The 72,089-nt window shown below is 38.1% G+C and overlaps 1 non-coding gene across 1 annotated transcript; it reads right to left on the reverse strand.

Moving 5' to 3' along the window:
• Nucleotides 1-35,093: 35,093 nt before the first annotated feature.
• On the reverse strand, nt 35,094-35,195 carry LOC122110466. The gene has a single exon (XR_006147874.1). It is a non-coding gene; the product is annotated as a U6 spliceosomal RNA (small nuclear RNA).
• Between the last annotated feature and the right edge of the window lie 36,894 nt (nt 35,196-72,089).

Raw genomic sequence — 72,089 nt, forward strand, 5'->3', positions numbered from 1 at the left:
CCTCAGGCACTGGTTGGGTGGGGCGAGGGGATACAGGCCCCAGAAATCCTAGTGGGTCTGATCTTCCACGGAAGACCAGGCCATCGAGAGGAGGTGGATGGGAACTTAGAGATGGGTAGTGATGTGAAGGGGGCCCTTTAATGCCCATGTCCCTACCCAGATTCCGAGCCTCCCTGTCCCTGAATTAGATAGTGGAGTGTCTAAGTTGTAGTTTGTAGAGGAGGACTAGGTGGAAATTCTAAAAAAATGAGACACCATAAGCCCTGCGCTGGTGGCTCACTCCTGTCATCCAGGCTGCTTGAGAGGCTGAGATCCAGAGGATTTTGTTTCCCAGCCCAGGCAGGAAGCTCCCATGAGAGTCTCATCTCCAATCTCCAACCAGAAGTGGCACCATGGCTCAAGTGGTAGACCACTGGCCTTGAGCAAAAAACTATCATCAGGGACAGTACCCAAGCCCTGAGTTCAAGCCCCTCTACCAGTAAAACAAGAAAGACAACCCTTGCTTGCAAGAGATGGTGAAGGAATGGGGTTGCTGTGGTTGGGAGACCAGGTGCTGGCCTCAGTGTACAGACATTTCTAAGAACTCCTCAGGTTTTTCCGAGTGTGAAGTCATAGCATGGTGGGCGTTACCTTACCAAGAACTCTAGAGGTTGTGGCATGTCTTAGGCAGGGAGTGGGCGAATGGGAGCAGGGGTGGGCGGGTAGTGTCAATTATATTCTCTCCTCCCAAGGAAGAATGGGTTTGGATGCTAGTGTCAAAGTCTGAAGTGAAGGACTGCATGTGCCTTGTGGCCTGACAAGTTTGGTTTCCCCTGGGTGCAAGAAGGTGGCTGAAGCTGGGAGCTGCCATTGATTCACAACTGTCTTCCTAGCTACTCAGGAGGTTAAGATCTGAGGATTATGGTTCAAAGCCTGCTTGGCCAGGAAACTCAGTGAGACTTTCAGAAAAACTGGAAGTGGTGCTGTGGCTCCAGTGGTAGAGTGCACACCTTCAGCTGAAGATCTGAGGTCTGCGGGAAGGCCAAAGTTCAAACCCCATGACCTACAACCAAAGATAAGGTGGGTGAGTTTTCTTCATAGAGGTGTATACAAAAGGAAATGCCATGCTGTGTTATGAGCCATTCCAGATGTATGAGAGGCTCTTGATTTGTCTACATTTTGTCTGGGGACAGTAGTGCCATCTTCTCAGAGTTTGGGATGTTCAGATGCTCAGGGACTGCTGAGGCCTTGGGCTACCCACGTGTGTGTGTGTGTGTGTGTGTGTGTGTGTGTGTGTTTGTGTGTGTGTATCATTCCCTCATCTTTCTCTGTCCACTTCCTGGGTGCTTGTTTGGCTGTTTCTGACCTCGGATGGTGACACTGCTCCATGGCAACTTTGCTTTTAGCCCCCATCAGGGTCTACAATGAGTCCTAAATTGTCAGAGACCTGCACATTCCAGCTTTTCTTTGGGGCCCAAGTCCGGCTGCCCATATCTTTGTCTGCCTCCAGGGGATCCTGGGTCTGCAGGGCCAGCTGGCTTAGTTTCTCGCCTTCCTCTTGAGGTGGGGAGCAGGGTCAGTCATGTGATATCCTGTCTTTTTCCTCAGCTGGCCCTCTGGTGGCATGTCTGGCAGTGGAATGGGGGAAGGGTGCTTGCCAGTGGCTCTGGCCAACTTAAGCTTGATAGCTGACTAAAGGCTGCCCAGGCAAAGTGGATTTGGGGCTACATGGGAGGTGAGGCCAAGATGGCTTGGAAGTATTTGTTGGTGTCTAGGAAATGTCAATGTACATTTCTGAAGGCAAGTATTTCTTCCAACCACAGCTGGGCCTCTTAGGTACTTCTAGATAATTCTGGATGCCCAGAATACAGAGGCACAGACTTTAGATTCCAGGGCCAGGAAACTGGGGGATGAGAGACTGGTATGGCCAGTACCTCAATGCTCTGGGGCATTAGCTTTGACCTGGCTATGCCCCCCTTGTGTAAGGTCACTTCTTAACCCAGTGCTGGCCACATACCGGCCACTTGTGCTGTGGAAGTGGCAGGAACAGAAGTGAGATCTAGGAGGACCAAAATCTGGATTTATGGCCTGATTGGGGTGGAGGGGTGTCTTACAAAAATCTTAGAGCTGGAACTCAGAGCTTGGCACTGTCCCTGAGCTTCCTTTGCTCAAAGCTAACACTCTAACACTTGAACCACAACTCACCTTTCATCTTTTTTAGGAGTTTAGTAGACAGAAGTTTCTCACATATTTTCCTGCCTGGGCTGGGTTTAAGTTGCCACCCTAAGAGCTCAGCATCTTGAGTAGTTGGATTGTTGGTATGAGCCACTGGCATCTAGCTGCAAGGATGTCTTTTCATACTCTCTTTTGTTCTAACAGCTGCCTACTTGCCCTGGCCTAGATCTCTGACCTCCATGTCAGCTCCCACCAGCCCCTGACTATGTGGAGAATATAAACCTCAAACCTGATCCCATTTCTTTGTTCTCAGGGGAGGAGTTTATGTTTTGTCTGAAGCCTGGGGTAGGAGGGGTAACTGTAGATGGGTGATCAGCTGGGAGAAAGGTAGTCTGTTTTAGCCAAGAAGGAGTTTGGCCAGATGCTAATAGCTCATGCTCTCATATTCCTAGCTCCTCAGGAGTTTGAGATCTGAGGATTGCTATTCAGAGGCAGCCCAGCTAGAACAGTCTGTGAGACTCTTTTCTGCAAATAACCACCCGAAGCCTGGAAGAGAAACTGTGGCTCAAGTGGTAGAGTGCTAACCCTGAATGAAAAAAGTGAGGGAGAAAGCCCAGGCCCTGAGTTCAAGCCCTAGTACCAAGATGTGTACGAGAACGTGTGCATTCACACGCACACACACACACACACACACACACACACACACACACACACACAGAGAAAGGTGGTAATGATGAGCTGAGCTAGAACTGGGGGCAGTCTTGAGTCATATTCATAGCAAACTCTCAAGCCAGATCAAGTGGTTTCTCCCTAAGTCCTTCTTGGGCTGAGGGGTTGGGCCATGGCAGTAAGTTCCATGGAACCTGCCCCTCCATCCATGCACAGGGCCACAGGACCAAGGGAAGGACACTAGGGATGCTCCTTTGTAGTCAGCCTACAATTGCTGACCTTCATCTGCCCCCTTCCACCCCTTTGCACTGGTGAGGAAAGCAGTGGTCTGAGCACTGGGACTCCTGGGATAGTGACTGCTACAAGCAGCAGCCAGCCAGCTGTGGATTCCGGAGCCTACAAGCCATTCATGAGCTCAACTCCACACCTGCCCAAGTTGTGCCTGACAAACTCACACTCTTGTGATGCCCGCATGAGCAGGCGTTACCTGATGTGACATCTTGCAGCTCCTGCCCCTCCTGGCCTAGAACCGTGGTCTCCGACATCGAATTACTGCTCAGATCGATATTGCACCCATGACAGATGCCTTTCTGATGAGCTCCATACCCCAAGGCTCGACCCTTCTCTGGTACTGTGGCCGATCTGTAGGCAATGGCTTCCAAACAGGCTGCTCTCAAGACTTGTAGGAGATCTAGATATTGGGAGACCCTCAGGGCCCCACTGGAAAATACTCTTCCTAGAGCCACAGAGTAAGACCAAGCAGGCTAGGTGTTGGTCATGGGACTTGAACTTTGGGCCTGGGCACTGTGCCCCAGCTCTTCAGCTTACCACTTGAGCTACGGAGCCACTTCTGGAGGTTCCTTGGAGATCAGAGTCTCCCAGACTTTTCTGCTCAGACTGGCTTTGAACCACAATCCTCACATCTCAACCTTCTGAGGAGCTAGGAGTACAGGTGTGAGCTACTGGGGCCTGGCTGATCTGGCCTTTCACCACAGTGGACTAGGAATTCTTGAAAGCTTTTCTTTACTTTTTAGGTGCCAGTACTGGTGATTGAACTCAGGGGTCTGGGCTCTGGTCTCTTAACTTTTTCCCTCAAGGTTAGCTCTCTACCAATTGAGCCACAACTCCATTCCTGGCTTTTGGTAGTTCATCGGCAAGAAGAGTCTCACTAATTTTCCTCCCCTGAGCTGGCCTGACCCACGATCTCTATCTCAGTCTCCTGAGTAGCTATGATTTACAGGGGTTGAGCCACTGGTGGCATTGGGCTAGAAGCTTTTCTTAAGCAAGAGTTCTTCCCTGCGTTTGTACTGACTCCTCCAGGCAAAGGAATTCTGAGGGTCAAGAACTGTGAAAAATAGGCTTCCAGCCACCAGAAATGGCAGGGGTCCGTGGTGAAAAGCCAAGCTATTCTTCTCCCTGGGTCCCATTCTGGAACCCCACCCTCTGCCCTGTGACTCAAGTACAAACCTTGGCCCAGCCATGAAATGTCCTGACAGACTCTTCTGAAGCCACAGAAACTTCATTCCACCCACACTACCTGCTCTACAGCACACTTCAAGACCTTTGCCCATGCTGTACCTTCTGCCTTAGGCTCTCTGTACAGTATCCACATCTTAGAACTCCTGTGGAATTTTGGCATTGGTTATATCACCTCCTGGAGCAAGTCTTATCTTCCCTTATCCCTCTTTTTTTTTTTAATATTGAGTTGCTAGAGATGGCACTTATGCAGGGTGACTGGCAAATGCTCTATCTTGATGTGTGTGTGTGTGTGTGTGTGTGTGTGTGTGTGTGTGCGCACGCGTGCGTGTGCCAGTCCTGGGGTTTGAATTCATGGCCTGGATTCTATCCGATCCCTGAGCTTTTGTGCCCAAGGCTAGCACTGTACTACTTGAACCACATCTCTACTTCTGGCTTTATGGGTGTTTAATTAGAGAAAAATGTCTCATATAGACTTCCCTGCTTCCAATTGGGATCCTCAGATCTCAGCCTCCTGAGTTGCTTACAGAGGTGAGCCACCAACAGCTTCCCTCTACTCTACCTCTTACCTATAACAATGGCCCTCCTCTGAGTCCCACAAGAATATGTCATACCAGGCTCATTTTTTTTTTCTTTTTGCCAGTCTTGGGTCTTGAACTCAGGGTCTGGGTATGTTCCTGAGCTTCTTTTGCTCAAGTCTAGCACTCTATCACTTAAGCCACAGTGCAACTTTTGGCTTTTTCTGTTTCTTTGGTACTGAGGAATCGAACCCAGGACTTAGTGTGTGCTAGGTAAGCACTATACTACTAAGCCACATTTACAGCCCAAGGCTCACTTCTCATGGGAGTTATGAGGGTGGGATTTATTGGCATACCCCTTTTGGCATAGAAATTGCTGACTATTTAATATCTTTGCCAAGATTTGGGACCAGCCTGAGTCTCAGCAATGACGAATGATAAACGAGTGATAGCCACCAGGCCCCAGAGATCTAGGCTCACATCCTACAGAGGGATAGAGACTATGGAGCCAGAAACTTCGACAACTCCTACAGTCTAGGAACTGTGGTCTCCCTGGAGGCAAGGGCTGGCTGCTAGGTGTCCCGATGGGAGACATCAGCCAGAATATAAGGCTTCAGTTATTAAATGGCAGAGAAGGAGGCTTTGGTCAAGCTGCAGGCTCAGACTGAGTACTCTTCAGGGCTTGTCCCAGCTTGACCAGGTTGGGGGGCTGGCCATGGGTAACCTGATGAATGCCCATCATCCATACATCATCCATCCATATACAGAGACATGGAGTTATTGCCTCCTTTGGGGGGGGGGGGCAGTTCCAGGTTTGTACTATGAGCCTAGGCCCTGTCCCTGAGCTCCTTTTGTTCAAGGGTAGTGCTCTGCCCTTGAGCCACAGTTTCATTCATTATTTTATTGTGATATCTTAGATATAAGAGTCTCATAGACTTTCCTGCCCCCGCTGAATTCAAATTGGCATTCTCTACATCTCAGCCTCCTGAGGAGCTAGTATTACATGCAGAAGCCCATGGCTCCTGGGTTTCTTTTCTTCTTTTTGTTCTTTTTTTTATAATTGTAACAATCTGAAATCTTCATGGTGTCATTCCAATAGTTTGCATTCAAAGTAAACTACCCAGGCCTGGAGTTCAAATGATAGGACTGCCACCCACAAATGGAAGGAGATCTTTCCTATTCATGGGAATGCTAATGGAATATTATCAAAGTAATAAACTTGCAGTTAATCCATGATTCTATTTTAGAATGCCACACAAAAATTATTGGATATATATCTTCCATTCCAGCACCATAGTATAATTTCCCTAATGGAAGGCTATTGACTAATTTTTAATTAATGCTTTTATAAGTATTCAACCGTTATACTTCATTAAATGGAGGCACTATTTAGTAATGAATAATTAGCAATTATATATATATAATTTAATATCCTCACCTTCCGTCTCTCTGTATGCATATATATATATATATATATATATATATATATATATATATATATCTCTACATATCTATTTATCTATCTATAAGGCACTCCTATGGCTTGATCACAGGTCCTCAGAACTCCTGGCAGCTCAGTTTGCCGGAGGCTGGTGTGCTAAGACTGTGACCCCGTTTATGGATTGGCCATTGAAAGCCTTGGGTTGAAATCCCAGCATGGCCAAAAATTTATTCGTGGATTAAGAAGCCAATTTTGACATATTTATTTTTTTCTTCTCTGAGAAAGTCCTGGGTCTCAGTATGATGCATAATCCATATGCGGATATATCCTATGTGATATGATGTAATAAAAATGTTATATGTATAATAATACTAAATAAATAAGGGTAATAAGCATCATATACAGTAAACCCATGTATGTAAATAGATCTCATATTTAATATTCCTTTTGCCAGTGCTGGGGGCTCTATTCAGGCCCTGAGAACTGCTCTGAATTTCTTGTCTTCAAGCACGGTGAGCCTTTGCCCTTCACCTACAGTGCCACAGAGTTATCCATACCCTGAGTTCAAACACAAGGCCTGCCAGGAAAATGGTGCAAATTCCAAACCAGGGCTTTATTGTTATTATTATTATTATTATCATTATTATTATTATTAGCCGAGCACAGGGCTTGCACTCAGGTCTTGGCATTTCTGCAACAGCAGAACCTTGTATCTGAGGACCCGAGTTCAAATCTTGGGGCTGGCAAAAAAAATAAAAATAAAAAGGAGAAGCATAAAACTGAGAAGTTCAAGAAGGTGGTTTTACTTTTTTTTCCCTTTGTACTGTGACCATCCTGGGTCTAAATGACAAGTCCCAGAAAGTGTACATGACCTTGCATTGCTGATGTTTGGCAGGCTATTAAGGAAGCCATACCGAAACTGGAAACTTAGTTCTGGAGGTCTAATCCCGGGATTGCCACTAATGAATGGTGGAGATTCTAAGAAATCCATTCCCATATACATCCATACAAATGGAATGTTATAAAAGGAACAATTAAGTTGGTAGTTAGTGTATGATTATAAAATTATACACAACAATTATACTACATTGACTAATTTTCAATTAATCCTTTATTATGTATTCAACCATGATAGTTAAAAAAGCAAGGAATAATTTAATTGCCAATAATCGGTAGTAATATTGTATATGCAATTTCATAGTATACAGACATATGTCTCTTGTTTTATGCATCTACATCTACATCTATCTATCTATCTATCTATCTATCTATCTATCTATCTATCTATCTATCTATCTATCTATCTATCTATCTATCTACCAATCTACACATTTATCTGTTTATACACTTGTCACTACTGGGGCTCAGTGGTAGAGTGCTCGCCTACTACATGCAAAGTCCTAGGGTCAATTCCTCACTACTGTGTGTATAGATAAATCTGGAAGTCGTGCTGTTGCTCAAGCAGCTGAGCACTAGCTGAGCATGAAAGCTTAGAGACTGTGTGTCAAGACTCTAACTCAAGACCCAGAAATGGCCCCAAAAAAGATAGAATGTTCTGACTGCAACTATATAAGGATATCACTGCAAATACCTCATCACAGAGCAAGTCTGCAGTCTGGTGCAGACAGTTGTTGTCTCACCTGAATTAGCCAGATGTAAACCGTTGCAACCCAGCTGCACAGAAGCAGATGCTGCTGACTCACTCACCCCTGTCATCCAAGATTCTTGGGGGCTGAGATCTGACAATGGTGAGTTTAAAACCCAGCCCTGGCAGGAAGTCTACAAAACTCTGAGCTGTGGCTCAAAGTGGTAGAGCTCTAGCCTTGAGCAAAAGATCTTTGGACTGTAACCAGGTTTTCAATGCAATCCCCGTGGCTGACTCCACCTCGCCCCAAAAAAACCCTCTAAATCATTAGATGTGAGCTTTGTGTGGTTTGTGACGTGTTTCTGAAAGAATGGTGATATTGTTGAAAGCACCCTAATTCTAATGACATTGTGTGGGATACAGCTATGTGATGAGTCCTTCATGAGGTTTCGTGTGCTGAGTCCTACTTTCATCTGGTCCTTGTAAGAGCTCCACAGGTCAGATAATTTTGCTATAGAGAAACTTGAGGCTCAGATATGTCCCCACGTCAGGGCCAAAATTATGTTTGTCTCCTGCAGACAATTGTTTGGGTTTATTTTTCTCAGTCATGAATCTTGAACTCAGGGCCTAGCCCCTGACAGTTCCATGTTGGGCTCATAGCTAGCCCTCTACCACGTGGAGCCAAGGATCCCCTTGCAACAGAGTGTTACAGTCTAGGTATCTGTAGCTGAGGTCTGTCATCCTGCCTACCCAGGAAGCTGAGATATGATGATTTCGGTTCCAAACTATCCCAGACATAAAAGGTCCCATGAGACTGTAATCTCCTTTTCAGCACTTAGAAACTTGAACTGGAAGCTGGGTGCTGGTGACTTGCACCTGTCATCCTAGCTACTCAGGAGCCTGAGAGTTGAGGATCACAGTCCAAAGCCAGGCTGGGCAGGAAATTGCTTGAGAGGCCTCTCTCCAGTGAACTACCAAAAACCTCCAGGGCTGCTGTAGCTCAAGTGGTAGGGCGATTGGTTTTAGCTGAAGAACTCAAGGACAGCACTCAGGCCTAGACATAAATTCCTCCAACTTCCAAAAAAAAAGAAAGAAAGAAACGTGAAGTGGAGGACTGGGAATGTGTCTTAGGTGTATAGTGCTGTATGAATCCCTGGGTTTGCCTCTATGAATTTCTGGGTTTGATTCCTTAGTACCACATACTAGAAAAAGCCTGAAGTGACTGTGTGGCTTAAGTGATAGAATGCTATCCTTGTACCGGAGAAACTCAGGTCCAGTGTTCAGGTCCTGAGTTCAAGCTACAGGACAAGTGTATGCACACACATACATGTGCACACAGACACACACACACACACACACACACAGATACACACACACACATACATACACATACACAAACACAGATACCAGAAGTGAAGGTGTGACACCAAATGGTAAAACACTGAGCTTCTATTCTGAGCTCATGGTCAGCACCCAGGTCCTGTGTTCAACCCCAAAACCTAGTCATCGGGGGCCAAACTAGGAGAGGTCAAAGGTTTCAAAACTTGATGAGCATCACCAGCCCTAAATGACAGGGAGCATTGTGATATTACACATGTGCTTAGATTTAGCAAGCTTCCAGAAACCAAGGAAGCCACCGTTGCCAATAATGAATCATTTCGTTAAGTTCAGCTCCCTTGTTTCCTGCCAAAAAGAACCTTGAAATAATTGTAACAGGTTATTTCAACACTGGAACATAGTCTAACAAAGACACGATAAATGCAGGGAACTTGGCCTGCCAAGGGAGGTGGCACAAATGAAGGTTTCCTTTCAAAACAGCACTGGGGAGAGAGATAGCTTGGGGTATAAAGAGGCCTTTTTCTCCTAGCCTTTATAGCCAGCCCACACTCCTCCTCAGTAATTGGCCTGGATGGAGTTGTTTATTACACAGCTGTACTGGAGTGAGGCCTTTTGTCTGCCTGTTCCAACAATGAGGCAGACTTCCTCCAGCACCCTGGGGTGTGCAGAAAACCTCAGGCTACACTGGGAACAGTTAAGGGAGCCCCGGAACATGCACTGTCTTGAAAGCACGGTCTGTGCCATGAAATCATTCTATTCAAAGCAAATATTCTAGCTGGATGCCTTTCATCATAGGGACTCTGGACCTTTACCGATAGAAATACATGCATACATACATGGGGAAACATGGAGTTACTTGTTTTTTATTTTGCTTTTTTTTGGCAGGTGCAGGGGTTGTATTATGAGCCTAGGCACTGTCCCTGAGCTCTTTTTGCTCAAGGGTAGTGCTCTTTCCTTGAGCCACAGCCCCACTCATGATGAGTTTTTATTCCTTTGGTCTCTCAGAAATAAGAGTGCTGTGGACTTTCCTGTCCTGGCTGAATTCAAACTGGCATTCTCTACCTCCCAGACTCCTGATGAGCTAGTATTACAGGCAGGAACAAATGACACTTGGCTTTCTTTTCTTCTTGTTCTTTTTCCCATTGTGAGAAACTGAAATCTTCACAGTTTCATTCTAATGGTTTGCATTTTGAAGTAAACTGCCCAGGCCTGGAGTTCCAATGCCAGGACTGCCACCTACAAATGGAGGGAGATCTTGAGAAAGTCTTTCCTATTCATGTGAATGTTTAATGGAATGTTATAAAAGTAACAATTGAATTTGCAGTTAGTTCATGATTGTTTTATAGAAGGCCACACAAAAAGTATTGGATTATGTCTTCCATTTTATCTATTTTGTATAATTCTCCCAAGCAAAGAATACTGACTACTTTTACATTAATGCTTTAATAAGTATTCAACAATGATACTTCATTAAATGGAGGCATAATTTAATAATAATTCATAATATATATAATTTAATGTCCTCACACTGTCTCTCTCTCATATATATTGTAAACTACACATCTATTTATCTATCTATATCTATATCTATATCCATATCTATATCTACACCTATATCTTTATCTATCAGCCACTACTATGGCTTGTTCCCAGGTCCTCAGAACTGGTTGGCAGATCCGTTTGCCAAAGGCTTTTGTACTACAACTGATCCTTTCATGAATTGGGCATTGTGGGCTGTGAGTTCAAAGCCCAGCATGGCCCAAATTTTGTATGTGGAGTCAGAAGCCAATTTTTACACATTTTTTTCCTTCTCTATGAAAGTCCTGGGTCTCAGTATGATGTATAATCCATATTCAAATAAATCAATGTTATAAGGTGAAATAAATGTTATATATGTAATAATACTAAATAAAATAAAAAATATGGATAATAAATATCATATGGAGTAAACCCATGTATGTAAATAGATCTCATATATGAATATTATTTTTTTCAGTGCTGGGGCTTGAATTCGGGCCCTGGAAACTGGGCTTAAATTCTTGTCTTCAATTACAGTGAGCTTCCTCTCCCCCACAGTGCCACAGTTACCCAGACCCTGAGTTCAAATCCCAGGCCAGCCAGAAAAATGGTGCAAATTCCAAGCCAAGGCCTTATTTTTTTTGGCCAGGGGTGGGGCTTGAACTCAGCTCCTGGTAACTCTTCCTCACCTTCGATCATCTTAGGCTGGGGTGCAGGCTCTGGACCCACAGTCCATCCTGAGATCCTAGGATCCAAATTCAAATCTTGGGACTGGCAAAAAAAAAGTGCTGGGAAGGTAGCTCAGTAATAGAGTCCTTGCCTTCCTTGCATAAGGCCATGGATTCGATTCCTCAGTACCACATAAGCAGAAACAAGCCAGAAGTAGTGCTATGGCTCAAGTGGTAGAGTGATAGCCTTGAACTGAAGAGTTGAGGGACAGCACCGAGACTCAGAGTTCTGACCCCAAAACCAAGAAAAAAAAAAGAAGAAAAGAGAGGGGGAAAAAAGGAGAAGGTTAAAACTCGGAAGTATCAGAGGTGGTTTTACATTTTTTTTTCCTTTGCATGGCAAGCAGGGCTCAGAAAGTGTACATGAACTTGCACTGCTGAATTTTGGTGGGCTATCTGGGAAGCCATAGCCCAAAGCAGAAACCTAGGCCTGGGGCGTGAATCCCAGGACTCCCACCTATGAATGGTAGTATATCCTAAGAAATGCATTCCAATATACATCCTTATGAATGGAATGTTGTAAAGTAACAATTACATTAGTGTATGATTATATTATAAAATTATACACAATAATTATACTATTTTGAATAATTTTCAATTGATACTTTGTTATGTATTCAACCATAATACTTCAATACAGGAAGGAATAATTTATTGATAATTGTTAGTAATATAATATATATAATTAAATAATATACAGACATCTCTGTCTTGTTTCATATATATATACATACATATATATATATGTTACAATCTACATATCTATTTCTACACTTGTCATTCCTGGAGCTCAGTGGTAGAATGCTCCCCTCGATGTATGAAGACTTGGGTTCAATTCCACACTATTACATGCACAGAAAACCCGGAAGTAGTGCTGTCAAGCAGTTGAGCACTGGCTTTGAGCATGAAAGCTTAGGGACTGTGTCTAGGCCCTTACTCAAGCCCCAATACTGGAACCAAAAACAAGGTAGAATGTAGAATGTTCTGACTGCAATTATAGAAAGCCATGATTTCAAATACCTCATCATAGAGCAAGCTGGGAGTCTGAAACTGATGGCTGTCATGTAACCTGACTTAGCCAGAGGTCAATAGATGCAGCACAGCATCATGGAACCAGACACTGCTGGCTCACCCCTAGCTGCTCAGGGGGTGAGATCAGACACTGGGGGTTGAAAACTCAGCCGTGGCAGGAAGTCTGGTAGACTCTGAGCTGTGCTTGAAAGTGGTAGAGATCTAGCCTTAAGGAATGATCTTAGGACAGTACCTCTAACCTATGAGTGAAATCCCTGAGGCTGATGACTCTCCCCCACAAAACATCCCTCTAAACCATTAGATGTGAACTTGTGCGGTTTGTGATGTGTATCTGAAAGAACGGTGATAGTGATGAAAGCACTCTAATTCTAATGACAGTTTGTGGGATATAGCTATGTGATGAGTCCTTCCTGGGGTGCTGGGTGTTGAGTATTTCTGGGTTGTCCATGGGGTACTGAGTGCTGAGTCCTTCACAGGGTGGTATGTGCTAAGTCTTTCACGAGTTGTATTCTTTCATCTGGTCCTTATAAGAGCTACACAAGTAAGATGAATGTGCAGATGAGAAAGTTGAGGCTCAGATATGTCCCCCAGGCAGGGCCAAATTTATGTATGTACTAAACTCTAGTGATTTGTCTACTGCAGACAATTGTTTTGATTTAGGTTACTCCATCATGAACCTTGAACTCAGAGCATAGATGCTGACTTTCTTTTTGGGCTCATGGCTCATGTTCTACCATGCTGAGCCAAGGACCCACTTGCAGCAAAGTGTCATGGCTTAGATGTCTTTAGCTGAGGTCTATCATTCTGCCTGCTCAGGAAGCTGAGGATCTCATTTCAAAAGTATCCCAGATCACGGTCCGAAGTCAGCCTTGGCAGGAAATTCCTTGAGATAGTTATATCCAATAAACCACCAGAAAGCCTGAAGGGGCATTGTAGCTCAAGTGGTAGTGTGCTAGACTGAGATGAAGAGCTCAGAGACAGCACCCAGGCCCAGACTTCAACTCCTCCAACTTACAAGAAAAGAAAGAAAGAAACCTGAATTGGAGTGCTGGGAATGTTTCTTTGGGGTAGACTCCTTTGTGTGTGTGAAACCCTGGGTTTGAATCCTCAGTACCACATCCCTACAAAAAAATCCTGAAGTGGCTGTGTGGTAAGAGTACTGTCCTTATAGAGGAGAAACTCAGGTACAGTGGTTAGGTCCATAATTCAATCACCAGGATGGTGTATGCGCACGCACGCGCGCACACACACACACACACACACACACACACACACACACACACATGGAGGCACCGTTGCCAATAATGAATCATTTCATTCTGTTCAGCTCCCTAATTGTCTATGAGAAGGACTGTTGAATTAATGGTAGCAGTTTGTTTCAACACTGAAACATAGTCTAACAAGGACAGGATGAGTATAGGGAACTTGGTCTGCCATGGCAGGTGGCACAAATGAAAGCTTCCTGTCAAAACAGAGCACAGGGGAGAGAGATTGCTTGGGGTTCAAAGAGGCCTTTTTCTCCTAACCTTAACAGCCTGGGCACACTCATCCTCACTAATTGGCTTGGATGAATTGTTTGTTACCCAGATGCACAGGAGTGAGGCTTATTGTCTGCCTGATCCAACAATGAGGCAGATTTCCTCCAGCAGCCTGGGGTATGGAGACCCCCTCAGGTTAACTGGGAACATTGTGGGGAGCACCGGAACATGCACTGTCTTGAATGCACACTCTGTGCTAAGAAATCATTCTATTCAAAGCAAATTTCCTAGCTAGGTGCCATTCTTCATAGCAACTCTGGCTCTTCACCAATTCAAATACATGCATATATACACAGACACATGGAGTTACTGGCTCTTTTTTTGTGGCAGGACCTGAGGCTGGAACTGTGAGTCTAGACATTTTCCCTGATCTCCTTTTGCTCAAGGAAGCATTTTATTGTGTCTTAAATCATGATTACCCTAGGTTGGGATGCAGCTTTTACACCCACCCAGGGATCCTAGGACCGGAGTTCAATTCCCAGCACTGGCAAAAATACAGCAAACCAACAAAAATGGATTTTGAAAAACCAGGTAATTTTACACAACAGGTTTGCTTTTGTTTACTTAGCACTGTGACCCTCCTGGGGCTCAATGACTTGGCTTGAAAATTGTAGGTGACCTTGCATGGATGAAGGCTGGGGGGCTGTCAGTGAAGATCAGTCCAACCCAGATACCTAGGCCCTGAGATCGATCCTAGGCCTGCCACCCACACATGGCTGAAGATCTTAGGAAACTTGTTCCTATCTATAGGAACACTAATAGAATGTTTGAAATGTGCTACCTGAATTACTAGATAGTCATTCCAGTATAAGATTGTATGCAATAAATATAGATCATTGATTAATTCTTTATGAAGTATCCTACCATGATTAATTAATGGAGGCATAACTTTAGACCAAATAATTGGTAGTAATAGAATATGTGAAAATAAGATATAGACATCACTCTTTATATATGGTTATACACTAGAATCTACATAAATCTCTGTCTCTCTCTGTATACCTTTGTAGATGCATATACATATGTTAATACACACACACACCTGCACACACACACACAAACACACACACAAACACACACACACACACACACACACACACACACACTGCAATCTAAACATCTATCTGTTTATATATTGGCCATTCCTCGGCTTGATCTCAGGTCCTCAAATGTGCCCACCAACTTCACTTGCATCAGACTGGTGTGCTAACATTTACCCTTTCATGAAGTGGGCCTGTCAGACCCTGAGTTCAAGGCACAGAACTGGCAAAAACTTAATCCTGTGGGAAAACCCAATTGTCCCACTGTTTTCCTTATCGGTGAAAGTCCTGGGCCTCAGGAATGATGTAGAATACATAAGCAAATCTATGTCTTATGTAATAGGATGCAACAAATGTTATATGTGTGATCATACTCACTCAAATGCATAAGAAATAAATAAAACATAAAAAATGAATACACTAACCACAACATACAGTAAACATTTGCATGTAAATATAAATCATGTTTTTAAAGTGTATACGAATATTATTTTTGAATTCAGGCCCTAGGAACAGGCCTTTCTTTATTGTCTTCCAGCATGGTGATCTTCCCATCCCCCAATGTGCTGCCGATTTCCCCCGACCCTGAGTTCAAATACCAGGCCTGGCAGAAAAAATGGCAAGAATTACAAGCCACGGATCCTCATAATATTTTAAATTTTTTAATGTATGTATGTATGTATGTATGTATGCATGTATGTATGTTTGTATGGTTTTTTTTTTTATTTTGTCAAGCACAGGGCTTGAACTCAGGTAGTGGCAATTCTACCTCAGCTTTGATCACTCTAGGCTGTGATGTAGCCACTGGACCCACAGCTGCTAATTGGATCAGGCCTTTCAGGGAAAACAATGCACAGAAAAAATGTGGCCTTTTTATGTTTTCTTCCTTTGCACGGTGACCCTCCTAGGTCTGAATGACACTGTTGCAAAGGGTACTTCACCTTGCATTGCTGAAGGTTGGCGGACTATTAGGGAAGCCATAGGCTCACGTGGCAACATAGGACCTGACCAAACAATGGCAGGAAATACTAAGAAACTGGTTCCCATCCATAGGAATAACAATGGATTTTTGTCAGTGTCACAGTTGAATGAGTTAATCATGATGCTCCTATAAAATTAGACAGAGTGTTTTCAGGAGTCTGATTGATTTTATTTAATATTTATGAAGCATTAAAAGAATATTATTATTTACAGGAACACAATAATTTCAGGACACTGATTGATTTCATTAATAGTGTAAGGATGAAAACAATAACATTAATTACATGGACGCATAATAAATACCCAAGAATTGGTAGGAATGTAGTCTTATAACTGAATAACGTATAGACATCTCTGGCACTCTATAAAGATATATATTTATTAGTGTACTGTCATCTGCATGTCAATCTGTTCATATTTTGTTAACTCCTGGGCTCGATCTCATGTCCTGGGAACAGCCTGTCAGCTCAGTTTGCCCCAGGAGGGTGTGTTCATACTCAACCATTCATGAATTTGGCCCTGTAGGCCATGAGTTCAGATACCAGCACTCCCAAACAATGAATCATTGAATAAGAAGCTGATGCTGACACGTTTTCCTTTTCTGTGAATGTCCTGGTGTCAGGTATGAAGTGGAATACATATGCAGGTTTATATCCTATGTAATCAATGTAACCAACGTTCTATGTGTTATAATAATCAATAAATAAATGGTCAATACATAAATAAAACAAAAAATACAATAACTACACTGAATGCAATATGGAGTGAACGTATGTATGTAAATATAAATATAAATCATATATTTAAATTGTACATGAATAGGTGGGGATCGATTTCAGGCCTAAGGAACAGAATTGAATTTCTTGACTTCAAGGAAGCCAGATTCCCCTTCCTACACAGTACAACAGTGTTACCCAGACCATGAGTTCAAATCCCAGTCCTGGCAGAAAAATGGCACCTTTATAGTATGTGAGGCCCAATTCTTAGGTATTTCATTATTCCTCCATTTTATGAATGTTATTGTGTAAATGCTTAATAAAGTATTAAATAAAATCGATTAGTGTCCTATAATATAATTATGTACAATTTTATCCTAGAATCATTCAAGAACTGCCCATTCAATCATGAAATACATCCCATCCTATTTGTATTCATATGGATATGAATGAGTGTCTTAGGATCTCCTGCCATTTGGAGGTGGCAGCCCCAGGATTCGAACTTTGTGTTCTAGCTTCCCCCACTTAAACCCGAGAATAGGGATCTCACTGTTCTGCCCAAGAACATCAGCAAGACCAATGATTAGGCAGGCACCAGTGGCTCTCAACATTCCTCCTTGACGTTTACAAGGCTGTGATGGGAGGATCATGGTCAAGGTCACCCTCAGGAGGAAAGTCCTTGAGATCCTGTCCAACTTCAGTGCCAACAAAGCCAGAAGCCCTGTGCCTCCAGTGGAAGAGGGCCAGCCTTCAGCAAAAGCAGCTCAGAGACTGTGCCCAGATCCTGAGTTCAAGGTTCGGAACTGGTAACAAACAGACATAAACAACAATCTGTGCAGCCATCTAGCTAAAGCGGTCTCCCTCTTGTCCCCAACTGAATGGGACAGAGTTCCCTGGGAAAAGTGCTGGGAGAGCCCCTGTCAACTTGATTCTGCCCATGCTGATTGCATCACAGGATTCTAGCCACACCCCCATTATTTCATGTTTCTTTCTGACCAATGGGATACAAGAATGGTGGCAACGCCCACATTCCATGATGCCTGGTAGCACCTGGATTCCCTTTTTTAGTACACCACTACCAGCAGTTAAGGAAGGTAGAGGTGGATGAGTGGTGAGCAAGAGACTCAAGGTAACTTTAGAGAATAGTAAGAAATTGACATGCCCCACCCCCCTACCCCCCTTCCTGTGGTGCTGGATTTCAAATCTCAGCGGGCCTAAGGCCCTGACCTGGTCTCTGCCCCTGGTCCTCTGCTCTGGGTCCATGTGTCTGCCATGTCACCGCCATCCCTGCTTGCTCTACCTGGATCAGCTGCCAACAGTGTCTCCCAGCAGCACAGGTGAGTGGCCGCCCCAATACCATTCCCAACTCGGGTCAGAAACCCCTGTGAGAGCACCATAACCCCCTGCTTTTTTCCTCTCCCTGGCTCTGAGGAGCCACCTTTCTGTCTTGTGCATTTCTGAGAAACAATATATGCTCAGGCTGGGCTGAGCTCAGGCGGTCCTCCTGTGACATGTATGCTCCACCAGTCCTGGTCCTCTGTAGTTGGGATGGTAGACATGTAGAGCCATGCTCAGTCATCAGTTTAGATGGATATCACAAACTCTTAGTCCATGGCAGCCGATTCTTGACCACAGATAAAGCTCTGGGTAGGGCCACAACCATTGGAACTCAGTCTCTTCACAGGACAGTTGTGAGGAAACAAAGGATTTATATAGAGAGATCTCTGAAACATGGCTAGGCACAGAGGGAGTGGCCTTCAGGTAATGTTCTCGACAATTCTGTGAGCATATGACAGGAAGATACTTGGAAAGGGTTCAGGTGGCCCCTGTTATTAACGGGGCAACCGGTGTGGGATTATGAAACAAAACATGGCTCTCTTTCATCATTACCCTATCCACATGAGGAAGGGTATCCTTCACTGTGTTGAGTTTTGCAACTGGGGAAAACAAAGCATGGAGATGCTGGGTGACCTACTTATGACCTCAAGTTCACAGGAAGCTAGGCCTGACTTCTCTACCATGCTCCCTAGTTAAATGGGTGCTATTCAGTCCACTTTTTGTAGTGGGAAGTCCACTTCTTGTCAGTCATGGGGCTTGAACTCTAGGTCTTGGCGCTGTTCAGGAGCTCCTCAGCTCAAGACTAGCGCTCTACCACTTGAGCCCACAGCACCACTTTCAGTTTTCTGGTGGATCTTTGGAGATAAGGGTCTCACAGACTTTCTTTCCCGAGCTGGCTATGAACCATGATCCTCATTTCTCAGACTCCTGTGTAGTTGGGATTAGAGTTCTGAGCCACCGGCACAGGGTTTAAGTGTACTTCTCACTTTCTTTCTCCCTCTCTCTCACATGAACTGGTTGAATGTGTGCTGGAGGAGGTGGCCCATTGTCTCCATGTGGCTAGAACCCATGGTGGCCCTCTCATTCTGGAGGTGGGCTGTGGGTCAGGAGCTGTCTCGCTCAGCCTGTTGAAACAGCTCCATGACATAATCTCCTCTGTACCCTGGCTAGACCATGACGGTTATTCATTTTCCATCCAGCCTTACTGGACTTCTCATATTGAACTGTTTTCTACATCATTTTCTAGCACCTGGCCAAAATTATGATACATAGTTACAGAATCAAAATATCATGCCTTCTTAAGAAATTCATTTAGGATTCTGGGAATGTGGTTTCATGGTACGGTGATTGCCTAGCATGCATGAAACCCTGGGTTCAATTCCCTAGTACCACATAAACAGAAAAACACTGGAAGTGGTGCTGTGCCTCAAGTGGTAGAGTGCTAGCCTTGAGAAAAAAAAAAGCTCAGAATAATTCCCTAGCCCTGAGTTTAAGCCCCTGGACTGGCAATAAAAAAAAGTATTCAAATATTTTTTCATTCATGTGACTGTTTCTAATATATTTATAAGATGATTTCTTTGTTGCTTTTTATGTCCCCCCACACACGATATAACCCCTGCTTTCACTGTATTTAATGTTGGTATAATTTGTGGAGGGGAATGGAAAAAAAAAACAAATCGTTTAAATAGGGATACAGGTGGACCCATTGTAATAACGAGAAGTACAAGTCGTTATGTTGAAAAACGAACTTTACAATTTTGGCGGGGGGGGGGGAGGCGGTAGAGATGGGAGGGATGGTAAGGGATAGGAAGGGGAAACAAAGGAGGAGGCAACAATACTTGATAAGAAATGTACTCATTATCTTGCCCACATGTAATTGTAACTCCTCTGTACAGTATTTTCACAATTAAAAAAAAAACCATTTAGTTAGCAAATGCAAAATAAAGAAACCATACTTTGAATATATAATTGCTCCTTCCATACTGACACCTGACAAGAGTCCCTTATTCATGTACTTTACTTATAATAGCATACTCTGTTGAAAAAAAAGTTTTGGTCATTAGGTCAAAGCAACTGATGCCAGGATTTTGTGTGGTCACTGCTAATCACAGAGAGTCTAAGTGACATTTGGAAATCTTTTTGGTCAATCATAGTACCAAAAACGCAGAGGCTAATTAACAGTTGTGACAGAATAGAAGGAATAACTCGATGGAAGGAATAAATGATAGCAACTAAGGTGTACCAGAAACTGTTCTTGAGAACCATTTTTGGTTATTGAAGAACTAGTTATCAACTAAGCTTATTCCTCATTGCCTTTAGCAGTCTAAATCTCTTAGGCTAGTTCTTAATATCTGTGTGATAAATGTATCTCTTTCTGTGCTGTTCTTTCCTACTCAATCTCCTTTGCTTTCTAAAAGTCTGTCTTTCTATTTTTCACTATGAACATTTCCTGATACTAAATACAACCATACAGATGGCAGAGGATGCTAATGTAAGGGTCCCATGAGTCATTAATGTAACAACATGGAAAAGGAGGACATATTTATTGCTACCTCAATTTTTCTGAAAAGCTGCAATGTCATCATTTGTTTCAAATTTCCATACTTTGTCTACATAGTGTCATTAAGTGCACATAAATGCAAATATGAGCCAGGTGCTGATGGTTCATGCCTGTAATGCTAGCTACTCAGGAGATTGAGACTAGAGGATTGTGGTTCAAAGCCTGGTCAGGAAAGTCCACGAGACCCTTTTCTTCAATTAACCACCAGAATCCCAGAAGTGGTGCTGGAGCTAAAGTGGTAGAGTGTTCAACTTGAGTTGAAGAGCCGAGGAATAATGCCCAGGGTCAGAGTTCAATCCCCACGACCAACAAAAAAAGTGAAATGTGACTTTAAGTTTCCACAAAAGAAACGACAAGTTCAATAATCTTTCCAAGCAGAAAAAATAATTCCAAAATGATTCAGTGTACCTACTTTTGCTGAATTATTTAAGTTATGGCTTTTTTTGCTGGACATAATCTCTTCTTTTAAAAATTGTCAAATATTAGCTTTACAATATACTTTATCTAATATTTCTTATTTCAAAAGAGAAGTCTATACAGCTGATATCACATAGCTTTCTTACTAGCTTAGTTCAAAGTCAACCCAGGCAGGAGAGTCTGTCAAACTCTTATCTTTAAATAAACGCCCGAAATCCAGAAGTGGAGTTTTGGCTCAACAGTAGAGTATTGGCTTTGGGGGCAGGTGGGCAGGAAAGGCAACTGTTCAGGAACAAGGTCCAGCCTCAGGGTTCAAGCTCCACAACCAGCACAAACTAAACAAGCAGATATTTCTTTGGGACCCTCCTTAAAAGAATACTCCTTTAAGAGAAGGGGCTCCTTTTGTTGATCATACTCACTAGATCCTGCTTTTTGGAATCCTTATTGCTAAGGAGAACTCAGGACCATACTAAGTAATTGATAACTGACTCCTGCAACAAAAGGATCATCTCAGGAATGAAATATCCATGCATAAGGCACTTTAAAATTTCCATGTCTTTGTTTCTTTGCAGTAGAACATTTTTAAAACAACGTTATTTCTTTTTGTTCTATACTGGCCTTCAAATAACACATTATTTCTTTTTGTAATACTCAACTAAAAGTTTACAGAAAAGTTTTATATGAGTAAATAACACACTCGAAAAAGTCAGGGACAGAGTTTCCTTCAAGCCTTGGGATTGTTTTCTTGTACAGTAAAAAGGAAATCACATATTAACTTGAACTTTGTCATTCCTCCATGTTCCATTCCTCTCCTGGGATCAGTTTCCACATCCAGTAACCGTTACTTCCAGTAACAACCAATGGTGCTGCTTGAGGTATAATGAACAGGATTCATTGTAGGGTACAATTGGATTCAACATACTTGTCAATAAATGTAACACAAGCCATCAGCAGAAGCAGGGACAAGAACCACATGATCTTTATATGGATTTAGAAATCTTTTAATAAGCTCCAATACCCCTATATGATTAAAAGGTCTGAGAAGCTAAGAATGCATGCAACTTTCCTCAATATTATACAGAGTATGCATTTGACAAAGAATGTACCTAACAGTGGACACATGAAGACATTAAAATCTGGAATGAAGTCTAGACTAAAACTCTTCTACACAGCTCTTTAAAAACCACTTGACCCACAACTATTTTTCTAATAAAACAATTACTAATACCAGAAAAGTCTTATTAATTTTTCTTGCATCTGTTGCTTAAAGATTTGTGATAAGCTGGGCTTCTCAATAAACTCTAAAGCAGAAATATTTGTCTTGGAGTCTGTGGATGCTTTAAACCTGTGTTTTAATTCACAATGTTACATTAAATGATTTAAGGGTTTGGGATCATTTCAAACATTTGTGGTGTAATGAATGATCTTTGTTAAACATGTATTCTGTAAAGTGCCGTAGTCTTTTTATGTGTAGTGTATTTAAATATATATTATATAAAATACATACACAGATTTGTGTGAAAGATGTGCAATAACAAAGATGTATGAATGTATGTATATATATATATATATATATATATATATGTATATATATTTTGGAAACTGGACAGGAGTCGAAATGGGGTGTTTCTGTTTTGGCAGAGGAGAATCACACATTTTTTACCTGCATGGCCTCATCATTAGCGTTAAACAATTTTAATGCTACACAAATCTTATGTGAAGAAATGGCTGCTATGAACTCATTTTCTCTTAGGTCTAAAATAAAATAATCACTGTACGTGAGTGAAGCCAGACCCAGTTAATGCTAGTCTTTCATGTGAAATGTGAAGCTCCCATGTTGCCTTTTTCTGTTGGTGTGATAACCAGTAATTAGTACATTCTCAATAAGGAGCTATTTCTTAACATAGACCAGGTTAATGCTACACCACTGTTTAAAGGGCTAATCTCACACCTTCTTAGCCATGAGTCTGGCTTAGAATGGAGTTCTCTGTGCAATAACTTTTGGCCACTGGAAATTCCTGGCCTCCAGTTGTGTTTGGGTACCAATGACTCCATTGGCCCCAAGAGTTGATGGGATGACTGGGATTTCGACTGAGACTGTGGTGAAACTCTGCCCAAGGCTGAGGGGGTCAAGAGGTGCTTTGGAGGAACTTGGCACCATTTGAAATTCAGCAGCCATTTGAGCCAAATATAAAATTGTATTTACAACTGACAGACTCAATTTGAGTCTTCAAATTTGTGGTTATTCTATTGTAAAGTAATATGTTGTTTATCTAGCATTTATTAGATTTTATGCATATGTATTTTCACAATGTGCTCCTCAGTTTGAACTAAACCAGATTTTGCAAACAAAAAATAATAAAATAAAATCTGGAATAAAACAAGGATGTCCACTCTCTCTACTACTCTTCCATATAGTAGTGGACATTCTAGCAAGAGCAATAGGCAAGAGAAAAACATAACGGGGATCCAAATAAGGAAGAAGTAAAACGATCCCTTTGTACAGATGAAATGATCCTGTATTTAGAGACCCTATACCTACCTTCCTCAAGTTAGTAAAGGTGTTGCTAACCTTTAGTAATGTAGCAAGGGTATAAAACCCACAAGAATCAGTAGTCTTTCTTTGTTACCAACAATGGGAACATCCAGGTTGAAATCCAAAAAATAACCTCATATGTATTAGCCTCAAAATCAACTCAAATCTAAACAAAACAAAACAACAACAACAAAAAAACTAGGAATTAATTTAACCAAAAATGTGAAGGACCTCTACTGTGAAAATTTAAAAATATAAAAAGGGAAACTGAAGGAGATTCAAGGAAATGCAAAATTTTTCAATGCTTTCACAAATAACATTGTGAAAACTGCACTTCTGCCCCCAAACAATTGACAATGCACTACCCATCAAAATCCCAACAATATTCTTCAATGCAGTAGAGAAAGCAATCCAAATTTAATATGAAATTAGAGAATTACAGATGAAAAAGTAGGCTTAGAAATGAACTCATGGGCCTATAGTCATCTTACACACACACACACACACACACACACACACACACACACACACAAACACACAATGGAATTCTATTCACCCATTAGAAAGGATGACTTTTCACCAGTCTTAAGGAAAATGAAAGGCTTGGCAAAATTATGCTAAGAGAAAGGAATGCAGACGCAGAAAAATACAGGTTTCATGGATTCATTCATTTATGGTAGCTAGAAGTAAAATCTACAAGTAAAAAATCTACAAGTAAAAAAGACAGATTCTACCCCTTCCCAGTTAGAATGGCCATTATCAAGAAAACTAATAATAGCAAATGCTGCCGTGGGTGTAGCCAATTGGTAACCTCCCTGGGCTGGCTTTGAACCATGATCCTCAGATCTCAGCCTCCTGAGTAATAAGGATTACAAGCGTGAGCCACAAGCACCCGTCTCCAATTGAGAATTCTATTACACTGTTGGTGGGAAGTTAAACTTGTTCCACTCCTCTGGAATGCAGTATGGAGTTTCCTCAAAAGACTAAACATAGATCTCTCTTATGACCCCTTAATTCCCCTCATGGGCAGTAATCCAATAAATAAACAAGCTCACATTAACGCTACAAGCATAACCATGTTCAGGGCCCGGGCCCAGAGTTCAAGGACTGGAAAAAAATGTTACCACTGCTGGTATTGGATCCCGAAAATATGAACTTTTTGACATAAGATAACAAACCATTCTATTTGCAGTAGCTAGGACAGGATTTAAATGTTGTGGGTGATAAAATGGCTTCTTTGTTGAATGTTAGGAAAAGATGTAGGCAGTCCAACAAAAGGGAGATTTTTTTTGGTCTTGGTCGAGGGGCTTTAAGTCTGGGCTTGTGTACTGTCTCTGAGCTCTTCAACTCAAATGGAGATAAGAGTCTCAGGGACTTTCCTGCCAGGCTGGCTTTGAAAAGCAGTCCTCAGTTCTCAGCTTCCTGAGTAGCTAGGATTACAGCTGTGAGCCTCTGGCACCAGGCTAAAAATGGGGGATTTTTAAAAAAGAAAATCCCCCTCTTCATCTATGTCTAAACCTCAGATATCACTATTAGAACACTTCACCCTCAACTCATTTCATCAGACATTTGTAAATTTTCTCTTTTCCTTCATGTGGGAATACTGCAGTAAATATCAACTCAGCTGTGGGAATGGATCAATTGTATGGTATTTGCTAGCACATAAATCAGCAACTGTTACATCAAAACAAATGAAACCCTCATTTGGAATATTTTTTCTCTTTTTATTACAAATCTGTGCTTGATTCCTTCCTAATGTGATATTGGACCTCGTAACTGAGTGATGACGTTTTCTTTCTCTTCAGCAATTGGCCTTCTCCTACATGTGGTCAAATATTTAAGAATGCAAAGATTTCCATTGATAATTCATTAAGCTGACCTCTAAGAGAATGCACATATCTGGAATTTGGTCTGCTGTCTTGTTCTTATATGCACAGGCTTTCTAAGATTTATTTGCTGTACAAGGAATTGTATTTTCCAATCTTCTTGTGACCAATTTTAGTCTCTCTGATCAGTCTTTTGACCCTCTCTCTGAAGACCTATTTCAGTCTGCCTCATAAAAATATATTAGTTATCAGATAAATGACTCTCAGCTTCCGTATTTTGCCTGACTTCATGTAGGCTGTGATAGTTGCCCTGAGTTGCTGTTCTTGCTGGAGTTTTGTTTTGTTTTGTTTTTAGAGGCCTAGGATTACTATTCACGGTAGTAGCTTCTCTGGACCCCTTTGATCCCCAGGCCTGTAGTCAATGGGTTTTTTCCTAAAGATACAAAGAACAGCTGAATAAATTCCTGTTTTAATTGTCTCAAAATGATTCAATCCGGCATCCTTGCAAAGCCATGGATAATCCAATGTAACCACTTAATAAATGGTCTATCAAGATGGCTTTTCAAGGTTGACTGTAAAAAATGTTCATTTCCAAGTCACCAACATAAAACAGATCACATCCCTGGGAGCAGACTTTTGGAAGGAAGGTACCCCTTCCTTCCTTCTCTTATGATAGACCCAACCATAATATTCTGCAGTTGTGGTCAGCCTTGAGCACATTTTCCTTATAATATTCTGTAGTGTAAAAGAGGACCAACTATCAAAATAAAGGTGAAAATACTTATCTACTACACACTGATTTATCTTTTTTATATCTGTTGTTATTTTCATTACTTCAAACACATGGATAATTTAAACTTGGGATTAAACAAGTGGCAAAATATTGATAGAATAAACATTCAGTTTACCTTCATATATCCAATAAAATACACTTATCCCTTTATGGAAAATTAAGTCCAACTATAGAAACAAGGGCAGGGATATAAAATAATCCTCAACTCAGAAATTCAGTCTCTCTATAAATATTTATTTGGTTTCTACCAAATAAATAAAATTTAATTAATGAATGTGACTTTTAAGTATCATCGGAAACACTCTTCATATACATAATTGTTTATAATTTTATAGATGTCACCTTGGCAAGAATTTAACATGCATGTAGAAATCAAATTTCCACAATTTAAGCTAGATGAGAGGAGTCAAACTCTGCTGTACTGTGTGGTGTGAATATTACCACAGTGCTGAACCCTTCCACCTAATACCAAGTCATGTGCAATAATTTATTATTTGATGTTAAGATGAGTGCGAAGTAGAAAACACTTTGAATTATTACATTAATTCACAGAAATGAAACAATAATGATGTTATTCATTTAAATTCTAATGCTTCTCAATTTTACAATTCATGCTATATATTATTAAACTTAGTTTCACTTTCTTTTCTATAGCTACTGAAATTAAAATTATATATTAAACATTCAATATTAAGAAATCAATAAGAAGTAACCTAATTTTAAAACGATATACTATTAAACTGTGATTTGAAGTATAGTTCCAACAAGTTGTGAGGTTAAGAAAACATTACTAGAATTATTAGTAATATTTTATAACTTACCAGCTTGTTATTTGTTTACTAATTGTGTCATTTTTTATTCTTGGTCCAAGTCATCTGTTTACCTTAATTGTTTAGTTTTCTATTTTATCTCTATTGGTTTACTGATTGTACATTTTATTTTCCCTTTTTAGTGACTGACATGAGGCTGAAAATCTGCATGCTAGTTTATTACTTCCTATGTTAAAGTCAAATTACTGCTCTTCACAGCTGTTTTACTCTTCTTTGTATAGTACAGTATTTCCCCACTCACATGTCCTGTATTGCTGCTTGCTATCATGTATTTTATATTTTATATTTAAATTTTATTGTCAAGTTAATGTACAGAGGGGTCATAGTTACATAAGTAAGATAATGAATTCATTTCTTTTATAACTTGTTATCCCTTCCCCCATTTTTCTCCCTCTTCCATCCCAATGCCCCCCCAAGACTATTTCCAACGTATTGTCTTGTGAGTATCACTGTTGCATAAGTTCCCCCTTTTGTCCTTTGTCTCACCATTTTGCTTTTTCCCTTTCCCTTAACTAGTTCGGATCAACATATTTACAATATCCAGGGTATCAAAATCAAATACAGTTACTACAGAGGATAAGCCATAGGTGTGGAAAACACAAAAGGATAAAAAGAAATCACATATTACATTTAGAACAACAAGAAATAACATATCTTGGATATCATTTCCCTTGGAATCACCATACACCCTCATATGTACATAGCTATTGAGCTATTCTTCTCATCTACTAAGATTATCCTTGATGTACACAATAATGCTCCCCTATTACACAGTAATTCCACTTCTTGGCATTTACCCAAGTGATCACAAACAAGATCACACTAAAGTTACTAGAACAATTATGTTTATCACAGTATTATTTATCATAGCTAGGATAAGGAATCAACCCAGATGCTCCTCAGTAGATCAAGGATCAAGAGAATGTCTCACACACACACACACACACACACACACACACACACACACACACACACACACATTGAATACTATGCTTCCATCAGAAAGAATGATACCACCTCATTTGTAGCGATATGGAAGATCTTGGGAAAAAATCATATTAAGTTATGTAAGCCAAACTTAAAGAAACATAGGTCCCATGGTTTCCCTTATTTGGAATTATTAGTTTACATCTAGGATAATCTCATGTATTTAAATTTGACATTTTGTTCTATGTTGAGCATACAACATTATTGCTACCTTGTTTGTTATTTCTGCAAACAGGCAGGTATATTTAAAGAATTACGTTCATGTCATCGATTACTGAAGGAAGAACATCTAAAAGAGCAGCCCCTACTAGGAAGAACAACTCCTACTCATTTAGTTTCATTCCTATCTTAGGCCAGTGTTGTCCTCTGTATCCTCATGTTGTACATTAAAATTGTATGCTTGGTCATCCTGTATATTTACTATCTTCTACATTGTGACCTAAATGCCCCAGCAATTCCAGTTTGCTTTACTTTAAAAAAAATTTCTCTCATAATGATTGAGTTTGGTGTGTGTGTGTGTGTGTATGTGTTTGTGTGTGTGTGTGTGTGTGTGTGTGTAGTTTTACAAATATCAGAAGACATCATTTTTCTTCATTTAGAGTACATCTTTCAGGTCATTGTAAGTTATGCCTAATTGGAGAAATCTCTTGCTATTTTAAAGATGAAACAGAAAAATATATTTGTGCATGCACCACAGTTGCTTTATTAGTCTGTTGTTGAACACTTAACTTCTATTTATATCTGGGCGGCTGTTGTGAACAATGTGAATAACAAACAACTACAGATATATTTTCGAGTTACCCAGAGAGAAATAATCAAATGATTGTTGTGTCAGATGGTATTTCAACTTTGCATTTCTTTAGAAAACTGCAAATTACTTTCTACAATGAGAATACTAACCTGTATATTGACCAAGAGTGTAGAAAATTTCCTTTTCTCACGCTCTCACCAACATTATTACATTTTGAGTTTTTTAAGGGCAGGTTTTTACAATGTGCAGAACCCCAGACTGGCCTTAGACGCAAATCCTCTTACTCCAAACTGCTAAATGCTTGGAATTATAAGCCTTTTCACCACACCTGCTTCCTTTGATTTTTTTGATAAGAGTTATTATAGTTCTGAAGTAGTATCATAGTAATTTTCAATTGCATTTCTATAATGACTTCTGTTCACAAAGCATTAATCTAGCATAGAAGTGGTATTAAGCACAACTTTGTAAACACACTGGCGCTTTTCAGGACTTTTTGGAAACATGTCTATTCAGAACTTTTGTCCATTTTTAATCGTTTCGTGTTAATCTCATCTTTAATCTCTCTATACAAAATCAATACTTAATTCAATAGTAGAAAGAAAAAAATTAAGCAACTCCTAACATTTTTCAATTTTCAATAATATTATATTGTTTAAATCATTTTTTGTTTACACTTAAGACTATATAAATAAATTTAGTTAGACCTTTTACAAGGCTATATGTATTTTATTTATTTTTCGTTCATGGCTCTTTCCAAAGCCTGCGTGTCTAATTTTTCTAGGTTTCTTTCAGTCTCATGTAGTTCAGATTTCAAACTGAAGTATAAATGGAAAGAAGCACAAAAACAATAGAGTTCCTCTCATCTGATGATGCCTCTACAAGAATAAGGAAAGAATTCAATCTTCTAAGGACCTTTGATTGACTATAAAAAAGAGAATTCATTCCTCTAGGTCTTCCCTATTTTTGAAATTTAACTTAAATGATGTAAAACACAATATACTACTCAGAGACTTTTATGTTTTCATCAGTTTTGCACATTTTCATATGGACTTCACTTCAGTCTACAACATTCCTTCATTATTCTGTCCCTGATGTTTTTATACTGTCAAGACATAATAAAATCAGTTTGATTTACAGCATGAGAAGTTATCCACCTGGCTGACTTTGAAGCAGAGCATGGTCAATAGAGAACATGCCTTCTGGTTTCTCATTACATGTAATGGCTTTTGTAATACTGATTGCATTCTATTTAATATTTTAAAAAAAAAACTGCTGGCTAGTTTGTGATCATTTGGGTAAATGCCCCAAAGTGGTATTGTTGGATCATAGAGGAGCTCTATGTGGAGTCTTTGGAGGAAACTCCATACTACTTTCCAAAGTTGTTGAACAAGTTTACACTCCCAACAATAATGCATTAAGGTTCCATTCTGTCCACATCCCCACCAGCATCTGTTGTTTTTAGAGTTCATGACTATAGCCATTCTAACTGGGGTGATATGGTATCTCAATGTTGTTTTGATTTGCATTTCTTTTATGGCTAGAGAGGTTGAGCATTTCTTCATGTGTCTATTGGCCATACTTTTTTCCTCTTCAGAAAAGTTTCTAAGTCTTTAGCTCACTTATTTATTGGGCAGTTGTTTGTTTGAGGATTTGTCGTTGGGGATTTAATTTTTTTGAGTTCCAGGTATATTTTAGATATGAAACTCTTGTCCATTACCAGCACAACTATGTTTATTGAAGCATTATTTATCATGGCTAAAATATGAAACAAACCCAGATGTCCCTCACTAGATAAAAGGATGAAGAAAATGTGATATATATATAAACTGGAATTCTATGCCTCCATCAGAAAGAATGACATTGCCCATTTGTTAGGAAATGGAAAGACTTAGAAAAAATTATATTAAGTGAATTAAGCCAGGCCCAAAAAAACATAGGTAATAGGTCCCATGGTTCCTCTTATTTGCAAAAACTAGTATATGTCTGAGACAAGCAGAAAAGGTCAGATAAGTTGATGTTAGGTGAAATGAACCCCAAGATAAAGATTCAACTGTTTTTTTTTCCTTTATTGCAATTGTTTCAAACATTTATAAGATGATTTCTTTGTTGATTTGTATGTCCATCCCCCATGGTATAACCCATGCTTTCACTGTATTTGTTGTTGGTATAACTTTTGGAGGGGAAGGGAAAAAAAATCATTTAAATAGGGATGCAGGTGGACTCATTGTAATAATGAGATGTACAAGTCCTTATGTCGAAAAATGAAATTTACATCTTTGGTAGGGGGGGAGAGTTGGTGGGATGGGGAGTGTGGGAGGAGATGGGAAGGGATAGGAACAAGAAGCAAAGAAGGAGGCAACAATGCTTGATAAGGAATATACTCATTATCTTGCCCATGTAATTGTAATTGTTATTCCTAGAAGTTTATGTTAAGTATTTCGCAAGTTTTTTTTCTCTTAATTCTTAAGAAAATATTTGCTATAATTCTAATATTATTACCATTTTAGTGTTAGGAAATATTGTAATTAAAGGCACTAAGTGCATGGACCAAAGACACACAGTGGGGAAGGAAATGATTCAAAATTTCAAAAAGTAGGCAATAAAAAAGTAGGTAAAATCCTCTCCATTCCCTTACTCTCTCAACTCAATATTCATGCTGTCCAAGAAATAATAGCATAGCAATTATTGCCCACGGTAATTGTTTTCTGTCACATTTTGTCTTCAACACAGTGTTGGTGACATTGGGTTATCATGCTCAGAGCTGAGCTCATAAATTGAGGTCTAAAGAGAGACAAATTTCTTGTGTTCCACAGTTCCAGTATACATTTTAAAAAGTACTAAAGGGCTGGGAAGGTAGCTCAGTGGTAGAGCGCTTGCCTTACATGCATGAGGCCCTGCGTTCGATTCCTCAGCACCACATAAGCAAAAAAGAAAAAAGGCGGAAGTGGCTCTGTGGCTCAAGTGGTAGAGCACTAGCCTTGAGCTGAAGAGCTGAGGGACAGTGCCCAGGCCCAGAGTTCAGGCCCCACGAACAGACCCCCAAAAAATATTTTAAAAAAAGTACTAAAACTAGATGGTAGCTGGTGGCTCACACCTATAATCCTGGCTACAGAGGAAGCTGAGATCTGAGGAATGCGCTTCAAAGCAAGCCCAGGCTGGAAAGTCTGTGAGACTCTTATCTCCAATAAACTACTAGGAAAGCAGAAGTGGCACTGTGGCTCAAGGGGTAGAGCACTCACCTTCAGCTGAAAGGCACAGGGAGAGCACCCAAGCCCAGAGTTCATGCCGCATGACCAATTAAAAAAAAAGATTAAAACGTTTAAGTACCATCACTTACTGTCTTTTAAGAATCCAAAAATGAAATAAATTCACATATAATCACTCCAAAATGCTTTAAAAGCGGGAGATGATAAACAAGCCTCCATGAAGTAAATTTTCTTCTACTTTTTAAATTATTCTGAAAGCCTTGTGCTGGTTGGTCACACCTGTAATCCTGTCTACGCGGGTATCTGCTCAGGAACCTGAGATCTGTGGATAACCTTTGGAAGCCAATCAGGACAAAAAATATTCATGAGATTATTTTTAAAAAATTACAATGGAATTCTATGCCTCCATCAGAAAGAATGACATTGCCCCATTTGTTAGGAAATGGAAAGATTTGGAAAAAATTATATTAAGTGAAGTAAGCCAAGCCCAAAGAAACATAGGTCCCATGGTTTCCCTTATTTGCAATATCTAGTATATGTATGAGTCAAACAGAAAAGGTCAGATAATGTGATGTTAGGAAAATGAACCCTTAACATATGTATTTAAATGTTTTTTTCTTTCATGAATTTTTTTCTAACGCATTTATAAAATTATTTCTTTGTTGCTTTGTATATCCCCCCCCCCCCACAGTATAACCCCTGCTTTCACTATATTTGATGTCCGTATAATTTGTGGAGGAGAAGGGGAAAAACAAGTCGTTTAAGGATACAGGTGGACACGTTGCAACAATGAGAAGTACAAGTTGTCATGTTGAAAATGAACTTTACAACTTTGGTGTGGGGGGGAGGATGGGGTGGGGGAGCGAGGGGAGGCTGGGAAGGGATGTGAAGGGTAAACAAAGGAGGAGGCTGCAATGCTTGATAAGAAATGTACTCATTATCTTGCCCATGTAATTGTAACCCCTCTGTACAGTATGTTCACAATAAAAAAATAATAAAAATATTAAAAAAAATTAATGAACTAGCAAAGAGCCAAGAATGGAGATGTAGCTTATATAGTAGCTCATCAATCTAGAGAGGAATGGCCTAGCGGGACCTTGATGCACTGAATTCAAACTCTGAGAACCAAAATGCGCAGGCATGCACACACACGCACATACACAAACACACATTTATTCAAAATATCTGCATGTAAGTGTTTTGCATTAATTCCTTTCTTAATGATATTATATGGGTAAAATAGGGGAAATATTCTCTTCCATCCCATAACATTTTTATATTTTTTATTGTAAAAGTACTGTACAGAGTGGTTACAGTTACATGAAAAAGTAATAGTTCATTTCCTATCAAGCATTGTTACCTCCTCCTTTGTTTTCCCCCCGCCATCCCTTCCCTCCCACCTCCACAAGTACACTCCCCTCCCCCACCCTCCTAAATTGTAAAGTTCGTTTTTCAACATACTGTCTTGGGTGTCACATTGTTGCAATGGGTCATATTGTATCCTTATTTAACCATTTTGTTTTTTCCCTTTCCATCCCCAAATTAGAGAAGTGTATATACAAGATGGAGGTGCACCAACATCAGATACAGTGAAAACAGGGGTTTAACTGTGGGGGATGCATATATAAAAAATCACCTCGTACATTATAAATATATTAGAAACCACAGGAAGAAATAAAACACCACTTTTGTTCTTATCATGGGGTTCATTTACCTTAACATCATCTTATCTAGTCATATGCACATGCTTTTGCCCTTTTTTTTTTAAATTGTGAAAATACCATACAGAGGAGTTACAATTACATGGAAAATGTAATGAGTACATTTCTTATCAAGCATTGTTGCCTACTCCTTTTTTCTGCCTTACCATACCTTCTTTGCTTATCCCGGATATGCATTAGTTTTTGCAAATAAGGGATACCACAGGACCTATGTTTCTTTTTTTTTTATATTGTGAAAATGCCATACAGAGGGGTTACAATTACATGCGTGAGTTATTGAGTACATTTTTTTTTTATTGTGAGAATACTGACAGAGGAGTTACAATTAAATGGGCAAGATTTCTTATCAAGCATTGTTGCCTCCCCTTTGTTTCCCCTTCCCATCCCTTCCCACACTCCCCCACTTTCCCCACCCTGTCCTCCTCCCCCCAAAGTAGTAAAGTTCATTTTTTGACATAATAACTTGTACATCTCATTGTTGCAATGGGTCCACTTGCTCCTCCTTTGTTTCCCCTTCCCATCCCTGCCCATCTCCCACCCCCCACACCTACCAACCCCTCCCCCCCAACCACCCCCCACTGTCCACATCCCTCAACACCCGGCAAAATCATTTTTTGACATAACGACTTGTTCATCTCATTGTTGCAATGGGTCCACCTGCATCCTTTTTAAACGATTTGTGTTTCCCTTCCACTGCACAAAGTATACCAACATCAAATACAGTGAAAACAGGGGCTTTAGCTTGCAGGAGGAACATACAGAGCAACAAAGAATTCATCTTATAAATATCTTAGAAACAATCGCAAGAAATAAAAATCATTTGAATCCTTATCTTGGGGTTCATTTTGCCTAACATCAACTTATATGATGTTTTCTGCTTGTAGCAGACACATACTAGTTATTGCAATTAAGGAAACCATGGGACCTATCTTTCTTTGGGCCTGGCTTACTTCACTTCTTTGGGCCTGGCTTAATTCACTTAATATAATTTTTTCCATGTCTTTCCATTTCCTAACAAACTGGGTGATGTCATTCTTTCTGATGGAGGCATAGAATTCCAGTACACACACACACACACACACACACACACACACACACACACACACACACACACACACACATTTTCTTGATCCATTCGTTTACTGTGGGGCCTCGGGTTCTGTTCTGTATCTTAGCTTTGGTAAATAATGCTGCAATGAACATAGTTTTGCTGGTAGTTTTAGTATGGTCTTGTTTGTGATCAAAATGGGATTGCTGGGACTTAGGGGCGCTCTATTGTAGTCTTTTGAGGAACCGCCATACTACTTTCCAAAGTATTCGAACAAGTTTAAACTCCCAACAACAATCCATTAAGGTTCCCTTCTGTCCACATCCCCTCCAGCATCTGTTCTTTTAAAAATCTAGAATGCTTCACGAAGTTGAGTGTCATCCTCAGTCAGGGGCTATTCTTCTCTTTATTGTTCCAATGTTAGTGTATGTGCTACTGAATTGAGCACAGAACATTTTTTATACATAAAGTGTAATTGATTTTCTTAAACTAGACAATTACACAAAAATTAAATTCAAAAGAATTGTCGTGAAGCCGGGCGCTGGTGGCTCACGTCTGTAACCCTAGCTACTCAGGAGGCTGAGATCTGAGGATCGCGGTTCAAAGCCAGCCCGGGCAGGAGAGACCGTGAGACTCCTATCTCCAATAAACCACCAGAAAACCGGAAGTGGCGCTGTAGCTCAAGTGGTAGAGCGCTCGCCTTGAGCTGAAGAGCTGAGGGACAGCGCCCAGGCCCAGAGTTCAAGCCCCACAACCGACAAAAAAAAAAAAAAAAAGAATTGTCGTGAAATTTTAGAACCATGTATTTCTTACAAAAGAACACATTTAAGAATAAAGTCAAGTTTGACATGTCAAAAACAAAATAATACCAGATATTTGTTGTTCAACAGATGTGTAGGAGGAGGAATTCAATTATTCTGTACAAGGAACCTGCCATTATGAACACTATAGAAAGTGTTAAGGTTTGTTAAAAGTTTTAATGTTTTAAATATGTTTAATTTTGGGAATTTGCTCATATATGCCAAAATTAAGACTATTTAGCAGGTTGTAAAACTTTTTCATAAAGCATTTAAAATTCATGGTACATACTACTAAATATGTATATTTCAGAGTTTATAGAAACTTTACTAATGAGAAGTTGCAAAGTGTTTGTGTAAAGAAGCAGATTTAAGACATTAACTGCACAGTTTCTGTTAAAATTTAAAGGCTTCTTTACTTTATATGTTAGTGAGGAACAAATGATGGTATAAGCCATATACAAATGATGAGATGAACCATAAATAATAATCTTAATAATAATAATAATAATAATCTTTAAAGGCTACTCATAGCCTATAAAATTCTTGTTGAACATCATAGACTTAGGCAGTTTTAAATGTACAGCAATATGAGAAAATAATAAATCGAATATGTAGTACATTTCAAATACTGGAAACAGCGGTAATTGTTTTTTTTATTTTATTAATCATTAATATTTATGTATTGGTTTTCCTTATTTGTAGTATTGTTTTCCTTGTTGTAATATAAAACAACTTTTTGTAAGTCATCATTAGGAAGTACTTTGAGAATGTTATTGGGATGGCCACACTGTTTTTTATAGGTATATGTGAATTTACAAAGAGCAAAATTAATAAGAACAATATATTGATTAAAATTTTATCAATTAGAATCTGAATCAGGAGTGTTGATAAATGTCCACACCTAAAATCTTAGCCCTAGACTGAAGCACTAGTGTTACAATGTTGAGCACACAAAAGTGAGAGACTGTGTTTTGTTTTGTTTTTGTTGGTTTTGGGGCTTGAACTCTTGGTCCTGGGTGCTGTCTCTCAGCTCTTCAGCTCAAGGCTAGTGGTACTACTTGAGTCACAGCATCTCTTCCATCTTTTTCTGCTTATGTGGTGCTGAGGAATCAAACCCAGGACCTCATGCATGCAAGGCAAGCACTCTACACTGAACCACCCTCCCAGCACCTGAGAGACTCTGTTTTAAAAAATCATCTAAACAACATTTACTTTCTGTTTTGTGTTATATAATGAAATAAAGAATACCTTTTTATATTTTTGAATGGTCATACTTCTAAATTTATATTAAATTCAGCCACTTTATCCTTTTCAAAGTCATGTAATATCTCTGAGAGTTTGCTTCTGTAAAGATTGTTTTTGCATTGATAATTTATTCTGAGTCATTTTTATTTTTTATCAAAATCACTTTATATTTTATGGTTTTTTGTGTTTATTTTTAAGTGTGAAAATAACAGACAGAGAGGTTACAATTAAATGGGCAAGGTAATGAGTACATTTCTTATCAAGCATTGTTGCATACTCCTTTGTTTCTCCTTACTATCCCTTCCCATCTCAACCCCCTTACGTCCCATTTCCCCCTCCCCTTTCCCCCAACTAAAGTTGTAAAATTTGTTTTTCGACATAATGTCTTGTATATCTCATTGTTGCAATGGATCCACCTGTATCCCTATTTAAAAAATTTTTCCCCTTCCCCTCCACAAATTATACCAACATCAAATACAGCGAAAACAGGGGTTATACCATGCGGGAGGGACATAAAAAGTAACAAAGAAGTCATCTTATAAATATGTTAGAAATAATTACAGAAAAGAAAAAAAATTTGAATTCTTATCATGGGGTTCACTTCACCTAACATCAACTTATCTAACAATTTCTGCATGTCTCAGACATACACTAGTAATTGCTAATAAGGGAAACCATGGGACCTATGTTTCTTTGGGCCTGGCTTAGTTCACTTAATATAATTTTTTCCAAGTTTTCCATTTCCTAACAAATGGGGCAATATCATTCTTTCAGATAGAGACATAGAATTCCATTGTGTATATATACAACATTTTCTTGATCCATTCATCTAATGAGCAACATCTGGGTTGGTTCCATATCTTAGCTATGGTAATGCTGCAATAAATATATCTGTGTGGTAGCTTTAGTATGGTCTTGTTTGTGATCATTTGGGTAAATGCCCAAAAGTGGGATTGTTGGGTCATATGGGAGCTCTATGTGGAGTCTTTGGAGGAACCTCCATACTACTTTCCAAAGTGGTTGAAAAAGATTACACTCTCACTAACAATGAAGTAAGGTTCCCTTCTGTCCACATTCCCTCCAGCATCTGTTGTTATTAGAGTTCTTGATTATAGCCATTCTAACTTGGGTGAGGTGATATCTCAGTGTTGATTGATTTGCATTTCTTTTATGGATAGGGAGGTTGAGCATTTCTGCATGTCTTTATTGGTCACTCTCCTTCCCTCTTCAGAGAAGTTTCTCTTTATGTCTTTAGCCCACTTATTTATTGGGCAGTATTTTCTTTGAGTATTTGTTGTTGGGGGATTTAATTTTTTGATTTCCAGGTCTGTTTTAGATATGAAACCATTTTCAGTTGTATGGCTAGTGAAGATCCTCTCCGATTCCGTGGGCTTTCTATTGATCCTGCTAGCTATGTCCTTTGCCATGCAGAAGCTCTGCAATTACAAGCAATCCCATTTGTCCAACCTTTCTTTCATTTGTTGTGCTTTTGCATTTCTTTTCAGAAAATTTCAGCCTTTGTCAAGGAGACCTAGGGTTTCTCCTATTCCATCCTGTAATGTTTTCAAAATATCTGCTTTGACTCCGAGGTCTTTGATCCATTTGGACTTGATTCTGGTACAGGGTGATATATAAGGATCTAGCCTTAATGTTCTACAAGTGATTAACCAATTTTGCCAGTACCATTTACTGAACAGCCTTTCTTCGATTTTATCTTTTTAGATCCTTTATCGAATATTAGATGATTATGAGTCTGTAGGTTCATTTCTGGGTTTTCAATTCTATTCCATTGTTCCTGAGATCTTTTCTTGTGCCAGTACAAAACTGTTCCAATTACTATGGCTTTGTAGAAGAGTTTGAAATTTGGTATTGATATTCCTCCAACACTGTTCTTTCTGTTAAGGATCGCTTTTTGCAATTGGGGGTCTTTTGTTGTTCCATATGAATTTTTGGATTGCCTCTTCTATTTCCTTGAAGAATGCGGTTGGAATATTGATAGGTATGACATTGAACTTGTAGATAACCTTGGGAAATATTGCCATTTTCACAAGGTTCATCCTTCCTATCGAGGAACATGGGAGGTTTTTGCCACTTTCTAAGTTCTGTTTTGATTTCCTTTTTCAGATTTTTAAAGTTTTCTTCATAGAAGTCCTTCATTTCTTTGGTTAAGTTAATTCCTAGGTATTTTATTTTTTGTGGGGCTATTAAAAATGGAAAAGCTTTCTTGATTTGAGCCACACTTTTCTCATTGTTGGCGTACAGAAATGCCATTAATTTTTGAGGGTTAATTTTATACCCTGCTATTTTTCCAGGTTTGAATCAGCTTGAGTAATTTGGGAGTGGTGTCCGTGGGATTCTTTAAGTACAAGATTATGTCATCTGCAAAGAGGGAGAATTTTACTTCTTCTTTCCCTATTTGGATCCCTTTTATGTTGGCGTATTGTCTTATTTCTGTAGCTAGGCATTCTAATACTAAATTGAAGAGAAGGTGAGAGAGTGGACATCCTTGTCTCATTCCCGAGTTAAGAGGAAATGGCTTTAGTTTTTCACCATTAATTATAATGATGGTTGTAGGTTTTCCATATACAGTTTTTATTGTATTGAGGAATGTTCCATGGATTCCTAATTTTTCCAGAACCTTCATCATAAAGGGGTGTTGGATCTGGTCCAATGCTTTTTCTGCATCTGTTGAGATAACCATGTGGTTTTAATCCTTGCTCTTGTTGATGTGATAAATTATATTAATTGATTTGTGTATATTGAAACAGGTTTGCATCCCTGAAATAAATCCAGTATATTGGTGTATGATTTTTTGGATGAATTGTTGAAGTCGATTGGCCAAAATTTTGTTGAGAAGTTTTGCATCAATGTTCATCAAAGAAATGGGTCTATACTTCTCTTTCTTTGATGAGTCCCTGCCTGGTTTGGGGATGAGGGTTATGATGGCTTCATAGAATGTGTTCGGTAGTGAACTTTCTCTTTCAATTTCATTGAAGAGTTGGAGTAGTATTTGTGTGAGCTCTATTTTGAAGCTCTTGTACAATTCCGCTATAAATCCATCAGGTCCTGGGATTTTCTTACATGGGAGGTCTCTTTTTGCTGTGACTATTTCAATGCTTGATGTGGGCCCCTTAATATGCTTTAATTCATCTTGGTTTAGTATTTGCATGTTGATAATTGCTAGCAAAAGGTCCATTTCTGCCAAGTTTTCAAACTTATTAGCATAAAGATTTGAAAATATTCACTTTTAATGTTCAGAATCTTGGTTGTTTCTGTGGTGATGTTTCCATTCTCACATCTGAGTTTATTTATTTGGGTGTGTTCCTTCTTTTTCTGATAAGATTTGCTAAGGCTTTGTCAATTTTGTTAATTTTTTCATAGAACCAACTCTTTGTTTTGTTGATTCATTCTGTTTTTTTTTTATTTCTAATTCGTTTAACTCGGATTTAATGTTAATTATTTCTTTCCATCTATTGAATTGGGGTTTATCTTGGTGTTCTTTGTCAAGGTGGTTCAGATGTCTCATTAAGTGGTTGGTTTCAGATCTCTCTAATTTGTTGGTGTAGGAATTCAGAGCTATAAACTTGCCTCTGAGTACTGTCTTTGCAGTGTCCCAGAGGAGCTGGTAATTTGTGTGTTCATTTTTGTGGAATATCATGGACATTTGAATTTCCTTTCTAATCTCTTCCATGACCCCCTCGTTATTCAACAGTGTGTCGTCCAGCCTCCATGCATTACAAGACTTTTTTGGTGTTGAGTTCTAATTGTATTCCCTTGTGGTCTGAGAGGATGCAAGGTGTAACTTCAATGTTTCTGAGTTTGGACAAGTTTGTTTTGTGACCTAAAATGTGATCTCTTTTGGAAAATGTTCCATGAACTGCAGAGTAAAACGAGTATTCTGATGCTACTGGGTGAAATATTCAGTAGATGTCTGTTAAATCTATTTGCTCTATGCAGTTGTTTAAATCTGCGGTTTCCCTGTTGATTTTTTTTTTGCTGATTTGATCTATATAGTGGGGATAGTGGTGTGTTAAAATCCTCAACAATTAATGTCGTTGAATCTATGTGAGATCTGAGGGAAAATAGTGTCTCTTGGATAAATTTTGGTGCTCTATTGTTTGGCAATTCCATATTTAGAATTGTAATATCCTCCTGAAATAGAGAACCCATAAGTCATATGTAGTGACCTTCTTTATCTCTTTACACTAATTTTAATTCGAGGCATATTTTATCTGATATTATTATTGCAACTCCTTCCTGTTTATGGCAGCCGTTTGCTTCGTAGATTTTATTCCATCTTTCATTAACAAAATGTGTTTGCTTTTATAGGTAAAGTGTGCCTCCTGAAGGCAGGAGATAGAATTATCTTGCTTTTTAATCCAACTAGACAGTCTATTTCGCTAAATTGGAGCTTTAAGACTGTTAATGTTGAGAGGTAGGACTGAGAGGTGTTTGGTAGCTCCTGCCATGCTATCCACCTCCTTGGGGGCTGTGGAAACTTGGTTTTTCCTATGGTTCTTGGATTCTCAGTTTGGGTGTGGTTTCTTAGCCATTATTGTGGTCTTGTTGGGTTTCTGTGTGTAGGTCATCTTTAAGTATTTTTTATAGGGCTGGTTTGGTAGAGATATATTTTTCAGTTTTTCTTTGCTATGGAAGGTTTTTATTTGACCTTCGGTTATGAAGGAGAGTTAAATTGGGTACAGTATTCTTGGTTGAAAATTGTTTGTCTTCAGGGCATGGCATACAGCCTGCCAGGCTCTTCTTGCTTTACTTATCTATGCTGAAAAATATGAGGTGATTCTAATTGGTTTTCCTTTATAGATGATTGATCTTTTCTCCTTGACATTTTTAAGAACTTATTCTTGATCTGAATTGGTCCTGTGTAGATTATAATGTGACAATGGGAAGTGCTGTTCTGTTCTGGTCTATTTGGGGTTCTACAAGCATCTTGTATCTGAATAGGCCTATCTTTTTGTATGTTTGGGAAGTTCTCTGCTAGGATCCTGTTAAACAAATTTCCTCGACAATTAACTTCTGTCTCTACGTGCTCCTCTACAACATTTGTCCTCAGAGTAGGCCTTCTGATTGTGTATTCCAAATGTTGAATAGATCTATCATATTTCTTGGATTTGTCTTGGATAATTGTATGTTCTTTCTCTATAATACCTAGGCTGTCTTCAATCCCCAAGTTTCGATCTTCTGCATGCTCTAACCTACTGTTGTCTTTCTACTTGGTTTATTTCTTTTCCTTCTATTTGGTCGGCCTTGATGGCTTCAAATTCTTTGTTGAAGCCTTGTTTTAGATCTTCTATGAACTTCTTTACTTCTTAATTTGGTGTTCTCAAATCACTTAGTTGACTGGTTATGGATTACTTGGACTCCCATTCCTGATGTCGGGCTCCATTCAGCATTCCCTGTGTGGTCGCCCTGAATTCTTTCAGCTGACTATTTATGGATTCCATGAATGCCTCTATTGATCTTTGTCTATTCTCATCCTGATGTCACAATTCTTGTGTTATGCTTTGATTAGCTTCCTCACGTTCATGCAATTCCTGTAGTTCCCTTTGACTGTTCTCAGCCTGCTCACGCAATTCCTTTATTTCTCTTTGACTGTTCTCAACCTGTTCACGCAATTACTGTATCAGTCTTTGAGTAGTTTCCTGACAGTCACGAAATTCCTGTACTAATGTTTGGTTTGTCTCCTCTCTCTCTCCCTATCACGTTCAAACTGAGTCCTTTGCAAGCTTTCATTCTTTTCATTCACCAAGTTTTCCAATAATGTTTGTAGTGCTTTGCAGGAACTCTCCTCCGGATTATTCATTAACTGTTCTGTCACTGGATTATCATGAATGGGAGTTGAGATACCCAGACTTGCCATTTTTCTCATGTTTTCCGGCTTGTTCTGCACACTTGATATGAAAGTGACACCAATTTTTTTTGCTAAAACACTATTTTAAGGCAAGCATCAACCAAAGTCCTGTAGTTGCATAGTCAAAATGGCTGCAGATAGAAGCTAGTGTAACAGATACAATCTATTCAACACCAAAAAACTATGCATTAATGGGCTAAGAACAGCAAAGATGAATTTTTCAAATCAGAAATTATTATGTTTAGGGAGAAATGTGGGGGAAAATAGGATTAGAAATATGTGGAGAAGTTAAAGTAAATTTAACCAAGTCCTAATCTCCGAGAGGGAGAGGGATTGGACAGAATGATAGGAGAGAAATTAAAAAGAAGATAATCAAAAATGGAAAAACAAAAATTTAAATTTAAAAAGTGAAACATTTAAAAATTATGTAACTTTAAAGAAGTGATATTGAGAGAAGAAAAGGATAGGATGACAGGAAGGGATGATAGAAAGAAGACATGAAAAACTAAAAAATAAAAATTCTTAAAATATTTACTTGAAAATTATATGGTATAAAGATATAATACTGCTATTAAACAGTTAAGCCTAAAAGTTTGTGAATTAAGTAATACATTTCTGGATTAATTATGTACACAATGGGGGATAAGTTCTAATAATCGATGAAGGGTATTTATCTGGGGATGAGGCAAAACAGCAATTAAGTCATGCAAAAAAAAAAAAAAAGAAAGACAAAAAAATGAAAAGAATCAAAAAAATAAAAACAATTTAAAAAGGACCAAAATGTCAATAGCGATTTTTTTAAAAAGCACACACACACACACACACACACACACACACACACACACACACACACACACACACACACCCCTAAAATAAAAATTAGGAGAAGAAGAAAAAAATGATTAATAGAAAACAATTAAAAAATTAAAAAAAATGGTACCACAAAAAGTTGTTTAATTTTCGGGTGTGTGTGTGTGTGAGGAATGGGAAGATCCTGTATCTGCCCTGTGTCTGTAATCAGTCTCTTCGTGGAGTCTCTGGTCTGCCTGTGGTGCTTGGTTTTCCTGTGGCCTGATTGATTTCTTACATCAGTTTGTTTGAGCAGTCAATAAAATGCTCCGCTTTATCCAGGATTTTGTGATCCTCCTTCAGGCTGGTTCAGTGGGAGGGAGATCTGCTTTGAGTATCACGAAAGAGAAAGATGGCTGTTTCCTCTAATTTGGAGATGCTGTGATGAGGCTACGTTCTGGGTAGGGTTGAGGCGGTTCAGCAAACAGTAGCTTTTCCCTGAGGGGCTAGCTCCTGAGACACTCCCAGACCCCAGCCTGGAGCCATTCTCAAGATTTATGTTTATTGAATTTCAATTGATTGTCTAGGCTGCGGTAGGTAGGGGCAGCCTCTGGTTCTGTTAACCCAGTGAAGATAGTCACTCCTCTGTGGGTCAGAACTCTCTCTGCTTGGGCTAGGTGACTTTCTCCTGGGTGGATCTGAGCCTGGAAGCTCAGGTCAGATACCTGTGACCTTCTAAATGACACTTTTGTTTTCTTCCAAGGCCTGAGTTGGAGCTAGTTGCTCAGCCTGGCCTTTCTCAGTATCAAAGATGATGTCTGGTGGGAGGGGGAGGGGCAGCCTTCCCTCCTCTGCTCCATGAGAAGGAGTGAGGATGTCAGGATTCTACTCAGGCAGGAGTCTTTGTTCCTGGTTATCTCTGGTCTGTGATCTGCTCCTTTTCAGTTCTTGTTGGCGTTGAGTAGAATCCGCTCACCCACTGCATATGGCGCCTTTGTCCTGGACACTCTGTTGTAGATATGGTGGCTATGGGTGCCACAGATGCTGCCACAACCGTGGCTACTGGCAAGTGCTTAGATCTACCTTCTTGCCTGGATCTTCCCTCTCTAGTCAAACTCTGTGTACAATGTTGGCACACTTGGTGTGATTATCTAGGCTAGTACTGTTCACTGGAACACTAAAACTGCTTTGTATGTGAGAGCTTGTTTAGCCTCCAGGTTCTCCTCTACTATCTTCCTCCGACCTCCATGAAACGCTTTATATTTCATGTTGATTGGTTATTATGCAACAAATACCTTCAAATGTACATGTAGTGTCAAAAGATAGGCATATGAATATTCTCATACAGCTCTTATTTATCTGTTATGCACTTTCACTATTATGATATTTCTCTCTCTCTTATACTCTCTATCATTTCCTCACTTTCTCTTTCATGCTTCACGTCTGCTGCTTAGAATTTCTGGTGGTCTACTATTATCCGTCAGGATCCACTGGTTTGTGGGAACATGATATGGACAATCAGTTACCTTTGCCTTATTGAAGAGTTACAACTGTGATGTGATATTATTATTTGCCATTCTAAATGGTAAAACAACAGATCTAGGAATTCCTTTTCAATTTTATTACTATTATAAATTTTATCTCATAGGAATAATTGGGATGGATAAGATACTTTCAACCTGTGACCTAAAAGTATGTTTCCTTTTACAAACAAACTTTTCCTTTAAGTATCAGTGAGTAACTACATGTAATGAAAACAAAGCTATCCTATGGAAAGTAGACTGAAAAACAAGATAATGGGGAAGTGAGTACAAAGAATACCCATCATAGAGCACAGATCCTCAGGGCAGTTTATCATGTACACTTTGTGAGAATGACAATGTGTTAGGAACTATACATTAAATCACTGAACACTTGATATATATATGCAAATATATTTATATATTTACATTTGTTTATATATGCATATATGTATGTGCCCTTATATATGTACACATGTATGTTACTATACTCACAAATACACACATACATATACCCATGTATACATGCACACATGGAGAAAGACACATAGTTATAGTCAACATAAGTTTCACTAGTTGTTGAATATGCCTTAGACGGAATTCTTGGAACCAAATATGTTGAAGATGTATTTGTCTCTAAGAGTTCTTTTACCACTCCTCTTATCTCTTAAAACTGGTACGTTTTAAGACATGAGATTCGACTTGCAAAATGCAGTACAAGTGATAGGAATTCATTCGGAAATCTCAGTAAGTAAAGGTCGTATGGTGTCACCCTGCTCCCCATGGAATGCTTGCTCTTGTAGACTCTCAACAACCAAAGTAGCAGGAGAATATCCTATCAGAGTATATACTATCAGAGGGGGGTTGGAGGGAGGATTTGGGTGATGTGAAGGGAAGGGATGGTAGGGGAAAAACAAAGGATTGGGTAACAATGCTCAATAAGAAATGTACTCACTTCCTTCCTTATGTAACTGTAACCCCTGTGTACAGTGTCTTTACAATAAAAATATATATTAAAAAGATACAAGGAAAACTTCTGTACTTATGGGAAGTTGTATTTATCAGTCAATATCAGTAAGGTGTTGGTTTTAGGACCACAGGCATATTAAAATGTTGGATCCTCAAACTTTTTACTTGAACACAGTATATTATTTACATTAGAATGTGTCCACAAACTAGTTCAGAGTAATTGCTATGAAACATTTTACTACATTTTATGTTTGTAATGGAAAATAAAAGTATATGCACTATCAACAGATACAAATTTTTTCAATTTTTTTTGTCTTTTTGTCTGCATTTTGTGGATGGAATTGGGAGAGCAATTTTGAAAAGCTCAAATTTCATCACCAAGAGCTGTCTGCAAAATGTAAAAGGATCTAATACAGCATCTTGAATAGTATGGAACTCCAAGGAGAAGTACTTGAATTGAGACATTATCAGAAAGTCTAACCACGCAAGGACTTTTTAGAAGCACAGCTGCTAGATTTCTAATGGAGAGCTCTCATAACCCTTTGTGAAACACAAGTCAGAACCTCATTGAAGTGTAGATTGTTTTCCCTCACCTTTCTCTCAAGCTCAGTCATTATCAATCAACATTTAGCTAATCTTGAATAATCCTCTAATAACCAAATGTTGATGGAATGTTCATATGCAGAAAACCTGGGAAAGCAAACTTTTTCCAGCTAGGACAATCTATATTCTATGCTCCAGCAGAGAGAAAACTAGGTAAGCATCTATTTACAACCTTCTGAATAGTTCTGATTCTGCCCACATCAGTTATCTATCCATACCTGTGATGGAGTGAGAGGATTTTAAAAGAATTTAGTGATCTAAAATTTAAATTTAAATGTGGAATGAAATTAGTTCCAATACATCATATTAAGATATTTAGAAACAAGTGAAAAACCTAAAGGTCTATACGATTTTTTTTTATTGGAATTGTAGGGATATTGGAAATTGGTTCTCTATATTTTAAGCAACTTGCAAGAAGAATTGGAAAAACACAATTTACATTCAGAGTAGACCTGTCACACTAATTTTTGTATATTGAAAGGCGCACAAGCCTCAACAATATGTAAATGCTATCCTCTTATTTATCTCTAAAGTTTTATGCATCTGGTCCATTAACATTAAAATTTCAAAAAAAATTAATTTTTAGCTAATTGTCCAAAGGGGTTTTGCTTCATCATGTCAGTGTTGAATAGAGAATATGTGCATTTCAATGTACAATGCATCTGGATAATTGTCAACCTTTCCATTTTTCTTTCTTCCTTTACCCCAACCCCACATATCCCTTCAAGTTTCCTACTTATATTCTCACTTATGTATATTGAGTTATATGACTGTATTAGTCCACCATTTCCATCTCCATTCTTCTGCTCTACTCCCTTTATGCCCAAATCTCCCTTTGAAGACTGATTTCAACTTCATGGGATTTTGTTAAATATCTCTGCCATTGGTATGTGGCTTTGAGCTTGCCATATCCTCTCTTCCATGTTTGACCTACATAAATGAGGATATTTCTACATTTTTCTAATCTCTGAATGTCTGAGTAAGGTCATTAATCTGGGTATCCTTTTCATTTTTTAAATTTCAAATATAATATAAGCTTTGTTTGACTAGTCATTTTCTAAAAATGAGTGATATTCCTGAACACTAATATTTTGGTACCAAATTGAGACTGTAGTAACCTTGATGATAATAGTAACAAATCTATTTTAAGTAGATTGAGATGCAACTAAAGTATTTTCATTATATTTATTTCTTAGTGATCATTTTTTAATGAATAAATGAGACTTTTCCATCCAGTTTAGGTTAAGAGCGTTAAGTAATGGACTAGATGGTAAGTAAATCCGAAAATGTTTTAGGCTACAGGGGTTCAGGAAAATGTAGGATCAATGGATACTACAGTATTTTTCCTGATAATAGAATTTGAGGGCAAGTTATTTTATAATGGTTCATGTTAGGGAACAAGATAACTTCAGAGGAAGAGTCAGAAAATTTGTGGGAATCAGGGCAATCTGAAACTCATTTCCATAGTGCAAACTGATAAAAACTAGACTATTTTTCTTAAACATTAGAATTGGACTATCATTAGGGTGAAAGTTAGGTTTCAGTTGCAGCTGTGGTTAGTGTTAGCATTAGGGCAATGATAATTTAGTGTAAAACTGAAACTATCTTTGAATAACAAGTCATGTTAGAATTAGGATGAATGTGAAATATGAACCTGCTAATTATATTAAGATTAGGATATGTGTGAGGGTTAGCCTCAATATTCCAGTTAAGGTTAGGGTTACAAAAATGGCAAGATAATGAGTAAAACTACAAACTATTTTTAGAGAGATTAGTTGAATCAAACTTAGGATGAATAAATCTAATGTATTTGTATGGCTTTTAGAATCCAAAGGCTATTAGTACTATGGTTAGGGTTACTGTTCTAGTTCAGGTTAGACTTAGGGTTAGGGAAGGGTAAGCTTTAAGGTAAAACTGAGAGTTTTCTGCTAACATTTTCAAGTAACATAAGTGTGAAATTTAACAAAAACTACAGAGTTTTCCTAATTTTCCTGTTCAGGGTTCAATAGGGTTAAATTTAGAGTTAGGTTTCTAGTAGGTTTAGATATATAGTTAGGGTTAGAAAGTAGAGTATAATTTAAGTAAACCTGCAACTTCTTTTTAGAGATATAGGAGTTCAGTAAAAGTTAAGATCAGTGGAAACTATGATAGTTTTCATGATTTGAAGATTTGAGGTTAATATTCATAATAGGGAACGATTTCAGAGTCCAATTCAGGGAATCTGTAGGATTTGGTGCAAAGTGCAAATAAATCATTTCAAAGACCATGAGTATCTGTTAGGATAAATTTTCCATTAATTTTAGGATTAGGTTACTATTATCATCAAGGTTACTCTCACGGTTCTGACCAGGATTAGATTTAGGATTATGGAAATGGAAGGTTGAGAACTTGAGTGACTTACTTCTTTTGTGTATGTATATGCACTTTTCTAAGGCTAGAAGTCAAGGCTTGGGTTCTATCCCTGAGCATTATGCTGTAGGCTAGCATTCTACCACTTGAGCCATGATTCCACTTCCATCTTTCTTTGACAGTGAATTGGAGATGAGAGTCTCACCGATTTTCCTATCCAAGCTGACATTGAACTGAGATTCCCAGATCTCTGCCTTATGATTAAAGGTAGAATTAAACTCATGAGCTACAAGTGCCATGGAAAGTGCCTGACTTTTATTGATTGTTTTTACTTTTGTTCAAGATCAACATTGAATTCAATATCTGAAAGCATTGCTCATTAGGTAACAAGTTGCCACTTGAGCCATATCTCCAAAAATAATTATCTTAAATAGCTGGAAATCATTAAATTTTCTTCAGATGATATGTATCATTAGTGTTGTTCTAAAAATTATCCTAACCAAAACAGATTTATAGACCCTAGAGGTGATCTGAGCAGATTCTTATGGTTGGCTTCTAATTGCATAATATTTTAGGGACATGATTTTTTAATTATTATTTTAAGTAGCAAAGGAGTTAGTAAACAAGGCAGTTTCTGCGTACAATATACCTTGATCAATGCCAACCCTTTCAACATTCACATCCTTCCTCTATGCACCTCTTCCTTCACTCTTCTTAATTTTGTAGGATATTTACTGGATTACTCTGTGCACTTCCCCCATTTTCTCCTGGTCATTCTTGTACCTTTTCCCCCTTCACCCCTGTTTTGACTAGCCACTTACATATGATCCAGCAACTCTATTCCTAGGCATTTACCTGAAAGATTACAAACCAGGAAATAGTACATATTTCAGCACAACCATGCTTACTGAATCAGCCCAGATACCCCTCAAGAGAGAAATGATTCAAGCAAATGTAATACACACACACACACACACACACACACACACACACACACACACACAGGAAATCCTACTTACCCTTCAGAAAGAGTATTGTACTATTTGTATCTCTCATTTCTCCTTTCTTCTGCCTGGTATCACATTGTTGTTGTACTGTCCCTGTACTGCAGTAAGTGACACATGCAAACTGATGTAAAAGATTGTCAGTGTTATCGGCTAGCCATAGATTCCTAAATATGAGTTATATGCTCATTCTCTTTGTTTATTCATGCCTTTGAGTAGTGATTGCACAGTTTCATTTGTACCATTTGCTACACAGAAAAGAGATGAACCACGTGTATGTATATATACATATATGCACATACATGTATATACATACATACATGGATATTTGTACACATATGGGTATATATTAAATACTTGAATATATTTTATATTTTTGAGAATTATGGAGCTAACAAAAATCACATGCATTTTATTTCTTAGTCAATTCTTTCAAAGCCTAAATAACGTTGTCTCCTTTGAATACATAATTTTAAAGAGAATATCACCATCTCTAATCTTTCAGTGGCCTTCAAATTAGATGTTCAAATGAGAAAAAGTTATTTAGGCTTTTTGGTGAAAGAGAGGAGTATTACTAGGGTTCTATTCAGGTGTTCTCTGCTTGCTAGATAGGACTTTATTTTTATAGCAACAAGCAGCTCAATTACTTTTGCCATACATCTAGTCCATTTTATTTAGTTGAAGTTTTGAACTTTTTGCCCAGGTCTGATCTTAGATTGACTGAATGATCTTAGATTGCTTCTTATGTCTCCCACACAATTAGCTAGGATTGCAGATGTGAACCACTATGGCCAGCTCATTTGTTGAGATGGATGTCTTGGCAGTTTTTTCTCTGGCCTGGCCTCATTTCTGCTTCCTGATCAGCTGGGTTTACAGATGTAGGCTACTATACTAGATGTACATGACACATTTTTTTAAAAGAGGTTTTTATTGAAAAATAAAGTATAGAGGGGTTATAGTTACATGAGCAAGGTAATGAGTAATTTTCTATTAAGCCTTGCTGCCTCCTCTGTTTTCCCCTACCCTTCCTTCCTTCCCAACTGCACAATTACTCCTCCACTCCCACCTTCCCCTCTTCCCTGCCTAAATTGCAAAGTTCCTTTTTCAACATAGTGTATTGTGTATCTCATTGCTACAATGGGTCAGCCTGTATCCCTATTTAAACAATTTGTTTTTTCCCTTCCCCTCCCAAAGCTAGAGAATTGTGTATACAAGATACAGGGCACTGACACCGAATACAGAGAAAACAGGGGTTATACCATGGTGGAGGAACATACAAAGAAACAAAAAAATCAAATGTTATATAATAAATCCCTATCTTGTAGTTCAATTTGCTTAAGAATATCTTATCTGGTCATATGTACATACTTTTTGAACTTTTATTCTTGTCCCAGATATATACCACTTATTGCAAATAAGGGAAACTATAGGACCTATGATTTTTTGGGTCTGACTTATTTCAGTTAATATAATTTTTTCCAAGACTCCACTTAGAGCTCACCCAGCAATCCCACTTTTGGGCATTTACCAAATTATCAAAAACAAGAACATACTAAGCTACCAGCACAACTATGTATATTGCAGCATTATTTATAACAGCTAAGATATCAAACGGACTCAGACGCACCTCAGTAGATGAATGGATATATACTTATATACATATGTATGGAATATATACATATATACTTATGTGTGTATATATATATATATATATACATATATATGTGCCACACTTTCTTGTATATATATGCATATACATATATACGTACACATATATATGTGTATGTATATACATACATACATATATGTGTATGTATATACATACAGATATATACATACACATATATGTATGTATTATACATACAGATATATACATACATATATATATATATATACATATATATATATATGAATTCTATTCCTGCATCAGAAAGAATGACATCATCCCATTTGTTAGGAACTGGAAAGATGTGAAAAAAATATAGTAAGTGAAATAAACCAGGCCCAAATATCCATAGGTCCCATGGTTTCCCTTACTTGAAGTAACTAATACAGGGTACCATATAATCATATAAGATGCTGTTAAGTGAAATGAACCCCAAGATAGGGACACAAATGATTTTTATTCCACAAGCTTCTTATCTTTATATAATCCCCCCACATAAATTTGGAAGGGAGTTGTGGTTCAAGTATAGAGCACCACCAGTTAGGGAAAAAGCTTAAGTGAGAAGGTAAGGTTTAACCACAATATCAGAGTTTAAACCACAATATCAGTACTTAAATAAGTTTATTTCTTTCTTTGAGGTTTTTATTAAATTGCTCAGAAAATAGCAACATTATATTTATGTTTAACAGTACTATTAAAATCATGTTATATTCATTGATGTTATTCTTTATTTTCCTAAATTTTACTTACTCATTAATAATATCCAGTAATGAAAAGAGATGAATACTGTTTCTCAAGTTTTTATGACAGTTGAGTATATGAATGATGCATACAAGGAGTTTGTACTGAAAATAGATATTTGAAAGCTCTTCACATAAATAAATGATAGTTGAAGAAGCTGTGGACATGTATGAAATAAACTAAAGAAATCGCAAGGAAAGATAAGGTATGATTCTGGAAACCACACAATTTTGGAAGAAAAAAAAAGGAAAATATGTAGCTTCTGGTAAGAACTTTGTAACCCACCTATACATTTGATTCCTTATTTCTAGTGGAAGGAATTTCAGTTAACTTTATTTTACAAAGTTAAACATGATTGACATTTAATATTAACTGGCCTCTGTCTCAGGTAAGCTATTATTCTAACCAGGCGTCAGGAACTCATGCCTATATTCCTAGCTACACAGAGGGCTGAGATCTCTAGATCCTAGTTCAAAGCCAATTTGGAGAGGAAAGCTGGTGAGTCGTTTCTGTTCAATTAACCACAAGAAAACTGGAAGTGGCACTGTGGCTCAAAGTGGCAGCACTAGCCTTGAGTAATAAACCTCAGAGACAGAACCCAGGCCCTGAGTTCAAGCTCTCTGAAATTATTCTTATCAGGATTTCTCTAACTTGTTTAGAAGAATGTTTTAAACTTAGGGATTTTTTATTTCATGTTGTCAGCATTGATTTTTAAGATGTGTAGAGAAAAATTATTTATAGTCAGAACTGGTTTGTATTGTTTTGTATTACACATTGCCTCTACATCCAGAGATCAGCAGGAAAGTAGATGGCCAAATCCTGACTGTTGGTAATGTATATGGATATGTGTTTCTTTTAGCAAAGAAAAAAATTATGAGTTGGTAGCCCTTATATATAACACCTTAATAGTAATTATATATAATTACTATTATTACTAGTATTTTTTTGTCGGTTTTGGGACTTGAGCGCTAGGCCTGGGCATTGTCCCTCAGTTCTTCAGCTCAAGGCTTGCAAAAGTGCCAGTTCACATTTTCTGAACCTTAAGTTGGAGATAAGGGTCTCACAGACTTTCCTACAAGTGCTAGCTTTGAAAAGAGACCTTCAATCTCAGCCTCCTTAGTAGCTAGGATTACAGGTGTGAGCCACTAGCACCTGGCAGTACAATTATTTTGAAAAAGAAAAAAACCCACGATTGTATCCTTAAAAATTCACAATATGGCAAGTGTATCTGTAACGTAAGTTGTATCAAGGAACCATCAGCAGCAATCATTTTCAGATCTCACTATGTCCTGTCCAATGCCAGATAATACTTCATTAATTTATTTTACTTTTTCCTAACAAAGTTTATTATGAATGTAAAACAGCACAATTTTCTATTGAGTATAAAGAATTCTTTAGCCCTGGTGCTTGAAATCAGGGCCTAGGCACTCTCTCTGGGTGTCTTTTGCTCAAGGCTAGCACATTTCCAATTGAGCCATAGCACCATTTCCAGTTTTTCTGCTTATGTCATACTGAGGAATCAAATCAAGTGCTTCATGCATGCTACCCTAGCACTCTACTACATTCCCAGTCATTGAGTCTTTTGTTGTTGCTGTTTTAAGATAGCATTTTACTATGTGTCCTTCTGTTGGCCTAAAATTTAGACTGGTCCCAAGCTTACTCCTAAATCAGCCTCCCAAATTCAGAGATTACAGACATTGACCATCATATTCAGCCCACGATTCTTTGTGATACTCTTTTCAGATATAGAAAGAGTTATTCTGTCTTCCTTGGATTGGATGGTTTTTGCTGTTAATCACATTTCTTGTCCTGGTATGTTGCCCCTTCTAGATCAATAGAAATATTTCAGGTTGTGATCTTGAAAATGATCCTTGCCGTCCAACAACATCACATTTTTGTGAAAAGCACTAGCTGGCCTAATGAGCATAGCAGCCAGCTGGAGCTCAGCTATCTGATGGCCTTAGGGTCCAACAATGCAATCATTACTGTGCACCTGATGAAAACTGTCAGAGATAATTTTGATTTATTCCATACAATTCTCAACTACTTGCCATTCTCAGTTTTGTATGCTTTAAATTCTGTTAAACATTAATTACTATTTCGTCATTCTCACAAGTAACATATATGTCTTACTTTAAAATGCATTCAAACATGCAAAAAGTTATCGTAGTTCTGTCCACCAGTGGCTCATGTTTTAAAACCTAGCTACTTTAGAGGTCAAAAACTGAGGATCCTGGTTTAAAACAGCCCATGCAGAAAATTGCGAGATATTTCTCTCATTAAGAAACCAAAATCCAGGGCTGGGAAGGTGGCTCAGTAGTAGAGTGCTTGCCTTGCATGCATGAAGCCCTGGGTTCGATTCCTCAGCACCACATAAACAGAAAAAGCCGGAAGTGGTGTTGTGGGCTCAAGCGGTCGAACGCTTGCCTTGAGCTGAAGAGCTGAGGGACAGCGCCTAGGCCCAGAGTTCAGGTCCACAACCGGCAAAAAAAAAAAAAAAAAAAAAAAAAAAAAATCCAGAAGTGGAGATGTTGCTCAAGTAATAGAGTGTCAGTTTTGAGCAAAAAGACTAAGCAAGAATAATATGTCGACTTCTGACTCCATTATTTCCTTATGGAACACTCACACACACTCACACACACACACACACACACACAAACACACACACAATTTACAAAATATACACATTCTTCTAGACTCTCCTTCTTGAGCAGTACTCAATGCCATTAACTTAATGTATGTTTTCTCCAAATAATTTTGGTAGGGATTAAACTACACTTGTATTATGATACTGCACTTTTTGTACTTTTTGTTTTGCAATTTTTTGTTACTTATGTAAGAAAACAGTGTTTTGTGAAGACTAACAAAAAATAAGCGTGCCGGTAAATAGGTAGGTGGGAGGTAGACTGAAACTTGCATATAATACCACTTGAAATTTTATTTCTCCAAGTTTAAATATATATACATATGTATGTGTTTAAAGCTTCTGCCAAAATTTTATTTCCATTAACAATGATCTATTTGTTCCATTATATAAATTTAACGTATTGTATGTTTCATAGTAGATTAATATTTATAGAATTTCTTTTCTTTGGAGACAAGATTCTGCAGTTTAGACCAGGCTTTCTTCAACTCCTAATTCTCATGTTTCAGGTTCCTGACTATTGACTGTAACAGTACTTGTGACGGAATCTACAGTCAAACTGTTAGACCTGGAAAGGATAGATTGGGAAGGCATCTCAAACAGCAATCAAAAAGCTGAGAACTGTGCTCTGGGAAGGTCAAGCAGTCAAGGGAAGACAATGGTATGAGTTATTACCTCAAGAGTATTTAAGTTAGAGCTGTTGGACACTAAAAGATTAAGACTTTGGAGACAAGATGGATGTCTGCTATGGTTGTAATGACTATTGCTCCCTTCGGCTCTCTAACAAAAAGGGATTTATCATTATGTATACAAACAATACCTCATGTTAATAGTTGTAACCACAAGCTAGATTGATGCCTTAGCTTGTGAACATACCTGTAGGCACTGACCACCTCCCACCCCTGTAGTAGAATGAATATAAAGCATGTTAAGCAGGATTTTGGGATGCAGAAGCTGGCAATGAGGCTGTGGGTCCTCTGGTGTCTTCTTTCCTATCACTTCCTGTGATTTCTCAGATTTTTGGCCAGGTATCCCATCATCTTTGCTGTTCCATGGTTATTGTTAGTTACAGTATTGATATTCTGAACACCTCAAAACAAACTATGGAAAAACACCTCCTTGAACAAGATTCAGAAGTGTATAGGAGCACCTCAAAAGATAGCAAACATCAGCAGTCATCCTGTGATTTTCTAGCAAGAAAGTACAATTCAGAAGTATCTTTATTTTTAATAATATAAAGAGATAGATAATTGTCTTTTTGTATATTTTGTACTTGATATTGCATAAATTTTCAGAAAAATATACACATTGTGAAATAATGTTAATTTTTTCATAGGTTACAAAACCACGTCACTGGAGTAATGACCTTAATGTCTTATTTCAGTTGACTGAATCAGATTTAGATGAGTGTGAATTGCCTAATTATGAACATTTCTCCATGAAACTCAACAACATAGAACAAAGTGTGAGGGTCAGGCCATTCCATACCTCTAAGGATTTTACATATGTTAGCGTAATATACACCCACACTGCTCAGCACTAATGGCACATTGTTGTGTCATAATTTTCTTTATATCAGAATTACGCTAGAGCTTAAAGTAGAATGATGGGCTGTACATTTTCAAAGCAAGAGTGATGATCACCCCCTGCAATTATTCTCAGTGGAGAATCCTTCCTATACATCTTACTGACTTAGCTTCTACTCTATGCTTTACCATTATCAGGGAGGGTCACACTGTATCGAGCTACAATACTGCGGCAACCTTAGCTGCCTTTGAATTTTACCTCCAATCTTGATCCCAAGGTCAACTCTGCAACTCTAATCACATAGTTAGTGGTCACCCGAACTTTTCCTGGTTAAAATTTCAGCTATCATTGCTCATTGCCAGGGTTAAAGATCTCAATACTTTAGATTTATTGTTTATCTTCTTGTATTTCCAACACTGCCTTTGAAGTTGGTTTTTGATGTAGAGCTTTTAGTTTGCATTTGATTTATGGAGGTGTTAGTGATGCCAGTTGAACCGCATATATTATAATGTAAGTAATTTGATGTTTTGATATATGAATTTAATTTTGGAAGTTGAGGAAGTGAATACACATCACTCACAAAAGTTTATTTATGTGTATAGGTATTGCTTTATTGTGAGCTTCCTAAAAGCCAGTCCTGAGAGAACATGTCCCTAATCCCATCACTTCTGTCACTGAGACAAGGCTTGAAATGTCCAGACCACTTGGCACTTCATAGTGAGAACCTGGCTACAAAGAAGGGGAGATAATAGCAAAAAGAGAAAATGAATCTTCCAACAGTTTTATTATATGTGCTTTACACGTAGCCATTAAGACCACCATAATACTATTTTTTATTATTTCTTACCTACTTTTTTCATGTTCTGAGCTGTTTTATTTATGGATATCTAAGAAATCATGTAAGAATCATATAAGAAATCTATATAAATCATATAAGAAATCATAAAAAGTAGATTAGTAGGGATATATAATCCAAAAGGAATAATTTCAGGAAACTATTAAGAACATAAAACATAATGCACACCTAATATTTTCTCTTTGTTGAAAACATCAGCAGTTTTAGTTTATTTATTCTGATAAAAAAGATTATAAACTAAGTTGCAATAGTATTCCAAATGGAACACACAACTAGAAATATGAAGGGTAGTACTAAAGAATGCTACTGCTACCACTAATAGAGTAAGAATGAAATTTAGGTAAAACTACTTCAGAGTAAAAGCCACAGGACAGCCCTAACATTATTTCTTTGTTTCATATGAAGACTTTTTTTAATAAAGACAAATTTTCACAGATATGAATATCAATTGGGTATATATTTCTTAAGGCCTTCAGGAAGGATGCTGTGACCATGTTGATGGAAGTTGACTTCTCTGGGACCTAGTACAAAATGTGCAGACACCATTCCAAGCACTGCACCTGCATTAGTGTAATTTTATGCTTATGACAGTTCTTCAAGTTAGGAAATTAATTATTTTTTATTTTTTTATTATTATCTTTTAGTCAGTCATGGGACCTAAACTCTGGGTGCTGTCCCTCAGTTCTTCAGCTTAATGCTAGCACTCTACCTCTTGAGCTATATTACCACTTCCGGCTTTTTCTGTTTATGTGGTGCTGAGGAATCGAACCCACAGCCTCATGCATGCAAGGCAAGCACTCTACCCCTGAGGCACTTTCCCAGCCCTAAGTATTTTATTAAAAGCAGAAGTAGGCAACAAGGCCAAACAAATTTCCCAAGTACCTAAGACTGACCAGATGTAGACCCATAATTCAAATCCAGGTTTTTACCAGGCATATCTGAGAATATTCTGACCTTTCAAGAGCTATTGAGTAGATGATCTCACATTTTCTTCCTAATTATGGTTATAACGGCAATAACATTGCTACAGAATATAAGTATTTTAAATGAAAGGGTCTGGGTAATGACATTGTAAGTGATTTTTATTCCAAATGAAATAACTGAATGAACATCATTCAGTTTCCACTGTTTATTATTCCAGGAGTAATTGCTTAAGGAGAACAAATGCATGTCAAAGACAGCTGTACTGATGATGAACACAGGCTTTTATCATTAAGTACCTTGAATACACAAGGAATAGTTTGCCATGGATATATAATAAAAAATGAATAATTTTTGTGACTAGTTTCTTCCTTGTTGTACCAAAGAAAATGTATTCCCTATTCTAAAACATATATCAATTTAATGGATATTAGTGTTATCAGTATAAAATTGGTGTGCATAATATATGCAATATATTACATAACAAAAGAATGATATATATAATATATGAATAATTACTGATATTTTATAATTACTATAAATAATACATGTATAAACTGGTTTTAGTATTATACTGTGAAGGATACAAGGAATGACATCTTTATTTAAATACATGTATTTGTATGTTTTAGTCACATAATTTATTTTTGTGGCAGTACTGAGGTTTGAACGATGCTCTGGATGTTGTCCCTGAGCCGGTTCACTCAGAGTGGCTTCATATATCTATCCTCAGATCTTGGCCCCTAAGTAGCTGGGATTACAGACATGAGTCATGTTATATTTTTAATTCCATCCATGGCATGTTCTTACATAATTATTTTTGAATGTTCAATTATATTACAACATTTCATTTCTAAACCAATTCAGGACAAATAACTAATTATTAGATAAAACTATATGTTACATAAAATTCTAAGGAGCATACTTTGCTATAAATTTTCAAAGATATTCCTAGTTTAATTCCTGAACAGACAAGTAGAAAAATTAAGTTATGTGTGCATAATATATGTATTGTTATATTACATAACATATAAAGGATATATTTGTAGTATTTGCATAATTAGTGATATTCTATAATTACTATGAATAATATTTGTATAAAACTGGTTTTAATTTAATACTGTGAAAGATACAAGGAATGTCAACATCCCTATCTTGCCTCTTTTTCAACAGTATACAAACTATGCTACAAACATATATCTTCAAGAAAGCTCACCTTTGTAATCACATATGCACCTTCAAATATTCTCCTCATCACTATAAACATCCTCTAAGATTGGCTACACTTATCCACTAGAATCATCCTACAACCGCAAACACTGTTATACTTTCTGAATAAAGTTGGTCCTTCTCATCTTCATCAACTTCCAGTAACTTCAGTGAAGAACATTTTCTCCTGCTTTGCCTTAGACGATATCATCCTTTGTTATTTCCCAGCAAAGAAATTGTGGCTTGCAGGCTTGAGCATTTGTACATTCAGAGCTTCTTTGGTTGTGAATTTTTCCTTTCCTTTCTTGGTAAGAGAGCTGGAATAATAAAAAGCATTTAAGGCAATGTGTTTTAGTGTAAATGAAAACATACTGATTTGAAAATATTAGAAATATTCATTCTTTTTTATTGTGAAAATACTGTACAGAGGGGTTACAATTAGATGGGCAAGATGATGAGTACATTTCTTATGAAGCATTGTAGCCTCCTCCTTTGTTTTCCCTTCCCATCCCTTCCAAGCCTCCCCCCACTCCCTCCACGTAATCCTCCCCCCCCATAAAAGATGTAAAGTTCGTTTTCGATATGACAACTTGTACTTCTCATTGTTGTAACGAGTCCACATTTATCCTTTTTTAAAAGATTTGTTTTTCCCCTTCACCTCCACAAATTATACCTACATCAAATACAGTGAAAGCAGGGGTTATACTGTGGGGGAGGGACATACAAAGCAACAAAGAAATAATCTTATCAATGCGTTAGAAACAAATGCATGAAAGAAAAAAAAACATTTGAATACATATCTTAGGGTTCATTTTCCTAACATCACTTTTTATCTGACCTTTTCTGCTTGACTCCTACATATACTAAATATTGCAAATAAGGGAAACCATGGGATGCCCCTCAGTAGATGAATGGATCAAGAAAATGTGGTATATATACACAATGAAATTCTATGCCTCCATCAGAAAGAATGACATTGCCTCATTTGTTAGGAAATGGAAAGAGTTGGAAAAATTATATTAAGTGAAGTAACCCAAGCCCAAAGAAACATAGGTCCCATGAAATGTTAATACTTTAAATTTATTTTTCATTCAAATATAATAGGGGTGATTTTAGTGGTGCATGCCTTTAAATCTAGCTATTTAGAAGGCTGAAAACAGAGGATCATAGTTGCAAGCTAGACTAGTTAAATGGACCACGACACACTTATCTTCAACTAAGAACCAAAAAAGCTAAAAGTTGAGCTGTGATTCACATGGAAGCCTGCCAGCCTGAGCAAAAAGGAAAAGTAAAAGAACCTGGGCTCTGAATTTAACTCATAGTACTAGCACACATATTTTATGTATGTATGGTTCCTAAAATATTCTGTGAGTTAATTTGTTGAAACCTGGTCATAGATTAAATATGAGGTGTGAAAAGTATGTAAGTTTGAAATGATTGTCAGCTATTTTGACAAGACAACTAGAAGAGTTATCACTTAATTAAATAGTAACGCGGAATAGGTATGTATATAAATATCAAAGCTCACTTTGGGATCTTTTTAGTTTGTTAAAATCAGTAGCTAGTTGTCAGTAAACAGGATGCTATTAAGGACTTGAATTAAAGAAAAAAACAGAGCTGCAGAGAAAAAAACAGAAATAATTACATGTATTCAGTGATAACAACCATGAGAATGAACATTACAGAACTAAGCCCTGGGATACACAAATATGTAAAACATGACAAATGAAGAAAAACAGTAATAAGTATGTAATGCAGACTTATATGGATAGGTATTTTTAATGTTTAAGGGCTACGAAGTGAGTGTGTGATGACCTAAAATTTAAGAAATTGGTAAGGGCAATTATCCCTTGGACCAAACATAGCTAATAGTTTAAGTAAAACACGGCCACAATATTGTGTCAAGTCAATATTTGGAAAGTTATTTTTTGGACATGTGGTTGGTGTGACAATTACTGACGTTTGTTCAAGTGTCAGTAGAAGGGTACAGTTTTAGCACAATGATAGAAATCTTTCAGGGATCTGGTAAATTTTCCCTCTGTCTTCAATTTCCTTTTTTTCTGAGAACTAAAATATCATTACTGGAAGCCAGTCCCAAATTGTGCCTTTTCCAAGTTATCAGATATTCAATCCAATACATGCCCAAATAATAGAGAATAGGAACAGGTCTGCATTGAGCGCTCACAGTAGACAGGTCTCTGGACTTTCTCAGGAAGAGCTTTCTGCCATTGTGGGATGGATAGGGGTGGATAATATACAAAACAGACATCATAGATTGAAAGTATTGTGCTAAGTTGACACCTGAGATATTGGATGTTTTAACTGCATAGTATTGGTTTTCATGAATCAGTTAATCAGATTCTTTACACAATATGATATTACTAGACTGTGGAATGCATGTTTATTGCATTTACTTTGTATAACATATTTTGAAATTTGGTATAAATCGTTCATCTTTTTTTTTTTGATATGGATTACTCCTAGTTGTCAATAGTGAGGAAATGCCCTGGAACTTTGTAACTTGAAGTCTTATGTTGCCATGTATCATATCCTATTTTCCTTTTACAGAGTTGGTAAAAAATTATATGTAATTTATTTTTTATTTTATTTCTTATCTATTACAGAATTTGAACTCAGAGACTGGGCACTGCTTCTGATGACTTTTGCTCAAGGTTAGCTCTCTAAAACTTCGAGGCATGGAATCAATTTTAGTTTTCAATGATTAATTGGTGATAAGTGTCCCGCGGGGACTTTTCTCAACCTGGCTTTGAACTGTGATCCTCATATTCCAGCCTCCAGATTAGCAAATATTACAGGCATGAGCTACCTCCACCCGGTTATACGTAATTTAAACTGTAGTTTCTGAAGTGTTTCATCCTACATTGAATATTTTTTCTTACGAGCTTTCTAATAAATATGTAATCTATTCAATTTTGAAAAGTACTGTGTACCTCCCACTTATTTGTGGCATTTCTGAAATCCAAGTTTCTCTGTGTGTCAGGGTGGATACTTTTGCCTGTAATAAGTATGTTGAACACATAACATCTGGCTACTTACAGAACAAAGGATGTGAAGCTAGAGTAGCCAGATAAAGAACTTCCAGGACAATTCAATGGCAACTCATGTACTCTCTCTGTAGGTGAATAGGCAGCATAGAAAAGAAATTCTTATATTTGAAAGTGATTGAGTGTGTGTGCACATAGGTGTTCACTTATTTATCTGTTATTATAGTTTTAGATAAATTCACTAGTACAAAACAATATTTCATATATATATATATATATATATATATATATATATATATATATATATATATATATATATATATATATATGCAATAACAGTTTCCAAAATCCAGAGAACCACCTCCATGGGCATCGCTTTCCTAGGTTGCTCTTTGGGTAATAAGAATGAAACTTGGAATTGTCCTGTGGTAGAGAAATTACTCAGAGATTCAAGCATTTTTCTTTTAATATGTTGCTTGTTCCTAACTCTAAAATTAGGAAGTCTGTTAATGTATATGTTATATTATAGTATATTTAATATATTATATATAATGTATAATATATTGTTTATTATGAAATATATTTCATATAATACCTGAGAATATTATATATTTATGAGGAAAAATACAACAAACGTATCAGTCCATACTTTCCTAGCCATGATTAGCTTCAGTACAGTTAGGGACATTACATCTCAACAGGAAAATTCTACTGAAGTTCTGATCACCTTGAGCTATATAAGAATTCCTGTAAAAGAAGCCTCTCCTCAATTATGAGAAAAGATATGTTTGGAAGTTTAGTTTAGTTTTTTTGTTTTGTTTTGTTTTGTTTTTATGGCCATTCATGGGGCCTGAATTCTGGGCCTGGGCGCTGTCCCTCACCTCTTCAGCTCAAGGTTAGTGCTCTACCACTTGAGCCATAGCTCCACTTCTGGCTTTTTCAGCTTATGTGGTGCTGAGAAATAGAACCCAAGGCCTCATGCATGCCAGGCAAGCATTCTAATACCGAGCCACCAACCCAGCCCACATTTGCAAGTTTTTGAGAAGAGGAATTTGGCATTTGCTTTGCATCCTTGATTAGTCATGAATAGATATCATTTTGCTCCAAATTTTGTCTCCTTGTAGGTTCTGTAAACAGTTACACATCAGCCTCATTCCATCACATATCTTTAAGTCCTTCTTTTATTTCTTTTTATCATTATTGTTTTGTTGTTGTTGCATTTCTGATCCTGAAGCTTGACCTCATGGCCTAGGCAGTGTCCCGGAGCTCAATGCTAGTGCTCTACCACTTGAGCCATGTACCACTTCTGGCTTTTTCTGTCTGGACATGCTTTGAATCATAATACTCAGATGTCAGCCTGCAGGGTAGCTAGGATCACAGGTGTGAGCCACCAGTGCCAAGCAAGTTCCTCTGTTTTAGATATTATTCTAAAAGCCTCCTATCCAATGTCACTCCTAAGATAGTAAATGGACCTATACCAATAGTTCCTTCACACTCTCATCTCCTGTTATGGCTATGGTGTATCTTTTGCAAATTATATTGAAACTACTTCACTGTTCTCTTCCTAATCCATGATTCTAGATGTGTTAGTAATAATTACTTAAATTTAGCGGCTATAAACCCTAAATCTCTCAATTATTAATTTCTTTAATTCTTTGAATATGATTATTTTTCAATACAAATATGAGCTTATACTCACCTTCTTGAACCTACCCCTTGGCATGAGCTGTGCCTGGCCCTATTCTACCTCAAATGCAAGAGGTTGGCAAAAGAATAGCCTACAGTATTCCTACCTGAGTCAGGACAAGTAGTTGAGTGCCTAAAAGAAGCAATGCATTCCTAGCATGGGAAGGGGTTGGAGAGGCAACAGCCTAGAGAGCAAACTGGCAGTCACAACATTTAACAACTTCTCCTTTGGGGAAACTGATCTCCTGCAAAGTTGCAGTGAGATAACTCATCTAGTGAATTTTCATATATGAAGGAAGTTGTCATGTCTCACTACACAACTCACTTATAGTCAAAGAGAGGGTCATCCTTAGGCCCAGTCTCATTTTATCTTCATCTTAGACTTTGCTCCGACTCTATTCCTACCAGAAGGTCCCTGATGAGGAGGAATGTGTGATATCTTGGCTTTTGATTAGCCCTATGGGAACTGAGGCCACTTTTAATTTTGATCCTGTTCATTCTGACAAGGCTGTGGTGGGTGGTGGGAAAGCTCATTCTCTGAATTGTTCCCTATTACCAAATCTCTTCAGAGAAACTCAAGGAATGACAGATTCTGCCTGAGGGAGTGAGAGTTTCTTCATTTCCAAAGAGGTCAATTAATACCTGATTATGAGGCCCACGTGGTGGTTGTTCCCTAGATCCTCCAAACAGCAGTAGGTTGTTACCTCAGACACCAGGCCATCCTCATATTTCTTCAGCTCTTTCTCCTGAAACTAAAGGTCACAGGAGTTGAGTTGAGAAACAAGGAGAAATGAGTGTAGCAGAAGAATCATTGGCATGGGGAGGAATTAGAAACTCTGGTTGAAAAAAGGGCTCAGAAAATCTAGGATTACTCACATCATTTGGGAATCACATCACAAGATTAGGGAATAAAAGTAATAAATTACTACTTAAATTAGTAACTCCACTTCTCTGACTACATTACAAGTGTTCTCTCAAAAGATAGCTGTCCTATTTTGATGAGGAAAAAGGAGCACATTCTTTCCTCACAAAGTTCTACTAAGTATCTTCTTCCATAACCCAGGTTGTTCTTACCCTGTAACTTGTCGGTTACTTTCCTTTGCTGGATTCAATCAATGACACTTGAAAGTGTTATCATCTTCAGACATGTAATTACATTTTGTTTTAATCCATTTGTTATAAAATAAAACAAATTTTGGGAAAATATGTCTATGCTATATTTTCTTCCATGCCATAGTTATTTGATGTTATTAAGTACTATTTTAATAGTTTCATTTTTAAAACTTGAGGAAAATGTTTTGTTACTGTTAGCACTAATTAGTTGCACCTTTTTTTGGTATTTTTCCATATCTGTATATTTGTTATTAAGCTTCTAACATTGTATTTTCCCCCTACTGTTGCCTTCTTAAAATTGCCTCAAATTATAAACTCTATATGATGATCTGTATGTGTTCATTGATATATTTAAATTTTTATATAATATGCACATTTTATATGATATTTTCATCCTATTGTAACTGCTCTGAAATCAATAAGGAAGTCCTTCATTAAAGAAAAATCACAATACCACAAAACTCATTGAAATTAGGATTAGGTATCTATCCAAAAATATTTAGCAATGATATAGTAGAAACATCCACTTCTCCTATACCAAAACATGTTTATAGCTATGAAAGGTGCATTTTCTTTATTCTCTCTTTATGGAACATCCAGGTTGATTACACAGTTTGGTTGCTATGAATATTGCTGCCATGAACATGTTTGTTCATATTGATTTATATTCTTTCAGTATGGATCCAATTTGCAATAATGGTCTTCAAGATATGTGTCTTTTTTTGTATCGAGTAAACTTCCATCATGATCTCCATATGGGTTGCACTAGTTTTTCCTATGTATTTCCTATGTGGATAAGAATCTCAAACATTTCATTTATTTACTAAACACATTGGTAGTTCATTATTGATCAATGTCTTTCTTTTTCTTTTGGTATTTGATCAATTTTTAAGTTTAATAATATTTGATTTTTCCCATTCCAAATACTCACTTTAGTAAAAAGATTTTTTTTTCATTACAGTGTTGTATTGCTTGGATATTTAGATTTTGTGAAGGCTAAGAGAATTTGATATTGTTCTCTCAGTCAAATTATAAGCATGTAAAAATGAAGTGAAGTACTTTCTGCACATTTTCTCTGGTACAGATTTCTCTGATTTAAGAAATGTATATTTTATGTCATACTGGATGCCTAACTAAGTCTGTGTGTGTGGATGATTCAGAAAGAATTGCAGAATTCGCCACATAGATTTTGGAGCAAAGGTAACAGCTGGTAACAGGGCAATGATTCAGAACACAACTGAGGCTGAAGCTGTGATCCCTTCTACCTGTGTTCAGCCCCCAATCTCTTGTAATACACCGCTCACGTCCCATGCGGCGGTTTCTTTTTCTATCCGAAATGTTTCTGGAGCTTCATGTTGTTCTTGCCTCCTAGTATGCCAACATGAGGGGAGTGAAAGCAAGCAAGGCAGATGTGACAGAGGAATTTATTTTTAAAAATTGTGTAAATACCATACAGAGGGGTTACAATTACATGGGAAAGGTAATGAGTACATATCTTATCAAGCATTGTGTCGGCCTCCTTTGATTCCCCTTCCCTTCCCTTCCCAACTCCCCGCACCCACCCAGCGGTCCCTCCTCAGACCCCCGTCCCGCCAAAGTTTTAAAGTTCGTTTTTCAACATAACATCTTGCACATCTCATTGCTGCAATGGATCCACCTGTATCCCAATTTAAATAATTTGTTTTTTCACTTCTCCTGCACGAAGTATGCCAACATCAAATGCAGTGAACACAGGGGGCATACCATGGCGGAGGGACATACAAAGCAACAAAGAAATCATCTTATAAATATGATAGAAACAATCACAAGAAAGAAAAAAAAATTGAGTTCTTATCTTGGGGTTCATTTCGACTAACATCAACTTATCTTACAGTTTCTGCTTGTCTCAGACACGTACTAATTATTGAAAATAAGAGAAACCATGGGACCTATGCTTCTTTGGGCCTGGCTTACTTCGTTTAAAATTTTTTTTGGTCGGTTTTGGGGTTTGAACTCTGGGCCTGGGCACTGCCCCTCAACTCTTCAGCTCAAGGCTAGCACTATCCCACTTAAGCCACAGTGTCACTTCCAGCTTTTACAGTGTCGCTTCCAGCTTATGTGGGGCTGTGGAATCGAACCTAGGGCCTCATGCATGCAAAGCAAGCACTCTACCACTGTGCCACCTTCTCAGCCCTGGCAGAGGGTTTTTATCTGAAGATCCATCACACTTGGGAGCTTCTGGCTGAAAACACCAGAAAGACAAAAGTGAAGAAACACTTAAGAGAAAATGTAAAACAGAAAGCCACAATGTTTAACCCTAAAACCAGTTTCTAGGACAAGGAGACTCAAGAACTGGTGTCACCTGAGGAGAAAGAGGAAATATTCAGGAAGAATGAGAAGGAAATTTTCAGGAAGAATGGGAGGGAATAGAGAGAAAGAGACCTAGACTACCTAGAGCTGGGACCTCAATGTGGGCTTAATTTTAATATGGGAAACCAGACCCAAGGACGCAATACCTTACAATTTTGATTACTCTCTCTCATGCTACAAAGCCTATTCCAGATCTACTTCCACTCAGCATGGTGTCCATTCTGGGATCTAGACTGATTGCTGGAGGTTCCCAGGGGATGCAAAGAGTGAAAACCAAAGGGCTAAAGCTCAGAAAAGACACATGCCATCACTTCTCACATGTCATTTGTCAAAGTAAGTTCTACAACCAAGCCTGGTATCAATAGGGATGGGAGTAGATATTGAGAGCATTATAATAGTATCTACTATTATTATCATATAATAATCTAACATCTATTGTTTCATCAAAGGGAGAGAGATAGCATTTCTCCCTTTTTAGTAGTATGGGACAGGGCATTCTATAGAATGTTCTTCAATTGGGGGCTCTCTGCCGCGGACCGGCTCTGTCAGGAGGATGGAGGATACCTAGGGGAGGAACCTGGAATAGGGGGGAAGATGGCAAACAGACAACTCACACACATTAGGAGTGGATGCTGAGTGCGATTTAATGAAGAGGACAACAAACTTTTATAGCAAAAGTCTCCATAAGAAAGGGCAAAAGGTTACACAATCTTGCTCCAGGGCTTCATTCTTGGGTGGTCACCAGCTGGTCGCTTGAAAGGCACTTGTTTCCAGCTTATCTCTAAGAAATATAATGGGTTTCGATGTTTGTCACCATCTAACCATTACCTTATTTCTATAGAGGCCTTAGATCTAGCAAATCTCTTAGTAAATAAAAGAGAGTAACAGGAAGTTTTTCTCCTAAGTAGATATCTCAGCAATTGCCATACATTCTTTCTGTTCTAGCCACGCCTACAGCTTCTTGTAAATCTCTTACAGACAGTTCCTTCTGCTGAAGTGACTTCATGAAACCCCCAATACTTTTATATTTACTTATGACTTGTCTACTCGCCTCCTTAAGAGGGGTTGCAGGGTAGCTCTTAACTCTGGTGAGTTAGTCATATTTTTAAGACACTCATCAGATGTTGGAGTCGTCAACACTCTTAAGAAAGAGCTTTGAATAAAGGAACGTTGAGCATGAGTAAGTACAATGAGCAGCAGAAACAGTAAAAGATTAATAGGCACTCTTATACAGTGAAGAAAAGAAAAGAAAAGGAGAAACACATCTTTCCCAGGGGTTTGCCAGCCTTTCCAGGAGTAGGCCTCTTTGAAGCCCTATTCTCCGAGGTAGACTTCGGTGAAGTCCCAATACTCAGAGATAGGTCTCTGTAAAGCCCCATTCTCTGAGGTAGACATCAGTGAAGTCCCAATACTCAGAGATGGATCTTTGAAGCCCCATTCTCAGGTCTGAAAGCTGGTTTCCCATGCTAAGCAGACTCCACTGGAGTAGGCGTGGCAGCTCTCTGAATCTTTTCTCCCAAGATTGTGGCTATGAAGTTTCAGAAAGGAGAATTACAATGGAAAAGTGAGTTCTCAAGCTGGGTACTGATGGCTGACACCTATACTCCGAGCCTGAGATCTGAGGATTATGATTTGAACTCAGTCTGTGCAGGAAAATCCATGAGACTAATCTCCAATTAAACAAAAAGAGCCAGAATTGGATTTGTGGCTCAAATGTTAGAGCATTAGCTATGAGTGGGTGGGTGGGGGACAGAATCTTGGTCCTGAATTTAAACCCAGGTTTGGGGGATGAGAGGAAATGTGTTCTCAGTGCATGAAATCAAGGGTGTATGGTCAACATCACTATTGATGTTAACTTTGGGGTAGAGTTGATCAGTTTTATTCTGGAAATGATTTGTTCCACTCTTCTCTTTCCTGTATTCTTTAAAAGAAATAGCTTTGAGCAATCTATACCTAAGATGTGTGGATTGAACTGAAGCACTGGTTTCATTTTTTTCTACTTACAAAATGATACATAAGTAGTGTACAAAGGGGTTTTAATTTAATATGTCGGTTTGAGTACATCTTGATCGATGTCATCAATTTGATCATTCTTCTCTTCTCTTTTTTGATCTTGTCTTCTCTATCTCACCCCCTCCATTTTCGTGGTCACATTTTCACACATGTACATTGAATATTATGACTGGATTCTCCCACTGAACCAGTTTGGCCAAGAAATTTCTTCATTGTACAGGTAAAGAAGATGAAGAGGACTACAAGCCCAAGACAGCATAGCTATTACTTTGCATCGAGATTATTTGACTTACAAAATCTTCACCAAAAGAAGCATTATAAAAAAGAACATGGCCAGGAACTAGAAGCATCTATCTTTGTGTGTGTGCTGGTTTTGGCGCCTGAGTGCTGTCCCTGAGCTGTTTTACTAAAGGTTAGTACTCTACCACTTGAGCCACAGTACCACTTCCAGCATTATGGTAGTCAATTGGAGGTAGGAATCTCATGGACTTTCTATCTTGGGCTCATTTTAAACCACAATCTTCAGACCTCAGTCTCCTGAGTAGCTATGATTGCTGGTGTGAGCCACTGGCAGCTAGCAAAACATCTATTAATTGTCCCAATTAAACATGTGGAGCAATAGGTCATTTGATACTGGTGACACTCAGATAATGATTCCTCTACTTGTTCCTTTCTGGTGTTATTACTAGTGTGATAATGCTTGCTCAGGTTTATATCATTGTGCAATCATTGCTCCATTTTGTTCAGTAAACAGCTTTTCAGGACAGGAGAACTGTGAGAGGAGAATATGGAATGAAAATTTTATCTGTACTTCTTGTGGCCTGGCAAAAGCTTCTCAGAATGTTTGCAAGCAGAAATAAGAGTCCACTTCGGCCGAATAAAATGAAAGACACACACCTGACACAGAAGCAGTGACACAGAAGGACAAACGGGAAAACTCATCCAGGCTCAGAGCGAAGCATCAGTATGAGTTGTTCAGGTGCATGAAAATTTGTGAAGATTGTCTTTCTAACCATGGAGAGCTCATTCAATGCTGGCATTTACAATATGTTCCAGGACTCATATCTGTTTAGGTCTGTTTCCTCTGAATCATCTTTGATAAAGACAGAAATGAGAATGTAACAATGGAACCTAATTATGTTTTCTGAATGAGATTTCATCTCTTTCACAAATCAAGTAAGGGTTGTAATGAATGACTTTGATTTCCTGAGAGAAATTCATGTTTGATTCCTTGTTTCTATTAAGCTTATCAACTGAATAACTTTACATTTGTAAGCTGTTATTATAACAAATATGAAATATTTTTTTTTATTTTTATAGGAGAAACCCAGTTTCCTTTTCGATAGAAAATATTTATCTGGCTTCCAACCAAAATCTTTACATCTCAGCCTCCAGAGTACGTAGGATTGCAGGCATCAGTCACCTCTCCTACCTGAGACAAATATTTTTGGTATGGAAAATCGCTATGATATAGAACATGAGGAATGAAGAATTTAGACTAACAAGGAATATTTTGAAAACATTAACAAAACTGAAGTTATCACAAACTTGCCTGCTTCAGTGAGGAGAAAAATGAGAAAGAAGTTACAGAGGCAAAGAATTGCAGACTAAAGAGAAGTGAGTGAATAGTTCTTTGTTAGAAGAGCTACTGAAGATTTCTTTTTAAGAAAATTCAGCTTGATATAGTGGTACATGTCAATAATTCTAACTACTTATGAGCTAGACTCTGGAAGGTATAGGAGGTTTGCAGTTGGTATGGTAAAAGTATAATACTGAGACTTCAATATTTAAAACACACTGGTGACACATGGTGATAAGAGAGGCAGAATTAGGAGGGTCATGGTTTGAGGCCAGCCTAGGCAGTTAATAAGAAACTATCTGAAAATCAATCTAAAGCTAAACAAAGTGCTAGGTGTATGGATCAAGAACAATTATCCAGCAAGTTTGAGGCCCTGAGTTCAATCCCTTCTCCTGAGAAAAAAAGACAAGAAAAAGGAACAAAGATTATAATACAATTTTCAAGATATTTCCTTTGCAACTTTCTGCTATAATTTCTTTCTTCAATTGCCTTAAAATGTTTACGAAGTCACTTACACAAATGACTACCATCATTTGGGGAAATCACAAGGAAGTCTTTGCAACCAGCTTTGTAACAGAGCAATTTTGTCAAGAAGATTTCAATGAGCTGAAAATGAGATAATGGGCTCACGAAATTGCACTTTATAGCTATGTGTCAGAATGTGAGGAGCTCATAAAGAGGATTTATTTCTTAAGAGAAGACGAGGATTAAGTTGATTTATCAACTTGAAAAATTACGGTAAATTCTGTTGCTATTTGGGATACAATTTCAAGCAAGGTGTTAAACCAATAAAATTATGGTTGAGATTTTTATAAAAGCTGTAAGATATTTTTTTCATTGATTTTTATAGAAGCTATTCAACAATTGTTGGATAAATCACAATAA

This window comes from Dipodomys spectabilis, unplaced genomic scaffold, assembly GCF_019054845.1.
Source record: "Dipodomys spectabilis isolate Male_0828 unplaced genomic scaffold, ASM1905484v1 ptg000078l, whole genome shotgun sequence".
Classification (NCBI taxonomy): domain Eukaryota; kingdom Metazoa; phylum Chordata; class Mammalia; order Rodentia; family Heteromyidae; genus Dipodomys; species Dipodomys spectabilis.